At 39.6% G+C, this 62,239-nt stretch overlaps 2 protein-coding genes across 2 annotated transcripts in view; both read left to right on the forward strand.

Annotated features, from left to right (window-relative positions):
• The window catches only part of LOC149314431 (proteasome subunit alpha type-1), a 12,901-nt gene extending 10,619 nt beyond the window's left edge, over window positions 1-2,282 (forward strand). The window contains exons 10-11 of the mRNA XM_089523102.1: window positions 590-694; window positions 1,940-2,282. Of these exons, the coding sequence (XP_089379228.1) occupies window positions 590-694; window positions 1,940-1,996 (162 nt within the window). The 3' untranslated portion in view covers window positions 1,997-2,282. The remainder of the gene's footprint in view (window positions 1-589; window positions 695-1,939) is intronic.
• Window positions 2,283-9,899: 7,617 nt separating this feature from the next.
• Window positions 9,900-45,522, forward strand: LOC149314432 (coatomer subunit beta). Its single transcript, XM_089521106.1, has 22 exons — window positions 9,900-10,078; window positions 13,014-13,165; window positions 19,484-19,713; window positions 22,302-22,471; window positions 24,432-24,546; window positions 25,669-25,761; window positions 26,559-26,696; window positions 28,470-28,589; window positions 29,198-29,305; window positions 29,587-29,733; window positions 31,187-31,332; window positions 32,945-33,041; window positions 33,371-33,531; window positions 35,652-35,772; window positions 36,486-36,713; window positions 36,868-37,047; window positions 39,608-39,752; window positions 40,332-40,451; window positions 40,660-40,805; window positions 42,642-42,731; window positions 43,521-43,676; window positions 45,193-45,522. The coding sequence occupies exons 2-22, from the start codon at window positions 13,075-13,077 to the stop codon at window positions 45,250-45,252; spliced, it is 2,862 nt and encodes a 953-aa protein (XP_089377232.1). The 5' UTR covers window positions 9,900-10,078; window positions 13,014-13,074; the 3' UTR covers window positions 45,253-45,522.
• Window positions 45,523-62,239: the final 16,717 nt, after the last annotated feature.

The following is a 62,239-nucleotide window of genomic DNA, read 5'->3' on the forward strand; positions in this document are numbered from 1 at the left end:
GACCTTTTTAGAAAAAAACTCAAGACTTTTCTTTTTCAACAAGCTTTCCCCCATGTATCCTGATATTGTTTTCCCTCGATATGCACAGTTTTATCCAGCTAGTTTGTGTTGGGTTTTAATAGTTGTATGGTTTTAATAGTTTTTAATTGTAATTTTAGTAGTTTTATCATTTGATTATGATTGTAATGTTATGTTTTATTTTGAATGATTTGTTTTGTTCTGTTGTACACCACTTTGATTTATTTTGGAAAAGCGGTCTATAAATAAACTGTATTATTATTATATTATTATTAAAAACATGGCTAGATGAGAAGGTGTATCCTGCTACCCAGTAGAGTTGTTCACTTTTATCTGTTTGTAAATATACCTGGTTCCCCCCCCCCCCCCCAGTTTTAAACATGAGTTTTAAGATTTCTCCTGTTTTTGCTGTCACAGAGAAATAATGTAGATGTGTTCACAAACTGTAGAACATGGAACATTTTATAGGACATATTGTACATATGTTATGGAAAAAGCTGATTTTTTTTTACATCTGCCATATTATCATGTAAACAAGACAGTCTTCATTCTTTCAATTTTCGTTTAACAGAATGTTTCTATTGGGATTGTTGGCAAAGATATGGAGTTCACTATTTATGATGATGATGATGTAGCACCATTCCTAGAAGGCCTTGAGGAAAGGCCACAGAGAAAGGTATGTACATTTAATGAACGCACAATTTGTAGAATACCTTACTTTACTGTTTCTCTGAACTTGGTTGCTCTTCTTCTTATTCCAAATGTCTTTTGACTGTTTTTTTAAAAACATGTGGACCTGCCTGCCATGCTGATATTTTCCCTTGAGGCCCTTTTCTAAGATCCCCAGTCTTCTGAGACCTTTCTATGTTGCAGCATCTTATGTGTCAAATGCTACATCCAGGGTGGTTCTCCTGATGTTTACTTTGCCCTTTTTGCACCCGACAATGGTGTTTTCATTTATTGAGGCTTAACTGCCCTTTCCATTTTTGAATCACAGCTGAAATTTGTATCCTGTACTGCTACAGTCCAATGCAAAGTTGCAGGCTTTTTCTTCCCTCTTTATCTTGTCTGATGTTTGGTAGCACACTTTGTGTGTTGGGTGCTGCAGGTAAAGAGGGGATGTGTTCCTCCAACTGTAGCCATTGCATTTCCCCCATTTTAATTGTAACTATTTTTAAGTTGTTAATTTCTTTATCGAATGCTATCTTTGGATTCGAGTCATTGAGGATATGGAAAAGAGATGAACATATTTCCACAGAATAATTTGTTAGTAACCATTTCACTTACTAAAGATTAACAAGTTATTCTGGACTGCCTTCATTGATTTTTTTTCTATCACAAAAGAATGTTCCTCAATGAACCTCTTCTAGATGGAGACAAGTGAGAATTTCAACTCCATATTTTTTTACCAGAAGATTAAATATTTATAGTTAATCCAGTATTGCATGACTCTCAGGCTTATGGATGAACTGAGAAATATATAAATGTTATCAAAGTGTTTCCTCATCCCCACCCCAAAATGAGAGTATATTTTGGTTTTGAATACATTGATTATTAATTCAGGAAACTGGGATTACATCCACACTACAAAAATATTCCAGTTTGACACAACTTTAACTGCCATTGCTCAATGCTGTGGAATTCTGGGATTTGTAATTTTGTGAGACATTTAGCCTTCTCTGTCAGAGAGCCCTGGTGCCACAACAAACTGCAGTTCTCAGAATTCCATAGCATTGAGCCATGGCAGTTAAAGTGGTGTCAAACTAGATTGTTTGCAACCTAGATCTTGTACTCCTGCAGCCTCTGTATTCAGTAGTCATAGATTTCAGCATTTCTTTGTGAAATTTTATTTTATAATTTTGTATCCGTGACACTTAATATTGTAATACTTGTCTACCTTTTTTTTTTTAATCTTTTCAAGACTGCTCAACCTGCTGAGGATACAGCAGAAAAGGCTGAGGAACCAATGGAGCACTAAATACTGCACATGAAGTATGGGCTACTCCAGTTGCAACAGTGCTGGAACATTCATTTGTATTCTGACAACTTAACTGCGACAAATGCATATTGTAGTGACATGTTCTAGTGAGTTGGTCTTCAAAATGTATTGCCAAAAACCGTACACTGGCAGTGGAGAAAAACTGACCGCTTCTCTTGAAAAGAAAAGACGTAATTTTCTTAAAAAGAATGGAATACTGTTTTATATGAACAAGGTGCTTTATACCATAAAGGCATCTTTGAATAAATCTGTTTCTTTCTTGAGATATATTGCTTTGATGTCTTTTTTATATGATAAGCTGGAAAAACATCAGGCAATCATTGGATGCTATTATCCCTAATGCCCATGATGTTCATTTCAATTTTTAAAATAATTTCATTGGTTTCATTACATCAGATTATTTGGACTATATCACACCGTATCCTATTAGCTATGAAATATGTTAGCTTTATCTTACAATCTTGCTTTTTTAGCATGCGGAATGTCGCAGAAGGAAAGTTTCCCATTCTTTCCTGCTGCCTGCAAAGCTGAGATTCAGGAGGCTTCTTAGCAGTGTGGGATTGGGAAGGTTGCTGGGTTGGGAGTTTCCATGTAATCTTGGACAATTTCCTCATCTTTCAGTTCTACACTGATCAGGAAGGTCCCTTCTGGGAATATAAATGACTGCAGGGAAAGGAGAGAATGGGAAAATATCATTCTCTGCAGTTCTTTAAAATTACTTTGCAATCAGTGCAAGCTATACTGTGCTGCTTTGAATTAATATCTCCCTTCCAAGCATATAACTGAGAAAAGAGATTGGGTGAGGTTCGACTAGTAAAGCAGTCTAAATAGGGCTGCCACATTGCTTCAAGATTTGTTGTAGGAGAAAATAAATAACATTAAGTCAAATTCCAGTTCTAAATAAGCTGCTTAATTTCACAAAGGTGTATCATAGTTCTCAAATGCCAGACATTTATATTGACCAATCACTTAAACACTATAGCATTTTTCCTGACTTGCATAAAACAAGAATTAACTACTTGTTTATTACTAAAGACCTAATAATTTCAATTATCAATGAATCTTAATAGCTATATTGTCTTTATTTTTCTTCTGTTTCTAATTCAGGCCTTTATTATGGTATAGTAATGCAATACTGGCCAAGCTAATGTCTTTAAATATTTTGATAGGTGTTAAAACCCACTGGGTGATCTCGGGCAAGTCTCATGCTCTGAGTTTCAGGGGAAGGCAACAGCAAACCTCCTCAAAACAAATCTTGCCAAGAAAACCCCATAACAGGTTAGCCTTAGGGTCACCAAGTCAGTAATGACTTGGAAGGAACACAACAACAGGTTGTGCAGAAAGGTGATTTTTCTTTTTAAAAAATCTCATTACACAGTAATTCTCAATATAATATAATAATAATAATAATTTATGTTTCCCGGTGGATTGAAGTGGGGTTACAGACTAAAAAAGCACAAAGTGTTTACATAAAAATTCAATTAAAAGCAGCTAAAAACAATAAAATATACAACATCATACAGTAACAATAGCATCAACAAACAAGGCAGGGATCATACACAGATAGGACAAGTCATTCATATCAGGGGGGTATTCATATCAGGTGGGGTATGCTCAGTTTTAATCGCTTTTCTAAATGTCTCTAGCGAGGTCGCCGAGCAGATCTCCTCAGGAAGACTGTTCCAGATTCTCGGAGCTGTTGTTGAAAATGCTCTTTGCGAAGTAGCAACATACTTAGAGGTTGCTATCTCCAATAGGTTCTTACCCGATGTTCTAAGAGTGCGGGGCGGATTATATAGGGAGATGTGGTCCCTTAAGTAACTCGGGCCCAAGCCATGTAGGGCTTTATAGGTAATAACCAACACCTTGTACTGTGCCCGGAAGCAAATAGGGAGCCAGTGAAGATCTTTTAAGAGAGGTGTAATATGGTCAAACCTTGATGAACCGGTTACCAATCTGGCTGCCATATTTTGCATTAACTGAAGCTTCCGAGCTTGGTACAAGGGTAGCCCCATGTAAAGCGCATTACAGAAATCTAGATGAGAGGTTACCAAAGCGTGTACCACCGTTTCAAGGTCCTTTCGGTCTAGGTAGGGTCGCAGTTTGCGTAATAACCGAAGTTGATAGCAAGCACTTCTGGCCGTCGCATCTACCTGAGATGTCAATTGCAAGGACAAGTCCAGAAGTACTCCTAAACTGTGAATTTCGTCCTTCAGGGGAAGTGTGACCCCGTCCAGGACAGGTTGGCAAATTTCCTTCCTTAGGCCCAAGGAACCTATCGCAAGTACTTCCGTTTTCTCTGGATTCAGTCTGAGTTTGTTTTCCCTCATCCAGCCCATTACCGACTCCAGGCAGGCATTCAGAGGAGAGATGCCATCCTTAGTCCCTGTATCAGTTGGAGACATAGAGAAACATTTGGGTGTCATCAGCGTACTGATAACACCGTGCCCCATGTCTCTGGATGAACTCTCCCAGCGGTTTCATGTAAATGTTGAACAAAGTGGGGGGGGGGGGGCAAAATGGCTCCCTGAGGGACACCAGATGTCAGCTCCCTCTTAGAGGAGCAAGTGTCCCCCAACTGCACCATCTGGAATCTGCCTGAGAGGTATATACAGTAATATACAGTAATTAGACAATTCTTAAGAGTTTGGCTGACTTCTGTGAGAAGCTTTTGCAGCAAATAGGAATGAATAAGGACTGATGGCTCACCCCAGCCAAGTTGCTCATACAGACACCAACTCTGCCTGCCACCCCACCCTTGCCCTAAAATCTTTAAACCATGCCTTGGTTTTATTATTTGGGTCCTAAGATGGCTACTGTATTGGGCTAGAAAATAGATCTGTGTTGGATTCAGGACTGTATGCATGACTGAATTTCCTATTAAACCCCAATGGAATAACAGGCAGAGATTATTATTCTTATTCTTTATTCAAATAGTGCTGTAGATTTACACAATATTGTAAACAATAACAATTGAATCACAGATAGATTCACATAGCAAGCATGTAACCTAGCTCACTACTTTTCATGTAGCAAATTGTTTCTACTTTAAACTTTTGCTGGACTGCCTTCTCCTCCTCAGCTGTCTCGTCTCACCTCTATTACCAGTCCCCAAGGGCAAATCAAGGTGCCTGGGGCCCTGGAACAGTTCCACATATAGGGTTCCCTTTCTGCCTTTGCATGACCTATTGTGAGAGGGGTGGCAAAGAAATTAATTTAGGAAATGAAATAAAGAGTGACCAGCACCAGAATCATTATGTGTGAACTCATTTTCAGTCTGGAGTTTCAGAAAGACTTGATGCCTTGAAGTTTTACTCAATTATTAAAATAGCAAATCAACTGTGGTATCAGAAACATTGCAAGATGCAGGAATTGACTGGGAAAGAAGAGGAAGCAAATAATGCCTTTCCCCTTGAGCACTGTGACCTCTAGTCTGTGAGTAGCCTGAAGCAATTGAACCATTTATGCCCATTTCAGTACATAATCTTTGCTCCCTTCCACATCTGACAAACAGCCAGTCTCTCATTTTGTATTTCTCCTCCTTCCACTTCATAGCATTCTGGGGGCTGTAACTGGTTGGCTTGACATACTGTAGTCAGCCTTGTGTCCTGCTTTTCTAATACAGTGCAGGAAATGAACATGGTTGAATTGCATCCAAATGGCTAACAATCCAGTGTTTCTCAGTGATGTCAATGGGATATATATATCATTACCAATATGTTCACAGGTTTAATCCAGGCAAATAGTACTATACATGTCTACTCAGATGTAAGTTGGCTGAAGCATACTTTCAGTTCAGTATATTAGTTCATTGACCTTTAAGCTTACTGAAATCAGTAAGGCTTCTCATTGAAGTGTGACTGGTACAGTCCTGGAATCATTACAATACCAGCTCAGTATGCTTGTTTTTTAGTTTGCGTTTGAGTTGATTGCATCTGATCTGAATGTTTACTGTGTATTTATTTACTGTTTATTATATTTACTGTGTTGTGATGTGTTTGGTTGTTATGATGCATTTTGCTTCTCTTTATCTTAGTACGCAATTCATACACCTATACACATGTATGGTCTTTAAAATATAAAATGGCCAAACATGTAAATGCCTCAACAAGAAATGCTGTTCTCTGAGTTGTAAGGGAAATATTTGACCTTCTTCCATTGCAACATCATTCCTGCTCATTGTAATACACAACTGGAGCAGCAGTTTACTTACTTTTAGCATACCTTTGACACTTCATCCCCATCCCTTATTAGTATGTGTATATTTAATGCAGTTATATGATGTGCAGATAGATCAAAATGGACAATCAGGTAAGCAGGCATTAAAATCAGACTGTTGATTTACCTTCTTTAAAAACAAAGGTTTGCTACCTATTTCTTTAAAAAAGAAGAAGAAGAAGAAGAAGAAGAAGAAGAAGAAGGGTGGTTTGTAATAGTTGGTATCATCTATAAACCTTTTATTGGCTATATAGCAGCAAACTATGAAAAACTGTGAATAGGGCATTATTGTTCAAAGCCATCCCACTGCTGGATGTGGCTTATTGCCCACCAAGAGTATTTAGGACTCCTGCAGACCAAGTTTATTAACTAGCTCTGTAATGGGCAGAGCATTTTATGCATGCCTGCTCTGAGGTAATCTTAGCCAATTCAAAATTATGTAGAGTTTATTCCTGACGTTTCATTGGCATCTGTGGCTGGTGTCTTCAGAGATGCATCTGAGGAAGTAGACTGAAGTCTACGAAGGCTTATGCTGCCAACTTCTTTCTTTCAGTTAGTCTCAAAGGTGCTGCAAGATCTCTCTGTGTCACACATAGGGATGTGATTGTTCAGTTCTCCAACTAAGAAATTCAGACAATTAAGAAGGTGGATAAGAAGAAAAATCAAGGCAAGGATGCCCTCTTTCCCCGGTTTTATTTGCAATAATTATTGAAATATTAGCAAATATTATTAGGGAGGATAAAAATCTGGAAGGAATTGGGATGAGAAAATTGAATAAGATAAGTTTATTTGCAGATTAGAGACCCCTTGGAAAAAATGAATAATGTGAAAAACAGGACTAAGAGTCAATTGGAATAAATCAGAGCTAATGTTGTTCAATTATCCAAAAACGGAAGAACAGGAATTTGTAAAGGATGGAAAGATAGATATAAAGGTAAAAGATACAATTAAATATCTAGGAATAAAAATTACAAAAAATCTACACAAATTAGAGGATCAGAACTATAAAAAATTAAGAATAGAAATTAAAAGGAAATTAGAAGAATATAAAAATATAAAATTATCATGGTTCGGTAGAATCGCATTAATAAAAATGAAAATTCTGCCTAAGATTAATTTTTTGTTTAGGATGTTGCCAATACAAATATCAGAGGTTGAAATTAAAAATTGGCAAGTATTAGTGAATAACTATTGTAATGGGAATAAAAAAGCAAGGATTAATAAAAGATATTGGTATAAACCCCAAAAAGAAGGAGGTTTGGGTCTCCCAAATTTAAAATTGTACTATAATGCAAACCAAATAAGATATATTATAGATGGAATCATAGAGAAAGGGGAATTAGATTGGTTAGAGATGGAAACAACAGGAATAGAGGAAAAATTGGAAAATATATTTTTTAAAGAACTTACTATGAAAGAAATGAAGGAAATAGAAAACCCCTTTTTAAAGAATATATTAGAAATTTGGAAAAAAAATAAAGAAAAACTAATGCCAGCTATTTCACCTTTAACACCAGTTATAATGCTAAAAAATTTTCCAGTAAATTTAAAGGAAGAAGTAGGGAAATTAGTAAAAGGTCAAGAAATATATAGGATAAGAGAATGGATGAAGACTATGAGGGAGAAAGGGAAAATAAAGGAGAAATTGCAAGGATCAAAATTAACTTGGTATAATTGTATTCAGTTGGAACAATGGACAAAGAAGTATGAGAAAAATATAGGAGAGATTAGAGAATACACAAAATTTGAACAGTTGATTAGGCAAAGAGAAAGTATAGAGGCGAATGAAACTTTGAAAGGGGTCACAAGTGAAATATATAAATTATTATTAAAATATAATGAGAAAGAAGATTATTTAAAGACAACATGGGAGGATGATTTAGTACAAAAAATAAATGACCACGAATGGGGGAAAATTTGGAATCAACGCCATTTAAAATTTTATTCTATACGAATAAAAGAGAACTATTACAAAATAATTTGGAAATGGTATTTAACGCCTGTAAGGTTAAGTCATATAAATAAGAATTATTCAAGGTTATGTTGGAGAGGGAGTCAAGAGATAGGCACTTATATGCATATGTGGTGGGGTTGCAGAACCGTAAGGAAATTTTGGGAAATGGTATTTGAGGAGATAAAAGAAATAACAAAAATTGATTTAGAATTTAGTCCAAAGATAGCGTTATTATCTTTATATGATAAAATTAACTGCACCCAAGTTATAAAGGATCTAATGACAAATTTATTAACAGCGGCGAGATTAATGATAGCAAAAAAGTGGAAAGACCAGGGAGATTTACAAATACAAGATTGGTATAGAGAGATTTGGCAAATAGCAATTAATGATAAGTTAACTAGTGAAATTAAGTTTAGAAGAGGAATAATCAAGAGAAATGATTTCGAAGCAATATGGGAAACATTTGTACAAAAAGTTTTAGGAAAAGAAGGAGGTGTTTTACCACCAGAGGAAGAGTTACAATTCTGGAGATAGAGTAATAAGAAGATATTAGGCTCAGGGGATGGGGAGCACTTGGGGGAAGGGGGGAATTATGAAAAATATATGATGAAAAGAAATAAGAATTAAAGTTAGATAAAGTAGTAAAGAATGGAATATAAAGGGATATGTTATATGTATGGGGAATATAATGTAAAAGTCTTTTTTATATATTATTGTAAGGTGAATTTAATCAATATTTTATCAATTTATTATAATAACATGTATTAATTTCATTCTACCAATAAAATAATTAAAAAAAAAGAAGAAAATCAACTCATTTGAGGAAATCAGAAGGCGGCTAGGAATGGGGATGGCAGCTATGAAAGAGCAAGAAAAGATCATAAAGTGTAAAGACATATAACTGAGCACAAAGTCAGAATCATACAAACTATTGTATTCCCCATTACAATGTATGGCTCTGAGAGCTGAAAAGAAATAAGATAGGCAGAAAACCGTCTCATTGGAGCTGTGGTGCTGGAGGAGAGTGCTGAGGACCCCAAGGACAGCCAAGAGCAGAGAGAGCCAGAAATCTCCCTGGAAGGAAGCCAAGAGGGGCACATCATGAGGAGGCATGAAAAGGCAATCATGCTGGGGAAGGTGGAGGGAAGTAAGAAGAGAGGAAGGCCACATGCCAGATGGATGGACCCTGGATATGAGTCTCCAGGGCCTAAGCTGAGCAGGGGAGGGCTTGGGCTCTGTGTGTGTCTTGGGTCCAAAACACACACTGCAGAAATAATCTCCTTTGAGGCCACTTTCAGTGCCCTGGCTCAATGCTAGGGAACTCTGGGAAGTGTAGTGTTTGTGAAACCTTTAGCCTCCCCTGTCAGAGACAGAGCTCTGGTGCCACAATAAACTACAATTCCCAGGATTCAAAGTGGAGTATTTCTGCAGTGTGTGATTTCGGCCTTGGAGACAGAGGCCCCTTGACGCCGTCGCCGGGAGTCTGGCAGCTAACAAGAAACACAGACACTGCTTCGGTCGGACTGAGGAGACTGGAGAGAGAACCAACAAGGAGCTTCTCAACTGAAGGCCGCGACGTCACAGGCTCCTCCCACAGCGAGAGGCCCCGCCCACCGCGCGTCCGAGTGAGGGAGCGCGCGCCCGCGTTTGCGGAAGAGGCCGAACTTTCTCCTTCCCCAGGAAGCTGGCCTTTCCGCGAACAGCGGAGGCGTGTCCTCTTCGGGCCGCCGTAGCTCCTATGTGGCCTATGAGCGCAGGGCTTCCACGTCAGCCGCAGGAGAAGGCAGCGGACTGAGAGGGAGGAAGAGGAGGGGAAGGCAAGGTGGCGGCGAGCGAGAGGGATTGCCCACTGCTAGCCGAGTCCGGAGAGAGGAGCCGTCGCTCAGGTGAGGGCCGCTGCTTGGACCCTCGGGGAAAGACGGAGAGGCCGCCAAGGAACACGGAGCGGAGGGGAGGCCGCTGGCCCCTCAGACTGGGCTGCGTCTACACTGCAGAAATAATCCACCTTGAGAATGCTGTAGCTGCCCAGGCTCAGTGCTAGGGATCCCTGGGGATTGTCGTTCATTGTGGCACCAGGGCTCTCTCTGGCAGAGAGTCACAGAGTTGGAAGAGAGCGCAAGGGCCCTGATCCAGCCCAACCCCATTCTGCCATGCAGGAACTCTCAGTCAAAGCACCCCATTGACAGACGGCCACCCAGCCTCTGCTTAAAGGCCTCCAAGGAGGGAGACTCCTCTACGCTCCGAGGAAGGAGTGTGTCCCACTGTCCTCCTAATGTTGAGGCAGAATCTCTCTCTCTTCCTGTAGAGAAAAGGCTAAATGCCTCACAGAACTACACTTCCCAGGATTCCCTGCCACTCAGCCAGGGCAGTTAAAGCGTCTCCAGCTGGTTTATTCCTGCCCTGAGGCTGCAGCTACAGTGTAGCATTAATCCAGTTTGACATCACTTTAGCTGCCATGGCTCAATGTCTGGCACCAGAGCTTCTGCGACAGAGAAGAGATAAATATCTCACAAAACTGCTTGTCAGTTCTGTCATCTATTTAGCCCTTCTCTGTCAGAAAAAAACTGCAACTCCCATGATTCCATAGCATGGAGCCATGGCAGTTAAAGCGGTGTCAAACTGCATTAATTCTGCAGTGCAGATGCAGCCTTAGGCGGTTCGATGCCACTTTCAACTGCCATGTCTCCGTCCTGAAGAATCCTGGGGTTTGTAGTTTTGTGGGGGGGGGGCACCAGCCCTCTTTGGCAGAGAAGGCGAAAGGCCCTGTAAAACTGCAGACCCCAGGATCTCATGGGATAGAGCTGCAACACTTAAAGTTGTGTCAAAGTGCGTTATTCCTGCAGTGTAGACCTCAATGTCTGAGGCTCTCAGTACATACCAGCAAGAGGGGATTTTCTTCTGAAATGGGTGAATACAGAGGACAAAAGTGCGCTTTTGGGGGACAAAGTTTCTCTTCTGTGCATTAAAGCATCTGTTTTGTAGCTGCTTTCCCAAAGTCCATGTCTTGGGAGGGGAGGACTGGTTAATTGCATTAAAAGAAACCAAGCTTGTCTAGTTTACTTATACATTGGTTCCTGTGTGCAGAGGCAAAGTGGGTAATTGAAACTAGGCTTAATTTTGCTTTAGCATAAAACTGATATTATCTCTATAATCCCACTAAGCAGACAATGAATACTGGTGCAGAAGTATAGATTTCAATATTAAATATGACCCCCCCCCCCCAAGAAAAAGAACAGCAACAACAGTAGCCAACTGGATGTCTATGGAATACCCACAGAGCAAGGCATTGGGTGCAGTAGCCTTTCACTGTGGTTGCAGTCTGGTAGCTAGTGGTCAGTGGCAGCCTGGCTAAGTAACACGGAGGCTTCATGGGAATTATGGACCATATTTGTTGGTAGGTCCATCTTTCATAAATTAGCCCAGTTCTTGTTAGCTATTCTAAACTGAAACTTTGGCAAGAGAGAGGCTGTATTATGGAGTTAAAAATGTTGGTGGTTAGAGGTGCCCTCCCAATGGATGAACTGTGGTTTTATGGGGTGAGGACATGGGTATTTGGCATAGACTGGGACCATAGGATGGCTGAATTCAGCCCAGGAACTGATATTTCCCACCTAGCTCTGGAAATACAGTGGGTCCTTGTTATCTACTGGGGTTTGGTTCCAAGACCCTCCGTGGATTACAAAATCCATGGATGCTCAGGTCCCATTAAATACAGTGGTATAGCAAAATGGTGTCCCTTATATAAAATGGAAAATCAGGGTTTTCTATTTGGAATTTATACTTTCTTTGCATATTTTCAAACCATGGATGCTTGAATCTGCGGATTAAAAAATCAGTGGCTAAGCAGGGTCAACTGTAGTCAACAGTAAGGAGCAACACTTTTGTGTTCCAAAAGCCCAAGATTCTTTTGCAACTTTGGGAACTTTGTGGTATTACCATTTTACATTTATTCATATTAAATTTCATTTGGCAAAGCAGTAGACCGTTTTAGAGAAATCCTTTTCTTTCCATTTTTCACCATAATGAATAATTTGGTGTCATCAGCAGACTTGGCCACTTTGATACAAACCTGGACCATTGCCAAAGAATTAAAATAGTACTTGTATAAATATTGCTCCTTAAAGATTGCATACTTATCATTCCATTGTGAGAAATTCTTGCGGAAACATTAGTTTTTTCAGAAGTTACCAGACCACAGGAAGATCATTCCTATTATGCTAGCTGTATCTAGAATGTGTTCTAAATTCCTAAATGTGTTGAATGTTCTCCCAGCTTTCCCAGGTAGCACATCTGTCAATTTTTCAAAAACTGTTTCACATTGGTCTCATGCTGAGCGAAGCTTATTGCTGGACATTTTGACCAAACAATTACAGTACCGGTAATTTCTCAGTGAATTATGTCCCTGGGGACCTAAATCTATTAGATACTAATGTATTTGATTCTAAAGTTAAAACTGGTGGGCCATATGGTGCTTTCTTTTGGTTCTGTCCATTCATTTTAATGAGATGTGCAGTCAGTTATGTTTCTGTAAGAGCTTCCTCACTTTGTGTGCTCCTAAAGAGAAAATGCTTTGTATTCTTTCTTTTCATGTAGTTAAGCCCCCTTTGCAATAATAGAAAGCTGGTTATTTTGTCATGTATGGCACAGGAATTTGACTATATACATTAATGTAATAGTTGCAGCCTTTTCAATACAGTACAGTACATTGTATTATAAACTTCAGTACATTTTATGAAATGCAAGTTTTAGGGGTTTATTTTTGAAGTATTTGCCATTATTGGACAGTCACAAATTAGCTTCATTAATGGATATGTTTTCTAGGATTTGTGAAGCATCTTTTAAACAATTATTGCATCAAGAGAGCCTTTGATAAAGAGACAAAATGACGGCTGCAGAGAATGTATGTTATACATTAATTATAGTTCCAATGGACTCTGAACCACCATCTGAAATAAGCTTAAAGAATGATTTGGGTAAGTAATAGTTCTGGATGTCTTTTTTTAAAATAATGGTATTGATTTATTACATTTATATCCTGTCTTTCCTGCAGTTAAATCAAGGCCACAAAATGGTTCTTTTCCTCCCCACTTTATCCTCGCAATAATCACCCTGAGAGGTAGGTTAGACAGAGAGAGAATAACTGGATCAAGGTTGCCCAGTGAGTTTTAGAGCTGGGTGAGGACTTGAACCCTGATTGTCACAGTCCAGAATCACATATTTTAATTATTGTAGTTGTATATGTGGAGGTGTAACATTTATAGAAATTGTATTTATTTATTTAAATATTTATATCCTGCTTTTTATTTGAAGATGTCAGGGTGGCTTACAATAAAATCAACTTAAAACAATAAATGATTACAAAAGTTTAAAAAATTAAAATATGTACTAAATACTTTCCAATTTAAAACCACTTTAAAACCAATTAAAATATATTGAATAATATAACACTAAAGCATGTGCAGCCTAGATAATATCAGTTTGGCCCAAAGGCTTTAATAAAAAGCCAGGTTTTAACTTGGTCTCTAAATTTTTGTAATGTCAGTGCCAATCAGGCCTCCAGAGAGAGGGAATTCCACAGCAGGGGTGCCACCACAGAAAAGGTTGTTCCCCATGTTTTCCCACAATGTGTTTCCGCTACTGATGGAACATAGAGAAGGGTTGCTCCAATTCTGTATGCGTGGGCATAGCAAGGGTAGTGGTGGTGCTCCCTCAGCTATTGAGGTACCAAGCTATTTAGGGTCTTAAAAATATTGCCAGCAGTTTGAGTTCAGAACAAAAATATATTGATAATCAATACAATTCCTTCAGAAGAGGTGCTACATTATATATCAATGGAAACAACCTAGCTGCTGCATTTTGCACTAGTTGCGGTTTCTGAGTTGTCTTCAAGAGCAGGCCTATGTAGAGTGCCTTGCAGTAACTACTGTGACTAAGTTATCAGTTTTAAAGCCATAGGGAGACATGTTTTTTCCATCCCCCTGCCCCTAAAAATATGGTGAAGAAGTGAAATATGTGCAATATTTACTGTCATATCAGGCATAAATATATGTTAGTCCTTTAGCAACATAAAACACATTAGTTTGGCATTTGCAATTGAACTGTTTGGCTTATTTATGTGATTTTTAAAAAAATATAAAATCTTTTGGCTGGAATTATCTTGGAGCATGATGCCAAATGCAACTCCCATCTGTGGTAGTGGTTGTACTTTCTCTGCACATAAAAATATCCTCTACTGTTGTGCACAAAGGTTGTGCAGTTTCCTGGCTTCTGGCCTTGCTGCATCCCTTGGTATTTATGCTAGTGGAGGGTTCCACTCTGCTGTTGCTTGATAGATTCCTGCAGTAGGTGTGTAGAGAATTGTGAATATACTCTTTAAAAAAAAGGGACCATAGACTGCTGCACTTTATGCTACTTGAGCACATATGCTTTAGTTTTAGCCATCTTAGAAGCAGAAAAAATGAAAATGGAAACCACCAGGTTTGTAATAAACATAGAAACTCTGTCATACACTTACAGTTTTAAGGAGTAGGTTCCCAGCATATTTTGATATAATGCTTAACTCAGCATAATAACATGAATAAAGTGAGCCTGCCATATCAGCAGGTTAGCCATCCACAGATTGGTAGTCCTACAAATTAGCCAGTGGCAGTACATCAGCAGCACGCTGATGCCCATTGACTGAATATGGACACAAGCTTCTGTGTTTTTCCCCATATGCAGGATGTAGTGGTGAAACCAAACCTCCGCAGATGGAGGGGCCCACTGCATACTGAATTCTTGAATAGCATATTGTTATAATACTATAATACAGTCCACTCTCCCTATATGCGGAGATCTGTTCCAGACTCTGCGTATGGGAAAAGAGTGTGTGCTCAAGCCCCATAGGAAATAATTAGGTGTGTGCACGTGGTGGTGCACAGAGCACACAGCGCGGGTATATGCCTCATTATTTCCAGTGGGGCTTGCCTTCTGCACAATCTCACAGCCGCGGAAGGCAGGTTGAGTCTCCCTTGTCCGGAATTTTGAAAACCGAAATATTCCAATATCCAAAACTTTTTTCTTGAGTGGCTGAGATAGTGACACCTTTGCTTACTGATGGTTCAGTGTACACAAACTTTGCTTCATGCAAAAAATTATTAAAATATTATGTATAAAACTACTTTCAAACTATAGACAAAACATAAATGAATTTCATGTTTATACCCATTTCCAAGATTATCATAGAATCATAGAGTTGGAAGAGACCACAAGGGCCATCAAGTCCAACTCCCTGCCATGCAGGAAATCATAATCAAACCATCCTCATCAGATGACCATCCAATCTCTGTTTAAAAACCTCCAAGGAAGGAGATTCCACCATGTATATCCAAATATTCAAAAATCTGAAAAAAATCACAAACACTTCTGGTCTCAAGCATTTTGGATAAGGAAGACTCAACATGCATGACATATTAATAGTGGATTACATTAGTTGTTCTTAGACGATAAGCATATCCTTGAGAATACTGACATCACAAACCTTAATTATACTCAATTTCTCAAAGGTTGTCTTCTAAATTTGACCCTTAATTTTTATGTTTATGGACTTCACAGTATTGAAGTTTACACGAAACTGCAACACTTGGTAGGAGTTGATGTACATCCAGGATCTGGATGTTACATAGATCTATAGTATGCACAGCAGTGATTGTTCTCTAATCTTATAGGCCAAAGTGGTGAGAATCATGGGTTTTCAGATGCAGTAGGATTACTACCTGAAGCCCTATGTGCCATAGTCACTGGTGAGGAATGGTGGCAGTTGAAGTAGTGAATCTTACAAGCTTCATGCTACATAGGTTCTGGCATTCTGAGCTTGTAAAATCTTGTCTTAAAAACATTTTACTCATTTGCAAAGAGCAGACACTTAGTTGGATTTTTCTTCCAATGTTTCCCAAAGTTTCTAGTTTTTCACTGGGAAGAGGGAAAATGTATCTTTGGAAGGAAATGTGAAAGTGGATGGTCCCCCTACTTTTCTTGCCCCCCCTCCCCCCCCCCCCCCCGGCCTTCATATTTATACAGTACATATGGTACTGTAGAAGCACCAAAATTGATAGAAGGAAAATAAAATAAAACCACCATAAAACAAGTCCCAAAATAAAATATAAATATGGAACACTGTAAAGCTGTAAAGCAGTTTTTTTCCACTGACGTTTTCTCAGCATGTTCTCCAGACTTATCTGGACTAAAGAGAACAGTGTCAAAACAATCATTTTAACAAAGCAAATGCTGATGAATGAAAGATTAAGCCCCAACTTGTTCTGCATTTTCTTGCAGCACTATTGGAAAAAAAAAAGAGATGCATAAAAAGTGCAAGCATTTCTGGGTAGCATGTAAGAACTTTACATACTGTACTGCTCTTGTGCATTGCAGTCAGTGCACAAAGGGGCTGACATGTTATCATTCAATCTCTCTCTCTCTACAGCAGGGGTAGGCAACCTTTTTGAGCTGGGGGCCGGGTTGCTGTCCCTCAGACAACTGGGGGGGGGGGGGGGGCAAAAAAATAAATAATTAAATAATTTTAAAAAACTTTAAATAAATAAATAAACCGGGACAAATGTAGGACAACATTTTCAAATGGTGGATACTTTTTTTAAAAAAGTGGAGGACACGCAAAAAAATTTGCTGATTTTTTAAAAAAATGTTAATATAAATGCATGTTTCTGAGGTGTCTATAGACAATTGCCCCCCTTGCCCCTGTGCGCGAGAGGCCAAAGGCCCCGGCGGCAATCGGCAGCAGGACCGGGCTGGGGCCGGTCCCAAGGCCTCACCGGGCTGCAGGTTGCCTACCCCTGCTCTACAGGCTCCTTCCCGTCGGACTTCAAACATGCTCTCATTTTCCCAATTCTGAAAAAACCTTCTCTTGACCCCTCCTCTTTGTCTAGCTATTGTCCGATTTCTCTTCTTCCCTTTCTTTCTAAAGTTTTGGAATGGGTTGTTTATTCTCGCTGTCTTGAGTTTCTTGAAGCCAACTCCATTCTTGATCCCTTTCAGTCTGGTTTCCGCCCAAGGCATTCCACAGAGACAGCTCTCACTAAGACAGGGGTAGGCAACCCTTTTGAGCCAGGGGCCGGGTTGCTGTCCCTCAGACAACTGGGGGCCGAAGCAAAAAAATAAATAATTAAATAATTTTAAACAAAATAAATAAATAAATAAGCCAGGACAAATGTAGCACAAAATTTTCAAATGGAGGGCACTTTTTAAATAAAAAATGGAGGACATGCGGAAAAATTTGCTGATTTTTAAAAAAATGTTAAGATAAATCCATGTTTCTGAGGCTTCTATAGACAGTTGCCCCACCATGGCCCTTGCGTGAGATGCCAAAGGCCCCGGCGGCAGTCGGCGGCAGGACCGGGCTGGGGCCGGTCTCAAGGCCTCGCCAGGCCGCATCCGGCCCGCGGGCCGCAGGTTGCCTACCCCTGCACTAAGATCTCCAATGACCTTTTACAGGCCAAGGCTAATGGCCTTTACTCTGTTCTCATCCTTCTTGATCTGTCTGCAGCCTTTGACACTGTTGATCACTGTCTCCTAGTTGACATACTTTCTGACCTTGGGTTCTCAGACTCTGTTCTTGACCGGTTTAGATCTTATTTGTCTGGCAGATCTTTTGCAGTGGTCACAGGTGGTCAGACTTCATCTCCTGTTCCCTTATCTGTTGGAGTTCCCCAGGGCTCTGTTCTGGGTCCCCTTCTGTTTTCTCTCTACACACTGTCCTTAGGTAAACTCATTAGCTCTTTTGGTTTTTCCTACCATCTGTATGCCGATGACACCCAGTTGTATCTTTCCACCCCTGATCTTTCTCCAAGGCTTGAACAGCAAGTTTCGTCTTGTCTCACAGCTGTCTCACAGTGGATGCGCCATCGGCGTTTGAAGCTCAACATGTCCAAGACGGAGCTTCTTGTCTTTCCTCCTAAGCCCACCCTTCAACACTCCTTTTCTGTCTTTGTGGACAACATTTCTATTCAACCAGTCCAGCAAGCCCGCAGTCTTGGTTTTATCTTTGATTCCTCTCTGTCATGTATCCCTCAGATCCAGACCACAGCCAAGGCTTGTAGATTCTTTTTGTACAACATTGCCAAAATCCAACCATATCTCTTCACCTCTACTGCCACAATCCTGGTCCATGCCCTAGTGGTCTCACGACTTGATTACTGTAACATCCTCCTGGCTGGGCTTCCTCTTCCTCACCTCTGTCCTCTAATTTCTATCCAGCATTCAGCTGCACGCATTATCACATCCACCCACCGCTCTGACCATATCTCTCCTGTGTTGGCATCCTTTCACTGGCCCCCCCTTCCTTTCCGCATTCAGTATAAGCTCCTGCTGTCAACGTTTAAAGCCCTCCATGGGCTGGCCCCTCCTTACTTATCAGACCTTATTTCTCCTCACCTTCCCACTAGGGCCCTCCGCTCTGGTAGTCAAGGTCTGCTGTCCCAGCCCAGGATTTCCTCTGCCCCATCTAGGATTCGCCCCCTTCTCACTCGCTGCCCCTCACTCCTCAACCTTCTTCCCCTGTGAGTAAGAGCCATCACTTCTTTAACCAGCTTCAAAAAGGAGTTGAAGACCATCCTGTTCAGAGAAGTGTTCCCAGGCATTGCATAACTGTCACTTGCTATTTGATGTCTTTGTTGTCTGTTTTATTGAATCATTTCCTGTATTGCTATGTATTTTATATGTATTATCCTACTAGAAAGGCCCCTTCCCCTCCACCACTCCCTTCTCCTTTTGTGTCGTGTCTTTTTAGATTGTAAGCCTGAGGGCAGGGAACCATCCAATTAAAAAGATTGTATGTACAGCGCTGTGTAAATTTACAGCGCTTTATAAATAAAGGTTAATAATAATAATAATAATAATAATAATATTCCAGATAACCTCTAGTGGTGACTGTGTGGATAAACGTTCTCTGAACAGAATTGTCTTCCCTATCAAGGATCTCAATGACAGGAGGCATATGCAAAGCTAACAGTGACTGCCCAGCCCACTTCCCCTTTTCTTCCATCTGTATGTGTGTTCTTTTGGTTAAAATTTATAGCACAGCTGTCTCAGAGAGCAGAGGTTCTTCAGGCAGCCTTGGCCAGTGAAACTAGTGGGTTTCTGGGAATCGATCCCTGGTCTCCAGAATCATAGTCCAGCACTTAAACCTCTAGGCCATGGGAGTGGGTAAAGAACACACAAGTTAGAACAAACTTTAAGAATTGCTGTGCTGGTACATGTTGTGCTTCATCTTAATAGAAACAACTTATTTTATCTAACAGAAAAAGGAGATGTGAAATCCAAAACAGAGGCCTTGAAGAAAGTAATCATAATGATCTTAAATGGGGAAAAGCTGCCAGGACTTCTGATGACTATTATTCGATTTGTACTGCCACTTCAAGACCACACCATCAAAAAACTGCTCTTAGTATTTTGGGAGATTGTTCCCAAAACCACTCCAGATGGGAGGCTCTTGCAAGAAATGATCCTTGTTTGTGATGCCTACAGAAAGGTTAGTCTTCTGTTTATTGCATGTATGCCACATAATCATACTATGTGATCAACCATAATATCACTAGAATATCACTAGTGCATTGCAAACCAGTATGATTTATAGAATGTTTTAGATTTATAGAATTTATAGAATGTTTTAGATCCCCAGTGTATATAATCCAACTCAGTTTGGATGTATTTAGTCTGGTTTATTTAATCTTCAGCAGTGCATAAACCCTGTTTTCTTGTATCTGTACACATGCTGCTCCATCACTCCACCTCTCTTAGTGAGTTGCAACTAAAGATTTCCTAAGTTTACTAACCATAATTCTCTGCTAATATTCAGATTAGGAAATTGTGGTTATCTGGTTTGCAACAAACAGATAAACCATGACTTGAAGGTGTTGTTTTTTTTAAAATCCTGGTTTGATTTGATTCCAGGTGATGTAGTTATTCATTAGACATTAACAGAAAACTATGTAGTTAACAACACATGTTTGATTAAACCTAGGAAATACTCAGGTGTAGTGTGCCAAAGGATGAGTGAAGGAATTTGTTCATAGCTCAGTTCTGTAAATTTAAGACTTCATCTTAAGAGAACTGCATCCAAATTAAGGAAGTGTAAAAGTGCTAAAGTTAGGCCCCATACAGACAGGCCAAAATAAGGCTGCTTTGGGTCACTTTGAAAGTATGCTGTTTAAATGATGCATGCGTACTAAGAGTCCGGAAGCCGCGCCAAAGCCATGCCCAGTCAACTGGAGTGCAGCTTTGGCGCAGCTTCTGGACTCTTAGGATGCATGCATCATATAAACAGCATACCTCCAAAGTGACCCAAATCAGCTTTATTTTGGTCGGTCTGTATGGGGTCTAAGTCCATATTTACACACAGTTTAGGAAAAAGGAGCTTGACAAGAGAAGCCAGAAATAAGTTGCTGTTGTTGTTGTTGTTGTTGTTATTATTAAGCTTTATTTATAAAGCGTTGTAAATTTACGCAGCACTGTACATACAATAAATTAAATAGATAAAATAAACCTGCTTATGGCGTAAATTCTACAAAAATAATTAAACATAATATATATTAATACATCTTAGCATTCAAACAATAAAATATAGCAGACAGCAAATTAAAATAATTCTTCCTACTTGGAACTGCTTAGATCTGTGCAAAGATGTGCCTGCTTACAGTTCAAAAATGTGGTGAATGGCTGTGAATTATATGTGATACAAAGTGTGCCGTTGGATGCCTGTGGTTTTTATTGTTTGACACAATCCTAAAGCCAATTTCTAATCCAACTGGAATGGATCTGTTGAGTAAATGAGATTTACATAACTCTGATTTACCTGTGACTCTTATCTGGGACTTGATAAAAATACTAAATTTATTTTTAATTAATCTGTGGCCTATATCAGATTGTTAGTCCTAACTAAAGTAGACCCATTGAATTAATGGTATTTATACAAATGTTGATTTACTGGGTCTACAGTAGTTGGGTTTAACAGTTGAATTTTGGACAGGGTTTTCCCTTATTTATTGTTTCCTCCTCTTCAGATACTTGGCAGATTATGACATTTTAGAAAATGTATGAGTTTACATTCCCTATGGCTAAGTAATATGCAAAATAGTGCTTGCTTTATAGCAAATATTAGCTGTATATTTGTGCAGAGTTGCATGTGGTTTTTGGAGGAATTACTTGGATAATGCAATTCTCAAGGTTTTTTTTTTAATGATTAGACTTATTTTTCTTTGAAGCTCAGTAAATGTATGTCTGACCTTTTGAGCAGCATCAGACGAGTATTATACTTTGAGAACTAGATTAAATTTATGGTGTAAATATTACCAGACCAATCCTAAAATTTTACTGGAGAATGTACTTAGGATTTCAGCCTCAAATTCTTGTAGAGCATGATTCAAGTCCATACATGGCTGTATGATGTGTGGGGCAAATCCCTTTTCCAGGCATAAATCAGTTTCCTCAATTGGCTTTATTTTTATAGACAGCCAAAGGGTTAATTTCATCCCTATGTGGCTGCCAAGACAAACAGTAGTGCCATTGGTGGGAAAATAGCTCTTTGCCATTTGAAGGATTTGACTTTTCCAGTTTTTATCCTATGAACAATCTTTCTCCTCACCCCAGTTGCAGCCCTTTGTGCTACATTGCATAAAAGTTAAGGGATTTTTTGAATGGTTTTTCACAAGGAATTACACATGAAAGTGTGGCTAAGTACAAGCCCATCTACAAGCAGTGATGACCATTCAGGGAGATGCTTAGAGCCAAGCCTAAACATTCATACAAATACTGTTGGGGTTTTTTCTATGCCTAATGGCATAGAAAGTGCCAGAAGACACTTATGCTTTCATCAATGGAACTGTAAACAAAGAAATATTTTGATTTTGTTGTTCTTGTTGTTGTTGTGTTTATTATTTCCGTTTGTCTCTTGAAATCTACTCTTTGGTCAAAACAGTGGGTTTATTGTAAAAATGAGTGGCAGTTTTGGATTTCTTATATCTCTTGTTCAAGTTAGGATGGCTTTGTGTTTGTAAGAGGAGAGTGCTGTGATATCATTTGGTTTCCAAAATCACTAACATCTTGATTCTCTGATCTTAGGATCTTCAACATCCAAATGAATTCATCAGAGGCTCCACTCTTCGTTTTCTTTGCAAACTTAAGGAAGCAGAACTTCTGGAACCACTGATGCCAGCTATTCGTGCATGTCTGGAACATCGTCATAGCTATGTGCGCAGAAATGCAGTCCTTGCAATCTATACCATTTACAGGTAAATTGTGTAAAGTTACTAAAGATGCAGGTTAAAATTACATCTGCATTACTTCAAGATAATTCTGGCTTGTTGAGGATGCAAGAAGTATCCTGGTCAGTAGTGGTACTCATTCTCACTTGCAACAGGAGAAGCTAAACAAACTGCAGACTGGTTTCTTTGTTGGAAGAAGCTAGTTCTGTGACTTGGCTCTCCCTTGTTATGACAGAGAAATAACCCAGGAGTGATTTTAGTATATATCCTCTGGCTTGTCTGCGGGCTATGGAGTTGAGACTGCCATGGTTGCCCTAGTCGATGATCTCTGTCTGGGCATGGACAGGGGAAGCATGTCCCTGTTGGTGCTTTTGGACATCTCAGCGGCGTTCGATACCATTGACCATGGTATCCTTCTGGAACGCCTGAGGGAGTTAGGTATCGGGGACACTGCGCTCCAGTGGTTCCGTTCCTACCTCTCGGGTAGATTCCAGCTGGGGGACTGTCGTTCCGATGCAGCTGGGGGACTGTCATTCCGATAAGAGGGCCCTTACTTCTGGTGTCCCTCAAGGAGTGATTTTGTCCCCCATGCTATTTAACATTTACATGAAACCACTGTGAGAGATCATCCGGAGACACGGGGTGCGGTGTTATCAGTACGCTGATGACACCCAAATATGTTTCTCTGTGTCTCTGACTGATTCAGTGACTAGGGATGGCATCTCTCCTCTAAATGCCTGTTTGGAGTCGGTAATGCGCTGGATGAAGGAAAACAAACTCAGTGTGAATCCAGGGAAAACGGAAGTACTGGTGATAGGTTCCCCGGATCTGGGTGGTGAGATTTGCCATCCTGTCCTGAACGGGATCACTCTCCCCTTGAAGGAGTCGGTCCGCAGCTTGGGAGTGCTCTTGGACTCTTCACTCCAGTTGTCATCTCAGGTGGATGCGGTCGTCAGGAGTGCTTGTTATCAACTTCGGCTGATACGCCAGCTGCGTCCCTACCTGGACCGGGGGGACCTTGAAACTGTAGTACATACTCTGGTAACCTCTCGATTGGATTTCTGTAATGCACTCTACATGGGGCAACCCTTGTACCAAACCCGGAAGCTACAGTTGGTGCAGAATATGGCAGTGAGATTGGTTGCTGGTTGTTCCAGGTCTGACCGTATAACTCCCATCTTGAAAGATCTTCATTGGCTGCCTATTCGCTTCCGAGCTCAATACAAGGTGTTGGTAATGACCTATAAAGCCCTAAATGGCTTGGGCCCAGGGTACTTGGAGGACCGCCTCTCCCCATATAATCCGCCCCGCACACTCCGGTCAACAGGGATGAAATTGTTGGAGGTCCCAGCGACACGCTATGTGAGGACCTCACAGAGGGCATTTTCTGTCATGGCCCAAAATTCTGGAATAGTCTCCCAAACGAGCTACGCTCCACCACATCTTTAGGTCTTTTTAAAAAGAACTTGAAGACATATTTCTTTTCCCAAGCCTTTCCACCATGAAAAATAATTCTTTCCCTTACCCCTTTTCATTGACGACCCTGGATTGTATATATTGACTTCCCCCTTTTCTCTGGCCCTTTGCTGTTAGTGTTGTTGTATTGTTTTTAATACTGTTTTTTAACTGATTTTATTGAAATGTTTTTATATGCTGTTGTTTGCCGCTTTGATCAGGTTTTGGAAAAGCGGGATACAAATAAACTATATTATTATTTTTATTATTAAACAGTGTCAGACAGAGGAATGGAAATAAGTTTACCTGTTGTGGGAGGTCTTGTTGATATTTGAATATATTTGAACAAATGCAGGAAATAATTGCCCCTCCACCCTGAGACTGCAGCATCTATAATATAATATAATATAATAATAATATTTATTTATATTCTGCTTTTTCGCAGAGGAATCAAAGGACTACAACAGTATAGTTTGTATAATTACATTTGTATTACACTGAGCTTTACGTTTTCTCTCTGTTGTTTCCAAAGAAACTTTGAGCATCTCATACCTGATGCCCCTGAACTGATCCATGATTTCCTGGTGAATGAGAAGGATGCAAGTTGCAAAAGAAATGCATTCATGATGCTTATTCATGCTGATCAGGTAAAAATACTGGCCTCCAGTGCTGACTTTGCATTATGCTTTAACATTTGTTTGGTGTGATCTTGACACTGACATTTCCCCCTTCTCTGCCTACTCTTACATCCCAGCACATTCCTATGTGACCTTCACTGATCCAGTTCCCTCAAAACTACTACTCTTTTTCTTCTAACATCCCCTTATATATGGAATTGCTGCCCAGAACATTACCACAACCCCACCAGTTTTGTCTGAATTACTGAACATGTAGTTCTGTCTGAACTACAAAATCCTAAGTATGTGTAACTACAACAATTGCATATTCTTCCTTCATTTTCTCTTGCCTACCTTTCCCAATTCTTCTTCTTCTTCCCTTTGTCTGTTCTTCTGCTATCTCCCTGTGTTCATAATATAAGTCCTTTGGAGCCATTTCACATTCGTGAATGGTACAGTATAAATCAGGGGTAGGAAAAAAAATGTGGCCTATGGGCCTTATGTGGCTCAGGCACATAACATTTTCACTTGAAATCCAGCCAAAAGCAGGCCAAAATGCAGTTATTTATTTCTCTCCTGCCCACAGAGATCCCCAACCCTCTCAGACAAACAAAACAAAACAAAACAAAACAAAAACATCAAATGCCTGAAAATAATACAAAATGACATCCAGAATAACATTACATCAATTTCATTGTGCCGAAATGGGCAAATGCCTTCTGCCCCATCTGCATTTCCCACCACTGGTATAAATGAAAAGTGAGGAACAATTTTCATCCTGAAGGCTCAATTTAGTTTCAGAGATTTTCTTGGGGGGCTGCATTCCAGTGGTGAGTGGGACTAAGAGCAAAACAGTAGGACAAGAAATTCCAGCCCATGTTAGCTCAAAGCCAGTAACTAATCTTTGGAAGAGGCATTTCACCTTTTAAGCATGGAGGCAGCAAGAAGACATACAAAAATTGGAAACTTTCCAGTGTCATCCAGCAGATTTGGTCCCAAGGTTTGAGGTTCATGTGAATAATCATAATCCTGATTTGTCAGTTGTGACTGTGAGGGCTGGAAAGTAGGATGCAAATGTAAAAATGCAGAAGTCTTACTGTGGGTGTTTAAAATAAGACATGGTAAAACTCATACTTGTGTTTCACTGTGAAGGATCGAGCTTTGGATTACTTGAGTACCTGCATCGATCAAGTCCAGACATTCGGTGATATTCTCCAACTGGTTATTGTGGAACTAATTTACAAGGTAAATAAAACTGAAATGAATCTTTCATTGTGAAAGAAGTGGACTCTACACAAGAAATGTTAAATGGCTTTCAGCACTACAGTTCTGCTAAAACTCTGTGAGGATGGAGAAAGGGGGTGGCACCATGGGACATGAAGGATTGCATATGTTGTGTCAGAACATTTTGTGGGCCACTGTCTGCTTCATGAAATGGAACAAGAAAGTGGCTTGGTTTCAAGGGATCCATTTGTACATTGGGGTGGGGTGGAATCTGTGGTGTCAGATAGCTGTCACATTTTTAAAATCTGCATTGAGCCTGAGGGCTTCTAAACTCTTAGGATTGCCTTTTGGGGACAGGAAACAAATCCAGGAAAACCATGCTCAACCAGTTGAATTTTGCTGGCAGTTTATTGGAGTTTTTTTGTTGGAGATAGTCTTCATTTATTGTGATGTGATTTCAAGTGGATTTCGATTTATGGCACCCTCTCATAGAGCTTTCTAGGCAATACTTACTCAGAGGAAGTTTGCCATTGTCTTCCTCTAAGTGTATGAGAGAATGTTATTTTCCCAAGGTAAAACTTGGGTTTCCATGGCTGAGTGGGTATTTCAACTCTGATTTCCCAGAGTCTTAATCCAACATTCTTACCACTACACCATGCTGTGTTCGTGTGTGTCTATGTTTCACCGCTCACTGCCATAATAAGGGAACTAAGCAGTTGAAGATTTTTCACACAAAAAACCCGAAACTTAAGTCAAGAACCAAAAACCCTTATTCAACAGATGAACATTACTTCTGTATCTTTTGTTTCCAAATCTAGGTTTGCCATGCTAATCCATCAGAAAGAGCTCGGTTTATTCGTTGCATCTACAATTTACTGCAGTCATCAAGCCCTGCAGTAAAATATGAAGCAGCAGGAACATTAGTTACACTTTCCAGTGCTCCGACTGCAATCAAGGTACAGTGGTACTGTGACATTTTAAAGTACTTTTTTATTGTGCAGCTCATTTAATTTAATTAAATGCTGAGGATTTAAGATTTGTGAATTGGGATAGTATAGAAGGGTTACAGAAGTACTTTTGTATCTCTTGATTATTGCCAGATGGGTAAGAACATTGCATGAATCACTGATCCAGTTGTTTATCATGCACACAATTTTGAAAGTGTTGTGTGATCAGAGATGGGGTGATTTTTATGTAGCTTGTTGACCTTCCAAGTTAGGACTTAACTGCATAATGCGCCACATTAAAAAGAAACCAGCTTGAATAGGACTGTTTGGTTTGTGTGTTAAATGGAAGAAAACGTGTATGGATAACCATTGCCCTCAAGTTGCATAATTTAGCACAGCTACTTTTTAATTTTTTAAAGAAAATGTTAAAAGATTTGGAAAAAAAATTGAAGCAGTAGTTGGTGACCTGAAAGCTGTGTCATGTATTGACTTCATTCTCCATTGTGTTTGTTGTGGTAAATGCTGAATACAGATGTCTTGTTGAGAAAAGTTCCTGTGTGAAGTCCAGAAACCATACTAACAAAACACTTCAGCATCTCAGTCTTCAAGTGAAAAGCAGTATAGCAACATATTTTGAATTTTACCTACCCAAAATATGGGTTGAACGACAGAACTGATTTTTATACTTCAGAAATAGATTTCTGTTCTGAATGTGAATACCAATCAATCAGTCACTTTATTTATATCTCACCTTTTCACCAAGAATGGGATTTAAGGTAGTTTACAGATTAAATAAAAGACAAATAAAAACAAAATACAAGTAGCTAATATGTACAAAAATGAAGATTCAAATAATATTAAAAGATCAATAAAATTATAAACATTTGAAATATTAAAAGCACAGAGTAAAAATAATACAGAACACTAAAACAGAAAGCTCTGCTGGAACAGAAAGGTCTTCACTTGCTAATGAAAACATAGTAAGGAGGGAAGCAATTTAGCATCTGAGCCTAGGAAAGGAGCTCCAGAGTCTGAAAGCAGCCAAAGAGAAGGCTCTCTCCTGTATACTCACCAAACATGCCTGGGAAAGTGTTGGGACTGAGAGAAGCACTTTCTCCAAAGCATGGGCAGACTGATATGGAAAGATACATTCCTTTAGGTAGCTTTCTAGGGAAACATTGGGCTGAAGCACAGAACTTGGGAAGGAGAGACCAGTCGCCACTCCAGCCTCAATTGGGTGGGGGCCACAACAACCACACACTCTGCTCCTGAAGTGGGGCACTGCCGCATTCCTGAATAGGCTGCCGGCAGGAGTGAATTAAATCTGCTACTGAAAAGTCTGGCTCCTGTCGCCTAAGTGCGGCTTCAGAACAGTTTCTTGACACTTTGGGGGCATGTGTCAACTGAACACCACACCCCCGAAACAGCTGGAAGCGGCTCCTTTTGACCTGTCTGTTTCGGGCCATTGTATTACATACAGACTGCTAGAAAATGCCAAATAGATGCCTCTTTTTCAATGAGTCAACTAAGTCCTGTTGGAGGTGAAGAGAGAGGTTAGAAAACACACATTACAAAAACTAGCATCCTACTAAAGGCTGTTCTGGTGTCTGCTCTTTGTGTGTTAATGGACTGGAATGTTCACAACATGGCAGATCTTGGGCTGTGAAATTTGGCATTATTTTAAAACATGTTGCTTCCTCACCCAATTTCTAATTCATTTTTCCAAATTACAAATGGAAACATTTTAAACATTTGAATCTCTCTCTCTTTTTTAAATTTAAGGCAGCAGCTCAGTGCTATATAGACCTGATTATTAAAGAAAGTGACAACAACGTGAAGCTCATTGTCTTGGATCGCTTGATTGAACTCAAGGATCACCCTGCCCATGAAAGAGTTCTGCAAGTATGTATTATTTTAACATATTTAAAGCATTGAAGCCAAACTTTTAAAGTGCATTGTGATTAAATGAAATAGTCTTTTGGGATATAAGGGATAGATTTTTGTTTACAGAGTTGTATCCACAGTTATAAAAATGAAGAAACTTTCTTCAAACAACAATGGATGACCTTAATGTATTTTTATCTGTTACTTGGAGTAAAAGTTGCCTTGTGGAGTGGAGAAAGGAGCTATTTAATCCTTTTACCAGTGGTTGTTTTCTGTTCAGAGTCTCCACCCTCTTTCCCCCTTTGTTTGTCTGCTTTAGTAAATGTGGAAGGGGGAAATGGCTGAATTAGGGAATTGGATTACAAAACAGGCCAACAACAGGAAATGATCCAGGCACTCTTTCTACAATTCCCTGGCTCCAAATTGCACTTTTCCAAGGCTGCTTTTCTATTTTTAAAATTTGTTAGTTGATTGTATTGTGTGTATCATTTAGTATACATTCCATCCGTAGAGAATACTGTTTTTGATTCTGTTTGAAAATTCATGATTTAATCATACACAAAAAATAGCTGTATTTTTAAAAACTAATAATTGAATCCCTATAAATAAGGTGCATTTTATTTCAGGATCTGGTAATGGACATACTAAGAGTTTTGAGTACTCCAGATTTGGAAGTACGCAAAAAGACCTTACAGTTGGCTCTCGATCTTGTGTCTTCTAGAAATGTAGAAGAGGTAAGATACAGATTACTCTGTCTCTTTTTCTTTCTTTTTTAGAAACAGCAGTGCATATTTTATTGAAAGTATGTAAAAGGGATTTTATAGCACCTTTGAGAATAACTGAAAGAAAGAGGTTGGCAGCATGAGCTTTATTTTCTTTGTATTTTCTTGAAAGTCATTCTCCTTGGGGTGGGCTCACTCCCACTCACATGTACATAGGATTTCAACCTTAATCTTCTTCATATTTTCTTTCTTTTCTTTTTTTAAATGCAATTTTTGTGTTTGTTTCTGTTCAGCTGGTGATTGTTTTGAAAAAAGAAGTAATTAAAACAAATAATGTGACAGAACATGAAGACACCGATAAATACAGACAGTTGCTTGTTCGAACATTACATTCTTGTAGCGTTCGGTTCCCTGATATGGCTGCAAATGTCATTCCTGTGGTATGTAACTCAAATTGTTTCTCACTTTCCCACTGTTACTCTTGCAACTAACTTGCAATCACTATCAACCTACTAGATGTACAGATCATTCAGTACTAAGTCATAATAAGCTTCTTGTAGGTTACTGCCTATCAGAAGCAGTAATGGAACCAGGAAAAAAAAGAGTTGAAGGCAGGAAGAGGTATAGCAGAGATCATCTGCCACTTCCCAAATCTAATCTTTTTTGATCTAATTTGATCTAATTTGATCTAATTTGATCTAATTTGGAAAAGCGGTATATAAATAAACATTATTATTATTATTATTATTATTATTATTATTATTATTAATCAATTCACAGCATTAGGGGCAGCAAAGAAGTTTTAGGTTGTTGTTTAACTTCTGTCTTCTTTTTGCCTTCCACTGAGACAAGTGGAGGACAGTTAACTATGCCATCATCAGGCAAATGTAAGGACACGCCTGATCCATGGGCATGTCAGAACACAAGGGGATTGTGGATCTAAAACTGCCCATGTATGCTCTGAACTGATTACTTCCACTAGCAATGTGACATGAGGCCGAGACAGACTGCCCAAAAATGGCAGTCTGCAGGTGCCCATTTTAACTCTGGAGGGACGCCGCAGCCGCCAAACCGTGCAATGTCCTTCTGGAGTAAAAAGAACCCCGGTTCTTCTGGGGGTTTTTTGCGGCACTTGGATTACATCGCGAGTGCGCCATTGATCACTCATGATGTAAGCAACATGCAGGCGTTGTGCGTCCCTTACATCAAGATGGCATCGCACGTGTGGACGGGACACCGCCATTACACACTAGGGTTCTGGACCGTGCGGTTGCTGTGGGGTCTGGAACCCTAGTATTGCCACTGCCATGCCGCTTTTGGCCCATCTGTCTCAGGCCATGCTGTTGATATCCACTCCTAGCACCTTCCCCAGTGCCAGGGAGGCCTTTGGGGCAGACATGCTGCCCCTTCAATACAGCACTACTTGTACCCTTCCTAACGCCTTTTCTCTGGATTTCAGCTGGAGTTCAGATTACTCTCTAAGTTAGTGTATTATTCCAGAAAGCATCTAGCTAAGTTGTGAAACAAAGATTTGGCCTTTCACTGTCTTCTGAGGCTTTTGTTATTTGGCACAATCCACTGGGAATTTCTTTTCTTAATGTTATATTGAAATTAATGAGAACAGTGCCAGAGTTATAACCATCTGCATGTCTGAATAAGTTTTATTTTACTGGCACCATTGAGAGTGCTGGTGATTCTGCCTAAATGCCCCTTGTAGGATGTACTGTTTTTCACAATGAGAAATAGTGGTCTATGTATGTCAGAAAAAAGTTGAGTCTAAAGCAGAATGGTACAATCAAGCCAGTTGCTGCCTTATTAGTTGTTGGGTGGGGCAGGAGTATCTCTTCCAAATTATGTTATTATGCTGTTAGTTCATGTGCATTCTTATTCTAGTTGATGGAGTTCCTTAGTGATTACAATGAAGCTGCTGCTGCTGATGTGCTGGAGTTTGTTCGTGAAGCCATCCAACGTTTCGAAAATCTCAGGCTACTTATTGTTGAGAAGATGTTGGAAGTGTTCCATGCTATTAAATCTGTCAAGTAAGCTTAACAAATTCAAGCGAACGTACAGCTCACTACTTTAAATTAATGGCCATCTAAAATGACATTGTAGAAATTTCTTCTCTCCCCCACGCCTTGTAGCAGCACTCAAAAACCAGTTCTGTAGTTTTTCCCAGTTTGGGGGGTTCATGGGGAGGCTACAGTGGAGAAAGAAGATTGCACCCCTCCTGATTCTGTTCCATCTGTGGATCTCCCTGTTAAATTTTTGCCAAAGGTTTTGTATTCTTTATACAGTTGGCCCTTGTTATCCACGGATGATCTGTTCCAGACCCTCTCTGTGAATACCAAAATCTGTGGATGCTCAAGCTCTGTTCTCCCCAGTGGTGTCACTGTCACTTGGAACAACAGAACTTTGAGAACTTGCCTACCACAGCAAGCTAGCACTGGAGTGGAGAAAGGTGCTGCCATTGTCGTTGTCCCTTTCAGCAGCTATTTTGGTGGTTGTGGTGGATTGTCTCCCTTCAGCATCCTCCCACTTGGTTTGTGACTGAAAGAGGGAATAGGAGCAGAAACTTCCATTGTCCCTGGGGCTGTCCCTGATGGCAGCATGGCCATGTGCATGCACCACCATTGGGGGCAGTGTGGGGTTGCCATACATGGATGCTTGAATCCACAGATGTCAAGTCCATGGATACCAAGGGCCGACTGTACCACTAGAACTATTGTTATGGGACGCCGGATGGTTAAATCATTTAAATATGAATGAGTTGCATGGAGGGAGGGAGGGCGGAATCTAACAAATTCATTTTATTGCATGAGATTATTATAATTTCCTGCCTCTTAGCATATCTGAAAATGTCATTTCTGATCTGCTAGGTAAAGTCAGGCAAATCTAAATCCTTTGAAGAGATTTAGATGTGTTGATTGCATTTATCATTGACTAGCATTCATAGTAAAGTCTGAATATGAAAAAGAAGTGATTGGGCAATTAAATTAATTTGTTCTGTTAAAGATAATGAAGCAGCAAGTGATTATGAAAATATTGCTGTTATCCCCAATACTTCTGCTTCTTTTGGAGTCCTTCTTAAAATGGTTACTGGAAGTGAGCTTGCCTCAGTTCCTGTCACATTTTGAGCAATGATTCGGGGGAAGGGGGGGAGTCTGTGTAGAACTTGGTATGTTTGGCATGATTTATGGGCATTTTGCATCATTTGTCATGCCATTCATCAAAATATGGCAAAATTAGATTAATATATATGTGTATATATTTAAATTGGAAATGGCACTGTTGGCAGGCTTCAGGGGCTACAAGAGTGGGGTCCACAGGCTGCACGTGGTGTAAAGATTCAGGGGCATATATGTGCCATTTCTCCAGTGCTTTTTCTATGGAGGAAATAATTCTGTAGTGGTGCCTGAGACACGGAAGGAGGCTGGGGTTTTGCCATTCATTAGCATGTCTCTGAGACATCCCTACTCCTTTCTGATATGCAGTTGAGTAGAAAATGGTGGCAGTGCTATGAAAATATATTTCTTGTAGGCTTTGAATTGTTTTGAGGTGGAATGACTTATGTATCTATGTAATGCATGAAACCACAGTGTACATTCATTATCCATATAAATAACAAGGCTTACTTTGTACTTCACTTTGTAGAATTTATCGTGGAGCACTTTGGATCCTTGGAGAATACTGCAGCACAAAGGAAGATATACAGAGTGTAATGACAGAAGTCCGTAGATCACTGGGAGAGGTATTTATCTGTAGTGTTAATCAGAGACATTTTTTCTGTCTTCCTACATTTCAGGGGAATAAAAATCCTGAAAGATGTAATGTACTATTGAAACTCCTGAATCAAAGCTTTGTCAATTCAGTCTAACAACTAATTGTCTCATTAATAATAATAGACAATGGGACAAAGGATACTTTTATTTCAAGAAAGAAACAGTTTACAAAAATGGGACTGGATAACTTGTATATTTTTAATACATTAAACAATGTATCAAAAATTGAGAGTTATTTCTAGGCTAAATTATATGCTTTAGTATTTTTTTAAAAATTACATTTCTGTTACACTTTCAGATCCCAATAGTAGAATCTGAAATTAAGAAAGAAGCTGGTGAGCTGAAGGCTGAGGAGGAAATTACAGTGGGTCCTGCCCAAAAGCTGGTTACAGAGATGGGAACATATGCTACCCAGAGTGCTCTTAGTAGTTCAAGACCTGCCAAAAAGGAAGAAGACAGGTGATTAATTTTGTTGCCTTTTTCAAAACTGTGTTTATATGTGCATTACCTTCACAGAGTTTGCTTGTGTGGTTTTATTTATTTTATATCTGTGCTTTCATATCTGCTCTCTTAGTAAGAATGTAACACCTAAGGGCTTTTATTTGTACAGACTGCAGCAGTTAACTAACAGTGAATCTGAGTTATCTGTCCTTACTGGTATTTGCTCAGAATTGAACATAGTCTACCCTGTTTAAAACCTAACATCCAGAAGGAGTCCACCCTCCATCTTGTGCTAATCATCTTGTAGCACAATTCTGGGGTTTATCTCTTAGCAAGCAGTCAAAAGTGCATCATTGGCTGCAGACATACTGAGTTCACACAGGATATCTAGAATTTGGCCAAGAATCCTGCTGAGTCACCAGAGAACTTTGTTTGCAGAGGCATTGGGACACACACCCTGTGCTTCTACAAAGCAACAGTGATTGCTTTTTATAAGAAGCTTTTACCCATGGTGCAGACATACTAATGATTCCAACCAACAATATGGGATGGGCTCACCTACTGCCTCCACTGACATGGCTGCTCTTCTTAGGTTTATTTTGTTTCTTAAAATTAGTAATTTAATGAATGTGTACTATACCAGAATCAGTTGTGGTAAAATATGGTGAGGCAGTTTGCCCAAGGAAAACTCCAGCAGCACAGGCTGTCTCTGCCTGACTTCGTCAAATGTTATTTACTGTTTCAGTCTCTTCCCACACATCCCAGGCCTTTTCTGCAGGTCCCTCACCATCGGAAGAGGTTTGTGGGGGGAGGGGGCTTACAGTGGAGACAGAGCAAGGGATTCTCTTCTCATGAGCATCACTGTGTTACACTAAATTCAACCCAATGCAAGAGAATTGTGGGCTTTTAGTCATCATGCCTGAGTATCTTAATTAAAATAGCATCCAAGCAATGCTTTGGATTAATTTCAATACAATATTTAAACCTTACTAAAGCAATGGTTCTCTAACCCAGAAATAAACCCTTCTGAAGATCATGAGGCTTAGATATGTGAAGATAAAAACAGGGCTATACTCTAAACATGCTTTATTGGGTTTGTTTCTTGTAACCATATGTATTTCAATCCAAACTACTTTGGGCTGCTGGAAAAGGTCTTGATACATTAATATGTAACAATAAAATCAGTAAGGCATACAGTGTGCCCACATCATATGTGAGTGCACCATATGCAGTTTTCAGCATACACTGAAAGCTGCGCCCCGGAAAAGGCAATGGTGCGTGTGCTGCACCTCAGGTACGAGCCCCATTGTATTCAATGGGGCTCCAGCATATGCTGTATTTCCCTTATGCGGGGTGGATGGGTGGGGTTCCAGAATGGATCCCCCACATAAGGGAAGGGTGCACTGTATTTTCAACTTTTGTTTACTAAAAGATGATTTAGGATAGGGAAATTTTACTTCTGCTGCTTCTGTAAAGCAAACAGTAATATTCAGCTTAAAGTAAAGCAATTTTGTTCGCCAGAATGGCAACAGAGTGTCTGTATTATTTGAATCATACAGACAGGATTTAGTTATCAGCATCTTGATTCTGGGGAAAAGTTTGCCCCTTGTAAGCAGTCCTATGTGTACTTGGTTTTTTTAAAATTAATTTTTAAAAATCAATTTCATTTTTTATTCATAGTTTTATTCCTAGATTTTTAGAGCCTAATTATAAACACCCAATAATCCCAGAGTTCCATCTTAGACAACATGATAAAGGTGCAGAAATATTCTAGCCCAATTTACATGTACAACTAAATTTTAGTCACTAAGAGCAGACAGTATGGTTGTGTGTTCTCCTCTTTTATATACATAGTCCATCCCCCACTCCCCATAGTGTTTAAAAGTGACTGTTTTTATTGTGATTGTCTGCAAGTTTGGTATGCGTTGCGCAAAGGTTTTGAAGCCACACAGTATAATATAGTATAGCATAGTCTTTCAGAAATTGATTTAAATGTAGAAGCTGTCTTTTCTGTTTTCCTCACATAGTCTGCTAGCTTTAGATGTTTATGTGGAGGAAAATGTATTGTACAGACAAACAGAAAATGTATAAACTGCCAGATATTATTTTCCTGAATTCAAAATTGCCTTTCTTTGTAGACCTCCGCTGAGAGGGTTCTTGTTGGATGGAGATTTCTTTGTTGCTGCTTCTCTTGCCACAACTCTGACCAAGATTGCTTTACGTTACATAACTCTGGTTCCAGAAAAGAAGAAACAAAATGTAAGTTATTTCTGTTGGAAATATTGATAGGTGATTTTTGCTGTGTTATAGGTTGTGAGAGAAAGTATAACTCATCAGTTACTTGACAATTATGGCGTTTGTACAGTTATTGCTCACGGAAGTTGGTTTCAGCATCTTAGAGCTTTGTTCTGTGTTTAAGTTATATTGTTTGGCTTCAAGGCAACTGTTGCTGTTTTCCATCATCTTCCTTGCTCTAGACATAATAGACAAACCAGGATGTTACGGTGAACCATAGTTTACCATGAACCATAATTTAACATGATGACTACAAGCCACACTGAGCCTTACATCTTTCCCTTTTAATCTACCGCAGCCAAGATGAATGTGTTTGGAAGCTTTAACTTCTAGTATCAGTTAACTTCAACCTGTGTTTTTAATACCTATCAAACTGCCGTTAATGTTAAGTGTGGTTTGCTTGAAACAGGCCAACTTCAAACAATGGGTTATGAAATTGTGTTTTGCAAAAATCATGCCAACATGTGGCTAATAGCATCATATCTGTGGCATAGGAGGAGAGGGGAAGGAGAGAGTAAAAGGCTTTTTGTAGCTTAGCATAAGGTCTAAATGCAGCCAATATATGTACCAGATTTTAATCAGAACTTACATGATGTCTTTAAGAAGGAAAGCTGTATGGAATTAAAAAACAACAAGTGTTACTGTTTTCCTCTTTTTTCTCATCTCTCCTAATTTAGTCTTTTGTAGCTGAGGCAATGTTACTCATGGCCACAATTCTCCACTTGGGCAAGTCATCTCTTCCCAAAAAGCCAATTACAGATGATGATGTTGATCGGATTTCTCTGTGCCTCAAGGTGCTCTCAGAATGTTCACCTCTAATGAATGACATTTTCAACAAGGAATGTCGTCAGTCCCTTTCTCACATGTTATCTGCCAAACTGGAAGAAGAGAAGCTCTCTCAGAAGGTGAGACCACATATGCACCTGTGTATTTGTGATCTTTCTAGGGTTTCAACTCTTGTCAGAGCCAAATTCAGTTCTTGAGAAAGGAATAAAGGATTCGCTTTGTTATGTGTATGTTAAGCGTATCTTAACAAATCCCTCTTTTTCCTTACCACAGAAAGAGTCTGAGAAGAGGAATGTGACAGTTCAGCCAGATGACCCCATTTGTTTTATGCAACTCACTGCTAAAAATGAAATGAGCTCAAAGGAAGATCAATTCCAGCTCAGTCTGTTAGCCGCTATGGGGAACACACAAAGAAAAGAAGCTGCTGATCCACTGGCATCTAAGCTCAACAAGGTAGTGCAGTGTTTAACTCTTCCCAGGCAATCTTTAGATTGGAACTCAAAGTAGTTTCCAATAGTTTGTACTTTCCATTAATTTATTTTGTATAAAATTATTCTTAAAACTTGCATAATACTGCCATATAGTCTAAGCTAATGCTGCCATATAATCTAAGATACTTTCTTTGCAAACCAGGAAATCAGTTAGGCAGTTAGCATTTCACAGTTATCTTTGCTTTGTGCTATAACATTAGAAAGCATATGAAGCCTACTACGGGTCACATTCTTAAAGCCAAAGAGATTCCTGTAGGAATTCTTGTTATGTTTTCCAATCAGTAATGAAGGCCTGGGGGGAAGTCTGCAAATAGGGAAGCTTGCCATGAATGAAGATAAACTGACATGATCATTGAATAGAAATAGTTTTACTGAGAAAAAGAAAAGGAAGTTTCTCTGAATATTTGCCTACAAAAAGAGATGGATACTGCAAAAAATAATGGTATTTTGGGATTTATACTTTTAATTGGTTTGGGATGTGGAAGAACTTAAATCTGGCTTGTTTACCTAAATGGAAGAAAGCATTGCAAAGAATAAAACAATGTTCAACATGGTTCTAGAATAAAATTAGCTTTTTGATAATGGGTTAAAACAATCACAACCTGGTGAGCACATGTTAACAATCTACACTTAAAGAGAAGCCACATCTGAAGAAGCTAAAAAAGAATATTTGTTTTATTCAAAGATAAAGCCAAGATGGGTTTTCATAGTTTTGGTTTAGGGCCTCCTCAGGGGTTTTATTAAAATAACAGGGCAGCTTCTGAACACATTGAGCAGTCGCTAAAATAAGTATGAGTGTATGTATGGCCCCCAAATCGGATGTTCATTTATGGTGACCTCGTGAATTTCATAGCATTTTATTAGTATCAAAGTCATCATTGTGTTGAGGAGGTAAATTTTTCAACAACTTGCCTTAATATGATTTCTGAAGGAAGCTGCAAACTAAGACTGGCCATAACACACTAACCTTTATTTTAAATGAAACAAATGTGTGTGTTTTTTAGCATCTTGAGATGCCTTCTGTCTTTACTGCAGTTTTTTGATAAAACATTAATAGCACAATTAACTTAACAAGGCCTCTGATAAAGATGATTTTTACAAAGTCTTTTAAAGCCTTCCTAGGCCCTCTTTTCCTTCTTGTCCTCTATCTAGCTAGAGTTATTTTTAAGGAACATCAGGAGGTTGTAGAAGTAGGTCTGAAGAAACAAAGACTTCTGGTGTTAGGTTGCAGCAATGTTCCTCAAGTAAACAATGCAGTATAACTTGAGCTGAGAAAGAATGGGATTCTATTCCGGCCGATCCTGCTATAGCAGTGTGTGCCTGCCTACAACAGACAAAGTAAATAGCATCCGTTACCAAGTGTGCATGAATAGGAAAGTCGGTAGAAGAGTAGAAAGCAGGTAAGCCTTGCCTATTCACTTACTCCCTGCATACAGTGGTACCCCGGGATACGAATTGATCGCGTTACGAAATTTCCGGGGTACGAAAAAGTTAGATTGGAAAAAACTGTTCCGGGTAACGAAAGATTTTTCGGGTTACGAAATTCATTTCGGCGCGTTTCGGCGCGAAATTCAAATGCGAAGCGCGGCTAGCGGCTTTCCAGTGCTAACAGAAAGCCTTTTCGGGTTGCGAAATGTATCGGGTTACGAACGGTGCCGCGGAACGAATTAATTTCGTAACCCGAGGTAGCACTGTATTAAAGAAATATAGATCTGTAAGTTTGGTCACCAAAGTGAAAATCATAAGAAAAGTGGAGGCTGGTGAAAGAAAAAAAAATCCATGGATGCATTTTGGAAGAAGCCTTCAAGAGGTTTCTAGAAATCATAAAATGCTTTTGTTTACTTCTGCAAGGGCTACTTGATCTGATTGTTTCGTTTCACATGTGCATATTGTTTGCTTTAGATAAAAGGTTTCTTTCAGTTTGAACACATAGCCATTGTAGTCTGGACAAGCATGCAAAGAGACCTTGCAGCACCTTTTAGAATAACAGGGAGAAAGAAATAAGTTACACCAATATAGCATGTTCATTTCTATACAGCTTATTAGTGAACTCAGCACTCTCTAAGCGATTTACAATCTATAAACTGATTGCAATCATTTTACCAAACTACAAAAGAATGGAAGGCTGAATCAGCCTTGGAGCCTGGGATTAAACTCAAAATGTTGTGGCTGCATTACTAGCGTTTAACCGCTCTGCCACCTGGGCTCCCTAGAAGTTGGTAATATAAGCTTGTGTATACTGAAGGCTACTTCCTCAATTATATCTGAGGAAGTAGACTTAAGTCTATGAAAGCTTATGCTACCAACTTCTTTCTTTCAAAGGTGCTACAAGTTCCATTTGCGTGCTATTCTTTCTGTAATATTTCTTGTACCAAATTTTCTGTTAAAGAAGTAATGCCTAGGAACATTTCTACTTGGTTACCTATATCCCCATTCAAAAGTAAGCCCCATTAAAGTCAATGGGGTTACTCTTGCAACACAAGTACATGATTACAGGCAAAATCTCTTTTCCTGTTTCACAGGTGACTCAGTTGACAGGCTTTTCCGATCCAGTTTATGCCGAAGCTTATGTTCACGTCAACCAATATGATATAGTATTGGATGTGCTTGTGGTAAATCAGACCAGTGATACTTTGCAAAATTGCACACTTGAATTAGCTACATTAGGTAAATAACAATGCTGTTGTTGTTGTTGTTGTTGCTGCTGCTGCTGCTGCTGCTGTTGTGGGCCTTCAAGTCAACTCTTACTATTAATGAACTTATAATAGGGTTTCCTTGTCAGGATTTATTTAAAAGATTTATTTAAAAGAGATTTTGCCATTGGCTTCCTCCAAGGCTGAGAGAGTGTAACTTGCCAAAGGTTACCAAGTGGGTTTCCATGGCCAAACATGAATGTGAACCCCTGGCTCCCAGAATTCTAACCAGTACTCAAACTACATCCCACTGGTTCTGTATGTCTTCAAGTTGACACCAGTGTATGAAAATAATGTACTAGGGTTTCTTGGGCAAGATTTCTTCAGAGGTTTGCCATCACCTTCCTCTGAGAAGGCGAGTGTGTGATTTGCCTAAGGTCACCTAGTGGGTTTCCATGGCTAAGTGGGAATTCAAGCCCTGATCAATTTGGAAACCTAGTTTCCTCAGGTTTCCAGCACTCAGATTACTACACCATACTGGCTCTCGTTTGTACAATTAGTTGTATTTGCCCTCAGTGGTTTCCTTGGCTAACTGTTAAACCATTTTAAATAGGTGATTTGAAGCTTGTTGAAAAACCATCTCCTCTGACACTTGCTCCCCATGATTTTGCCAATATTAAGGCCAATGTGAAAGTCGCTTCTACAGAAAATGGAATCATTTTTGGAAATATTGGTAAGCATCTTCTGTATTCTGCATGAATCCAAGTGTATTAAACATAATCTAAGAATTCAAGATGCAGAGTTTAAAACATATGGAAAGGCTGTTTTTGAAGCGAGATCTTTGCTTTGAATTGGAAGATGTGTAAGTTTGATTCAACTTAAAACTTTAAAAGTGATGATGTAGAGTTGTTCAATTTCTGTTGATCTGTTTGATTTTTTAGTGTATGATGTTTCTGGAGCAGCCAGTGACAGAAACTGTGTGGTTCTCAGTGACATACACATTGATATAATGGACTACATCCAGCCTGCTACATGTACTGATGCAGAATTCCGTCAGATGTGGGCAGAATTTGAATGGGAAAACAAAGTGAGTTGTCTTTGGTTTTGATTATTCACATTTTAAAATATAATATTGTAAAAAAAAAACCTTTACTGAGTTGTGTGAGGGTGGCACCTCTGAAGCTGCCTTTACCCTCCATGGCAGATTTCTAGGGAACAGCTGCAACTGGAAGAAGAGATGGAAGTACTCCATACACTTTGCATGTGTCCTTCTGAACAAACCAGTCACCATAGCCCTTTGGATTTGAGCCAATGAACTGCTTTCACTCTGACTTTTTAGGCAATTCCTCTGTAGAAATATACTTTGAAGATTACTCCTGACATGCCCAACTATCATTTAAAACCATATGTAGAATTTTGGGTTATGTAGAACTATTAGCTGATCAGGGTCTTTTGTAATACTGAGTATAATGAAATATATGATTTTATACTACACGTGCTGCTGAAGATAGTATGACCCTCTTTCTCAGATTATTATCCCATGTAAAAGCAGTATTCAAAAAATGTGTGTATGCCAGTTTTGCCATATTTTGGTCAGTCCTCCACTGTTTTAGGTCCTAGGAGAGGCTTTTACTTCACATGGAAGCAAACTGATAATTAAATTCTGGTTTATTTCCTTGTCACATAAACCCTTTCCTAGAACTAAAATGGCAAGAACTGTAGCAAAATTGTCTCCCCTGTACAGTCACCCTCCTTATCCATGGATTTTTTACCCATGGATTCAAGCATCCACGGGTAGAAAATATTCAAAAAAAAGTATAATTCCAACTAGCAAACTTTGATTTTCTATTTTATGTAAGGGACACAATTTTGCCATACCATTGTATTTAATGAGACTTGAGTGTCCATGGCTTTTGGTATCCATGGGGGATCCTGGAAGAAAACCCCAGTGGATAACAAGGACCCACTGTATTTTGATTTCAATTTTACTGGGGGGGAAATGCTATCAATGGGGGCTGCCATGAAAGGAGTATCTTTCCAAGCATCTGCAAGGTGCCAGTTCTCTAGCCCTTTCTTTTACTTTTAGGTTTCCAAGAGTAATCTCCATTACTTTTTATGTGACATAAAGGTGACTTCATATAACTAACTTGTAACATTTCAGATGGATACACACAGTATGTGTGTGAAAGAAAGAGAGAAATTTGCTTCCCATTACCCCCTTCTACCTATATATTGGTGGCTTGGGTTGGAATCAGAAAAATATATTTTGTGCAGCATTTTCATGCATGCAGTAACATGCTTTAAAACTTAGGGAATGTACTGCAATTAAAAGATATTTATATACATTTTAGTATGAATAAATTTATTACTGCACACATGAAGTATCAACATAATGTATCAGGTATCCAGGATCTGTATCCAGAATCAAAAGTGTTCTTGTTGTGTGCCTTCAAGTCATTTCCAACCAATGGCAACCCTAAGGTAAACCTATCCTGGGGCTTTGGCAAGATTTGTTCTGAGAGGGTTTGCCTTAGCCTCTGAGGCTTAGAGAATATGACTTGCCCAAGAACACCCCATGGGTTTCCATGGCAGAGTGGGGATTCAAGACCTGTTCTCCAGAGTTGTAGTCCAAGGGTCAAACCACTACACCACTCTGTTCTTCTATGGATCAAAATACTAGTATAAAAATACCGGAAGACAAATTCGTGATATAGGCTATCTGAAAGGAAATGAGAACTATAGTTATGGTAGGCAATAGTATTTAATTATTGAATTATAGTTAGTACAACTTGAATACTAGCTGAGATTTACGATTTAATTTCACAGACAAATCTCTGTGCATTATATATTGTAACATTTAATTTTATGAAAGAAAAGAGAGATTGGGAAAGTCATTGTCCTTGTATTTCTATATTTTTTTAAGGTTACGGTTAATACAAATATAGTGGATCTGAATGAATATTTACAACACATATTGAAGTCAACTAATATGAAATGCCTTACCCCAGAAAAGGTAAGCATGAATGACCATCCAACCTCTGTTTCAAGACCTCCAAGGAAGTAGATTCCACCACTCTCTGGGGCAGTCCATTCTACTTTTGAATAGCTCTTACTGTCAAGAAGTTATTTCTGATGTTTACCTGGAAACTCTTTTCTTGTATTTTTAATCCACTCTGTTCTATTCTCTACAACAGCAGAAAATAAACCTGTTCCATGTTAACATCCCTTCATATATTTATGGTTATAATTTTGGGGTTTTTGCTCCATGCTCAGTACTTATACTGTTTTGAGGACACAACTTTGAGTCCTGTCTATGTCTGTGTGTTAAAATTTGTAGAGAGAGAAAGAGAGAGAGAGAGAGAGAATTTAAAATACTGTATAATGAGAAGATCAAACTTTAACCCAGGAATGAGCAACTACAACACATTCAGGGACCAGTTTTCTATTCCAGGAATATGTCATTGCCTGGACAGACTGCTAAAATGCCAAACAAACAACCTAATTCAGATATAGCCAGAAATTTACTTCTGGTTTTGTACAATGAATATGTCTTTAAATGCTAAAGAGTGCAGGGGGACCTACAACATATGCAAAAACCTCTGCAGGTTTCTAGTAAAGACAATTCACCACCTTTCCTATGTCAGAAAATGGGCAATATTGAGAGTCAGGAAGGCTTGAGTGTTACAAAAATAGGATTGATTGCCATGTAGCCCAAGGGCTATACTTCTTCAAAAGTTTGGCTGAATTGTTCCTGTTGGAGTAAAACACATTTCCAAAAGGTTATAAATTCTTGTCTTTCTAGGCTCTTTCTGGATATTGTGGCTTCATGGCTGCCAATCTATATGCACGATCCATATTTGGAGAAGATGCCCTTGCAAACGTCAGCATTGAAAAGCCAATTCATCTTGGACCTGATGCACCAGTTACAGGACACATAAGAATTCGTGCAAAAAGTCAGGTAACAGTATTTTCTGTTAAACTCTTCTTTTTAAATTATGAACGTCCCACCCCAGTCTACAGTCTTTGTTTGAAGTTCACCATTTAACATTAGCTATAACAAGTGCTCTGGTTGCTGTTTTTCTGGATAAATTTCAAAGGGTAGAGTGGTGCTATGATCTCAGTCCATCATCCTGGATGGCAGTTCCAGACCAATTTCCAAATAAATATTTTATGGGATGTAGAAAGGCACATCTGTCATTAGCAGATAGTTGTGTGAAATAGAGGATTTTTTAAAAACATACAAAAAGGTATCCAAAGAGCTTTTGGAAGCTTAGAAGGGTTTCTTATATCCTTATATATGCCCCCTGAAAAGCTGCTCCCAAAAGATTCAGGATTGTCAGGAATAATGTCTGGTATGGTGATGGAGATGTACTTAGAATGCATTTATAATTTATATAATATACTTTCTTTATTGTTGATATTTATAGGATGCTATAAGAATTTTTAAAAAAATCTGTAGCAACATATAATTAAAATAAATAAATAATGTGATTATCTAAAAACAACAATAAACCAATCTAATTTTTAAAAAAGAATGTGATACAAGACAAAATCAACCCAATAAAATACAAGGGAAAAACTGACGAACCAAAGCCAACAAAAAACAAAAACAAAGCATGAATTAAAACTACTAATATGTGAGGGGGATTAAAAGGCCTGGGAAAACACAGAAGTTCTAGCCTGTGGGTGGCAGAAAAATATGCGTGTCAGGCCAATTTCCTGGGTGAGGGGATCCAGAACTGCAGGACCACCCCTGAAAAGATCTCATCTCAAGTAAGCCACTTTGTGGGCTTCAAAATGAGGGACCATTGGAGAAAGTCTCTTCTAAATGGGCACCCCTGGGAGGGGATATTCCATCAGATGCTAAGGTTCCAGGCCACATAGCACTTTATAGGTCAGAACCCTCACTTAGGAATATAAGCTAGACTGTGATGGAAAACTGCTCTTCAGGATAAAATGCCATCTTTCTTTACTACTTCACATCCATAATATAATTTTATATTTCTGTTCCACAATTGTATATCCTACTCCTTATGATGTTATGAAAATTGATCCTGCGGAATATTATATGACTTGCTGAGGTGAAAATGTATTTTCTTTTTGTTGAAAAATGGGGATCAAATTATTACTATATTCTAGAAAAAGCATATTTCCCCTTAAGTTTAGATGTATCTCCCTCTTCTTCCCCAGTAGTGCTTCTTGATGCAATACAAACTTCCTTTCATTTTGTTTTGAACCTCATTGCTGTTATTGTGGCAGCATTTACATTGACAAGGCAAAATAACAATCTATCTACAGTTTAATTCTTTCCCCATCATGTTACACAATACACTAATCTTAAATGTCCTGCTTGGAGCCATGAATAACAGATGTTTCAGGATAGATGTATAAATGAAGATACAATTCTGTTGAATATTACCTGTTGCAAAACTACATGAACTATTACCAGCTATTGTTTTTCCTCTCTTTTGCAGGGAATGGCACTAAGTCTTGGTGATAAAATTAATCTCTCTCAGAAGAAAACTAATTTATAAATACAAGATTCTTCTGATCAATTATAGTTAAGAGCTTGGAATTTTGCTTGTTGGAGTCAGGACATCTTGTATTCTTCTCTTTCCTTTGGTTGTAGAAGCTGATCTTCTTGTGCTGATTGCATTCCAGCAAATAATTTGTAGTTTTTACTTATCACTCCAAGATCATTGTTGATAAAATATTAAATCTGCATTTTTTTCTTAATGTCCTTAGAAGTTACGTTGTCTAGTCTCCTATATGTACTATTTCAATAAAATGACATAGACAAGTTCTGACTGACTTTTTAATCACATGCTACTTTGGGACTTCTTAGATTTTGGAAAAGATTTCATTTTACTGTTGAGAGAGGATGAAACTCCTGGGACTGCTGAGCACAGTACTTCTTTTCTGTTTGAATAAAGCTGCATCTACACTCCAGAAATAATGCAGTTTGATGCCACTTTAACTGCCATGGCTCAGTTCTATGGAATTCCGGGGTTTTCTCTGACAGAAGGCTAAATATCTCACAGAACTACAAAACATTTCACAAAACTACAAGTCCCAAAATTCCATAGCATTGAGGCATGGCAGTTAAAGTGATATCAGACTTCATTTTGTTCAATAGAGGGACAGCCTGCACATAGAGGGACATACTTGATGTGCATGGGGTTTATCTTTATTGAAATGAATGGGTATCCCTGTAGATCAGGAGGCACATTCTTTCCATCATTTGGAAAGCAGAGTAAGAAGTTCTAGCTGAGCTGCTTCATTTTGGACTTCTCCCTTATGAGATCGGGAAACAAAATGATAGCACTCAATGCACTGTCAAACTTAAGATGTTTCATATACAGTAGTAATATTCTTTCTTAATCAATTGATAATAAGAATTAGGATTCTACATTCACAGATCTTTTTAAAAAAACAAACATACATGTGCAGCCCAAACCTGAGCCATTTAATTTCTGTATATATCACTATACCATCAGTCTTACAACTGAATTCATATATTGAAGGGTATTTTATGAGGCTATAGAAATATGCTACTTGTGAATAAATGATGACACTATTATGTTATCATTTAGATACTTAAATTGTAAATGTGGTAAACTTGCTTAGACAATGATCTGGTTTATCAGAAAGATGGAGGGGGAAAACACTGATAACAGGTTTCTGCCACATTGGAAAGTAATCTTTCTTCCCGGACATGTTGATTACTGGGGTGATGCCAAGACTTTATCTGTGTGATTATCTGGTGCTGATACTGAACCTAGTGATTAGTACAGAATATTGTAGAAACATGTCTCATATTTTACATTGTCTTGAATGCACTGCTTGTACTTAAAAAATACCATGTATCTCAGATTCTTTCACACTGAAAGCAAAAACAAAGTGATAAATAATCTTAGAGGATAACTCTGATGACATGTCATCCCAGCATGATTAACTGGAATTGTGGTAGAGACTTAGGAACAGTTTAAGGATTTTTTAAAATTTTCTCACTTACGTGTGAACACTTTGAGTGCCAAGAAGCGAGACATGTTTACACTGGTCCTTCATACAGTACTTAAAGAACATGTGGAATTAACTGCTATTGGTATGATAAAAAGTTTGGAAAATGAGTAGGCATGTTTATAGACAAAAGATCCTATGAAGAGCTTTCAGCTATGATAGCAATGTTAAATGGGAGCATAGCTCTTACCAAATGATGGAAAGTTCTTACCATGGTGCTATGATTGTGGCTACTACTAGAAGCAATGTTGGACTAATTGGGCTTTAGTTTTATGGTTGGTGCCATCTCGGCACTTAAATCAACAGTTAAGCAAATTCTATTAATTCCATCAGACTAAGAATTGGATTTAGGCTATAATGCTTGGACATATGAGCTCAGGGAGACATTCAGATCATGAAATAGTTTGAAGCCATTTCATGATCTGAACACACATTATGGTCTAAATCCAATTGTTAGTCCAATGGAATTAATAGAATTTACCTAAGAATTGACATCAAATCCAGTTGATCCAGTGGACCTATTCAAACAATTCAAATCATAGTAAGTTTGTTATAGGGATTGATATTAATACAAAATGTGAGCCAGTGTGGTGTAATGGTTTGAGTGTTGGACTTAGGACTCCAAGAGAGTAGGGTTACAGTCTCTCAGCTTCAGAGAAAGGCCATGGCAATCCCCTCTGAACAAATCTAGCCAAGAAAATTCCTTGATAGGTTCATTTTAGGATCTTCATAAATCAGATACGTCTTAAAGGCATAATAATTACTCTACTAAATAAAAATTAGGTCTCTGTAATTTAGGTTATGCTGGCCCCCATATATAGATGCTTAATGTTGCCAATCAGTTTGAAAAATAATGTCAGCATAATACAATGTAGCATGTGGTATCTGCTCTCACTCTCTAAGTAATCTCTGCACTTCTGGTTTGAGCTATAGCTCTGCTCCAGGTACACTAAAATTCCCATGAAGGCCCATGATGATTCAGAATATCTGCAGAGTAAGGCAAATCAGTTTCATGTGGTTTAGAAGCTGAAACAGTAAGAAACTTTGGATCCGTTTTTGGACTACATTTCCACATTTTTTTCCCATTATTCAGGCTTGGTGGGGCTGACAGGAGTTGCAAGCAGAAACATCTGGAGAGGTAGCAATGCACCATGGGATAAGACACTGAGGTTTCAATTTTATTCTCTTATCTAGGAATTTTCTCATTAAACTCAATAGGGCCTGTTTCTGTTTTTTAATATTGTAAACTGAGTCCCAGTCTTGAGAGAAGGATGGGATGATGATGATGATGATGATGATATTGAATAATAATAATAGTAATAATAATGCTTCTGAGTAATAATAATAATAATAAAATTTTATTTCTATCCCACCTGTCCCATAGGATTCCCCATAGTAGCCATCAGTTTGCACTATGTGCCATGAATCCCTTAGACTACACTTCAAACTATTCCTCTCTCGCCACCTTGGATCTTATACAAGAAGAATGGCAGAATATAAATAAAATAAAATCACTAATTGGTATTGGGCAAGACACATTCCCTGCAATAGGCACCCCATACAGTTCCCCTGCATAGCCCAACTCATCAGCAGGGCTTAAGGAAAGTCTTCCTCTTGGCAGGTACAGCTATCCAGGAGGGGTCACTGCGGTCGCATCTACACTGCGGAATTAATGCAGTGGCTTAGTGCTATGGAATTCTGAGATTTGTAGTTTTGTACACCATTTACCCTTCCCAGTCAGTGCTAGTATCACAACAAACTACAAAGCCCATGATTCCATAGGATGGAACCATGACAGTTAAAGTGATGTCAAACTGCATTAATCCTGCAGTGTGGCAGCACCCTGAGAGAGTCTAGGTGGTTCTCTTTAGTGGTAAGAAGGGAAAAGTCATTCTTAGATTGTTGATAAATGATTTAAAGGTACTTAAACCTCAACTATCCATTGTCTTATAGTGGTTTGAGCTCTGGATTATGATTCTAGAGAACAGGGTTCAAATCCCCACTCAGCCATGGAAACCCACTGGGTGACTCTGGGCAAGTCGCACTCTCTCAGCCTTAGAAAATGGCAATGGCAAACACCCTCTGAAGAAACTGGCCAAGAAAAGCCCATGATAGGTTTGCCTTAGGGTTGCCATAAGTTGGAAATTACTTGAAGACACACAACAACATCAATCTTGCTGTTCAAATGCCCCTCAGTGTTAAAGACATGCAAGAGCAAAGTATTTAAACCAAACACACAGGGAGAAAGTGCAGCTTGTGTTTTAAAGCTCTGCTTTGCCTGCTTGAAATCTGTTTTATAGGATTTACTGTTTGGCAGGGAGTAGCAGAACTGAACTTTGCTTTTCATGCCTGAAAATCGTTTATTGCTTTAATGCTACAGTACGTTGTTTGAAGAACTTTGTGTGAAGCCTTATGTGCTTCCCATTTGAATCTATGGAAATTATGTCAGTGACCAGTGGCCTTTATCTGAGTTTATTAGTTCATTTCAGTACAGTGAAAATAAACTGACTGCAACTGATATAGATACAAAAAATCATGAGTGGTGTTTTCCAAGATCTGCTGGTACGTCTCTATTTTTGGATAGCTGCACCTGGCATTTTATGCCTCATCTCCTATAAGTGGCAAATTTAAATTTTCTTTTTACCCATACTGCACACATTCTCACTTAAGAATGTTTATGAGTTCTTAAATAATAAAATGCAAATGTTGTCATGGGAACACTGCCATTTTTGGAGAGGATAATTATGATGTGATGGAGTACTAATGAAATCTGTTCTATCAGCAGGTTGCCATGAGGAGCAGATGAAGACATTAATCTGTGTCATTTAGGGTTATTTATTTATGGAAAAGAATACATCCACAGTACAAGACTTATTTTTTAGCACCTGAGCTGACAAATTCAAGTGCAGAATTCTCTCTGAGAAAAAGCATGGCCAATGTGTTTCTGTTATAAAAGTTTTCTCTCTGTTATCAGCCAAAATAAGCCATTTTGTGCAATATGGTAAGTGGCAGTTTAATTTCTTTCTGCAGCTTCTAGGATGCAATGTCATGCATGTTCATTAAATGGACACTAGCTTCCTTATTTGCTAATGCTTTCATTCATTAATGAATACTGTGGTTCCTATAATTGTATTTGTACTGTCCCGGATCATAATAGGGTCACTATATTGAATTCTCCCCCCTGGGTATACACTAGCTGCTCTAGCTCATTTCACAACATGACAATTATTGGAAGAAACAGAAGCTGCAATTTCTTGGAACAATGTAATTTAATTTAGATTAATGTGCAGCTATCTAGGGGAAGATCCTAGATATGTTAGTCAACTATGTTATTGCGCTGATTTTTGTCCATTATTCTAAAAAGAAAATGTGAATTACTTCTGCATTCACCCTTACCCTGAGATCGTCTTCATCAAAAGGCTCTGCCTTTTGAAAAGAGATGTGAGGCAGACTGTAAAGGAGAAGTGAAACAACTTTGCACATTAGATGTGTGCTTGTGCTGTGTGATGCCATGTGCAGCTTGTTCCACCTTCCACTAGAAATAGCCTGCCATTTCTTCTGGCAGAAATATCCTCCAGAAGTTTCCAGTCTGTGTTGCCCCTCCCATCAGCTTCTCCCATTACAACTGCTAATGTAGTCTGTGCTCATCAGCTCGGTGTGAGGGGTCATTCAGACGTTGTTTTTTTGGGTGGAACAATATGAATAATCTCATTTATTATTCACACTATGGACAACATCTCTCTGCAAACCACATCTCTCCACATCTCTGTGAGTTAGGTTGCTCACACATGTAGACATCCTTCCCTTGTCCCCCCACCCACTGGCACCCTTCAGCCAGACAAGGGATTTGGCATCTCTTTTTCTCTCCTCCCTTTTCCTCTCTCTTTCCTTCTTTTCTTTCCTCCTGGTTTCAATGGCAGCTGTTCCATGGGGGAAGGGGCCATGCTTTCTCGACTGCCTCCACACAAGGCCTAGGATAGCGTCCCGTGTCAGGATGTTGGGTTACAAATGTGGTGCTCCAGCTCCCCTTCAGGAAGGAAGTCCTTGGCGCATAATGTTGGTGCCAATTTTTCTCTCAAAGCACCTCTGTCCTGGTTCACCTCAGTCAATGGTGAGGTGAGAGAGAGCGTCCAAGGTGGTCATGAGGACGATGGTGATCAGGATTTATTTTTCAGAGGTGATGGGGGGACATAAGTGATGGGGAACACAAGGGCATCCCAGGGAGGCTGATGGGACTGTCGATGCAAATGTATTTGAAATGCATTCAAGGCATGCAAAGTTTCATCCCGAATTATCCCGGGTCTATTCGGATCGGTTATTCACACTGCTGATGATGGAAACCTTTTTTTAAAAAATCAGAAGATACCCTGATATCAATTATCGCAGGGTAAATGGGGGTTTTGGCGCCCCCCCCCCCCCAGCTTAATTGGGTGCATTGAGGATGCATGTGAACAAGAGAGATTCAACCTGGATTTGTCCTGGGTTATTTTCATTGTTTGAATAGAGCCTGAGTGAGACAGTCTCACACAAACAGCTAATAAGACTATTTCATGACGGTTCTTACAGGTGAGACAGATTACATGTTACAAAGACATATTACAAAGGCTCCTTGATCAAGACCACCCTTTACTTCAAAGGATGGAGAAATCATTTGATACAGTCATGTTTTTGTGACCAAGTATACCACAGACTATTAGCACTGTTTGTCTTTTTTTTTAAAGGCCAAAAAAATGCTTAACAATCACTCAAAATAGCCAGATCAGATCATACATAACCAGATCATGGTTATGTAGTTTTCCCCAACCCACAAAACATTTTATTGCTCTCCTCTGTAAAGTGGACCTAAGCAAAACCAGAAGTGATGTAACATCACTTTCAAATTGTCAAAAATGCAGATGTGCAGCTGGTTGAGAGGGCAGAGAGAATAAAATCACAGACTATGGAAATACCATGTTAGATGTGATGTATTACTTTGGAGTCTGGAGACCAGAGTTTGATTCTACACTCAGCCATGAAACCCACTGGATGACCTTGGGCAAGTCACATGTTCTCAGCCTCAGTGGAAGGCAATGGTAAACCTCTGAACAAATCTTGTTATGATAGGTTCACCTTAGAGTCACCATAAGTTGGAAACGACATGAAGGAAATTACAAGGCACATAGCAACAACCATTTCTATCCCCCTTTTCTGACCAAATGAAAGAGACCGCTGTTTCTGCCAGAATGAAAAAGAAGAAGTCAGTGTGAGTGCATGGCAGTGGGTGAAGAGGAGAGTCTGTCTTCTCTGGCTGGCTGCTCCAAACAGCAGCACAGGGTGCACAGTGGAGCTGGCTTGGCTGGTGTTTCTTACATATATAATGGAGATTTAGAACAATTGTTTGGATAAGCAGGAGATGCAGAAGGAAGAGGGATTGAGTGAATGACTGTTTCTGCATGCTTAGCCAAAGCATCTGCCTACAGTGCATCTAGCAGCCATGTGATCCTCTTACTCTTTACATGGACAAGTAAGTTCAGGCTGGGTTGGCGGGGGAATCAAAGCAGGATTTGTTATTGTTGTGTGTCTTCAAGTCATTTCCGAATTCAAGTGATCCTAAGGCCACTGTGTCATGGGGTTTTCTTGGCAAGATTTGATCAGAGAGGGTTTGCCGTTGCCTTCCTCTGAGGCTGAGAGTGTGACTTCCCCAAGGTCACCCAGTGGATTTCCATGACTGAGCAGGGATTCAAACCCTGGCCTTCAGAGTTGTAGACCAATCTTCAAAGCACTACAGTATTCTAGCTCTCCAAGGCAGGGTAGTCCACTCAGAAGTATGATCAGTAGTGGGCGGTACCAAAGTGCTTTTTCTGTATTTTCCAATAGTAACAGCAATATGTTAGTAATGAGTTACTCATGTAGTTACTTCATGAAGTGCAGTAACACGGTTGGCCGAGTCATAAAGGAACCTAACAAGTTCTAGAAAATTAGCTCCTGCTTCAAGTACAGTTTTCTACCCCTGCTTTTTTATTGATTCATTTCTGTTTCATTGTTGGTGGGGTAGCATCTATGGTACTGCACAAAGAGGAAGACAAATGGTTTCAAGTGGTTTAAAATTCCCATGGTTGAACTATCTTATGTCCATCTGGTATTTTCATATCCCCCCTCCCCAAATTCAAGAATTCAGTGAAGCCAGAATTTAGGATTGATTACTACCCTGCAAGTAATGTCCCATTCCTTATAGAATTGCACAGTGCCAATGAGTCCAAGCCAAAATAGTGAGAGATTATGAGGGCTGTAGTCTCAATACCTTTGGTGAACCCACCCTTGACTTACTCTGTGATTTTGAGGAAGCCAAGCAAGTAGTGGGTGAGTTGGTGGAAGGGGATATGTCCTGGGCATAGATGCAGCTGGGCATGAATGCTTAGTCTTTTCACACTGTGCTGTAAAGGCAGGTACCTCTTGTGGTGCAACACAGGAAAAACAGAGACCACCTGCTTGTTTCTTATATGGCATGGGTGCAGAGGGCATGGCCTCCAAATGTGTTCAACTGCAACTCCCATCAGCCTTCACCATCACAGCTGAAGGTAATGGATGATGGCAGCTGCCATTCAGCAATACTGAGGGTCATGTATTCCCCATCACTGCTTGTAATGCTATGCTGACCTGTGAGAGGCAATGAAACTGTTCTCACAGCACAATACAGCACTGCAAGTCAGGAAACATGCCTCTACATTGAGTAGGGAAACTTCTATTCCCAGACAGTTCAGGAGCTGCCTTCTTTCTCCTTCTGCTACTTCTTTTTAACAGTCTGCTTCAAAATTCAGCATAGCCCTTGTTTTGTCCTTTTAAAAAGGTTTTTAAGTGACGCACAAATGGAGACTATCCAGTGTTTCTAATAATGAGACAAATGTGCAATATCTGATGAAACTGTTTATAATGAATCAGAGCACAGTCCCAGGCAGATGGTTCCATGCTTATGATGGTGATGTTCACAATGATGATTTTTTTTGTCTTTATTTATACTCTGCCTTTCTCCCAAAACCAAGACTCAAGAAAGCTAATGTTCTCCCTGTTATCAGGGACGTTGTCGGGGGGGGGGTGGGTTCTTGGGGTCCAGACCCCCCCTTCCATTAGAAAAATGAATGGTGTGTGCTGCTGCGCTGCCACACTCAAGCCCCATTATAATGGTGGCACTTAGTCTGGACCCCCCCCCCCCCTTCTCAAAATCCTAGCTATGTCCCTGCTGTTATATTATTACCTGTCAAGCAGTTTCCAAAAGTTTCCAACTGGCCACTGACAGTTCTGTGGATTTTGCTTGTGGTTTACATAGCACTGGGTAAAAATCAAAATCACAAAACACATGTTCATTTTTGCAACCTGCATTTATTGACCATTCTTCCTGTTCCCACTGATTTCATTTGGGCTTTCCATAGGAGAATGGAACACATCTTAAAAGCAATTGAAGATTTCTGAATTTGCTAAAAATTAAAACCACGTATCTGGCTGTTTAGTTTTCTCAGATATCACTTGATCATGACTCAGAAATCCAGATCCTAAAAAGGATGGATTTGATTAGATTAAGGTCTCAGTATAAACTTACATTTATAGGGACATTTATAAACCTTGACGTTTATAGGTTTACTGGCTCATGGAATAGTTAACTTTTTTTAAGTACATGTAACCAAGGGATGTGCGTTCACGTGTGTGATACCCTTGGCTAAGAAGAATCAAGGGAAAATAATGATGATGATGATGATGATAATAAATAATAATAATAATAATAATAACAACAACAACAACTCTACAGGTTTTCTTTAATAAGCAAGGTACTGGGGGATAAATAGAAGCACATGTGGGGATTACAGCCCTTCAAGAAAAACACCAGGGGAGGAGTGGATGGAGATTATACCCATGCACATCCAATATCACACAACTCATTTCACAAGCAAGATGACCACAGATGAAGTGAAACGTGCTGCTTTCTGCTGATTTGTTTTTAAAAGTCAGGAATGTGTTTGGATGGAGAAGTCTCAAGAAACATAAAGAAGTGTTCATAAGCAATAATAAATGGTACAATATAAATCAGTACAGATTACCATTCTGAATAAATCTGTAGATTCTGTGGTGTGATCTAGGTGGAAGCATGCTAAATAAAGTCTTTTTTAAAAAAGGTGCTTCTTATATTTCCATTTTGTGGCTGTACAGTATTATTGAGAAAGTGAAACCATTGGCTTTAAGATGTGGTTATTAGTTTTAAGATCCTTGTAAACTGTCTTATGTATTTCTTTTCTAAATGAAAGGGTGAATGAAAAATGAGGGCACCAGACTCTCACAACATTCTTGCTGCCTAAGATCAATATTTTAATGGCTTGGGATCGAGGGTGGTTATTTTTGCTCATGAAACTGTTTAGTGTGCCTGAGGTTTTTTGTTTTGTTCTATTACTGATTATGAATGATCTCCGTTTCATGATGAGATCAGTTTTCAGCGTTGCCACTAACCACCACATCGCCACACATCTATCAGCAATTCATTGGATCCATCATTAATTGATACTTTTACACTGAGGCAAGATGCCAAATAACCTTAAGTTTTTCTTAGAAGCCTGACTCCTGGACTGCAGGGGCAAGCTGGAGGACAATGAATAAGCAGTTTTAATTGACTGTTTTGGATACCAGTAACAATGCTGGCAGAAACAGAAATTACACATTCTGGAACCAAATGTATTGTGATGGCTTCAGTGCTGCTTGTTCTTATTACTGAATCCCTAACATTCCTACACAGTATCTAGATGCAAATATCAATACACCATAGATTTCAATGTTCTCTCCTTCCAGGGAAACTGATTTTTCTGGTGTCCTCCAGACGTTTTGGACTACAGCTCCTATTAGTCCCACCCAGTAAAGCTAATGGTTAAGGCTGAGGAAAACTGTAGTCCAATACATTTAGAGGGCACAAGAGGTGCATCTATACTGTAGAAATAATGCAGTTTGACACCTCTTTAACTGCTGTAGCTCCACCTTAAGAGATCCTGGGATTTGTAGTTTTACAAAGTATTTCGCCTTCTTCGCCAAAGGGTGCTGGTGCCTCAGAAAGTACAAATCCCAGGATCCTGTAAGACAGAGACATGACAATTACAGTAGTTTCAAACTGCACCATTTCAACAGTATAGTTGCACATTAGATTGTGCTTTCAGAGGATATATTCAAGTGTCCAGTGCTTCAAAGCAGGAAAGTTAAATCCTGTACACAAGACTAATGGTAGTTTTCCAAATGACCAGATAAAATTCAGTTGGAAAGAGAAAAATTGGGGGAAAGAAGTAAGCTAAGAAAATAGATCCACAATCTGATGCTTGTGTGGTTTTTTTACTGTTACATCGAAATTGCCCAAGAATTGTTTAAATAAGAATCTTCCTTGGAGTGCTGTAAATACACAGTAGCGGCATGAATACAAGTGGACAACGTTTAAACAGAAGAGCAACATATGTAAAGTCGAAGGCTTTCCTGGCCGGCATCCATAGTTTTTTGGGGTTTTTTTCGGGCTATGTGGCCATGTTCTAGCAGAGTTTCTTTCTGACGTTTCGCCAGCATCTGTGGCTGGCATCTTCAGAGAAGAGTAACAATCTACACTGAAACAGAAAACAGAGTGAACATGGTATCCCTTGAACATAACATCCAACCACTCTCTTCTTGGGCATGTATACAGACTTGTTAATTGGTGCAGAGAGGCTGTCTTGAAAGCTGCTTGGTGTGAGGCATCCAGGATGTTGCAGTACAACCCCTTTGACTTCCCTGGAATGTATGTATTTGCTGCACATTTGTTGCTTTCTAGTCATTAGGAAAAGAATAAAAAAATAAACCCATCACTATAATGATTTCTGTAATGCAACCATAGTTGAAATGCTATTTTATTTTCTTATATCACTGCCTTGAGTTCCTATATTGGGATAAGGGGGGGGGGGGGGTATAAGAAAACAACAACAACAACAACATTATGTGCAGTTTTTGCTGCTGAGACTTAGAAAAAAAATATTGCAGATCTGGAAAAGGTTCTGTGAAAGGGCAAGTGAAAATTACAATTTCTTCCCATTTAAGATTGCAACCAGATTTAGATTCCTCAGCTTAAAATTCAGTCATATTTTTCCTTTTCTTCTTTTTCTCCTAGCTTGATTTTGTTTACCACTTTGCCAGATGAAGAGTTCTAGGCAATCAGAAAGCTTGCACAGTATTTTGTAAACTTTGAGTTGGGCTAATAACCCACTGGGTGACCTTGGGCACGTCACATGCCCTCAGCCTCTAAGGAAGGCAATGGTGAACCTCCTCTGAACAAATCCTGCCAAGAAAACCCATGATAGGGTTGCCTGAGGGTTGGCTTAATCAGGAATGATTTCAAGGCATACAACTCTCTCTGTTTTTATCCCAATATGTATTTCAAAATGATCAACAGTTTCAAGCAACTCTCTTGTGAAGGAAGGGTACAATGTTTGCTGCTTTTGATCTTAGAATAAAAAGAAGGACCCAGTAAAGATGTATAAAACTATGCATAGTGTGGAGCAAGTGAAAGAGAAAATCTTGACTCTTTCTCTTAGGATTCAAGTGGTTGTCATCATCATCATCATCATCATCATCATCATCATCATCATCATCATCATCCATCCTGCTTTCTCCCAATATAGGGACTCAGTGAAGCTGGATGGTTGGCAGCATAGTTATGGAATTAGGTAGCAAAAAGTGAAGTGATGACTGTCAATTTGGATGCCTTTAAAAAGGGAATAAGACTGATTAATGGAGGATAAGGCACCCAGTGACAAGATACCTATCAAGATCGGTTGAACTGTGATTGTGCGAATATTCTCATGTCCTGAACACAGAGTCCGATAGGCATTTGTATAGTGTATATTGTTTTAGATTTGTATAGTGTATATTGTGTTACTGGTTTTTATCTATTTTTATGATGTGTTTGTAACTGGTTTTAATTCTGTGTAAACTGCTTTGATCTTTTGGAAAAGCGGTATATAAATAATAATAATAATAATAATTATTATTATTATTATTATCTGATAAGGAAATAGAATATTGGGCTAGAAAGGTTCTCGGTCACATTTTGTTAACTTGGAATAGGCGGAAACCTAAAGGGGATGCTTTGTTCCAAGAGATGTCAAAAAATGTGCCACTCTTTAACAGAACTTGGAAGGAGCTATTTACAAATATCAAGTTACTTGTAATTAATTCCTTTCCCCTCAATATAGAAGCTAAAACTCATTATATTACAGCTGCAACTGAAGAAGGGATAGCATCACTCTTTTGGCAGGTTAGTTGTAATTTTTAAAGTTACTCTTAGGAGATTATTGCACCACCACCGGTGCCCGATTTACCTCTTCCGAATTTGGCTCAAATTTGAAAGTTAGGTTTATTTTATCGCATGGAATTTTCTCTCATAATGGCTTCCTGTTGCCTCCCGTGGCCTCACAAGTCACTTCAGCGGCCATTTTTTCCAAATTCTGATTGGCAAAAAATGGCTACCAAAGTGACTTACAGGTAGGGTTGCCATAATTGAGGACCTCCAAACCGGGACCAATGTAGGACAAGGTTTGAAAATGTAGGACTTTTTTTTTTAATTTCCTGGCTAGGAAATTAAAAAAAAAGGTCCTACATTTTTAAACCTTGTCCTCCTCCTTCTCCTCCCGGTCTGGGAGGAAGCCTCGGCCTGCTCCCATGCCGGGAAGAAGGCGGAGGCTGCTCCTCATCGCGGCGATCGCCACGGTGGGAAGAGTCCTCCTCCTCCTCCTGGTCTGGGAGGAAGCCTAGGCCTGCTCCCAGGCCGGGAAGGAGGCGGAGGCTGCTCCTCATCGCGGCGATTGCCGCGGTGGGAAGCGTCCTCCTCCTCCTCCCAGTCTGGGAGGAAGCCTCGGCCGGCTCCCAGGCCGGGAAGGGGCGTGGGGCCGCTTGGCATCGCGGCGATCGCCACGGTGGGAAGCATCCTCCTCCTCCTCCCGGTCTGGGAGGAAGCCTAGGCCTGCTCCCAGGCCGGGAAGGAGGCGGAGGCTGCTCCTCATCGCGGCGATCGCCGCGGTGGGAAGCGTCCTCCTCCTCCCGGTCTGGGAGGAAGCCTAGGCCTGCTCCCAGGCCGGGAAGGAGGCGGAGGCTGCTCCTCATCGCGGCGATCGCCGCGGTGGGAAGCGTCCTCCTCCTCCCGGTCTGGGAGGAAGCCTCGGCCGGCTCCCAGGCTGGGAAAGAGGTGGGGGCCGCTCCTCATTGCGGCGATCGCCGTGGTGGGAAGCGGCCTCCTCCTCTTTCCTGGCCTCGCGGAGGCCTTGGAGGACCCCGCGGCCGGAGCTCCGACCGTGGAGCCGCTTCCAAGGCTTCGCTGGGGCCCGGGAGGGAGCATCTCCGCGGCTGGAGCTCCAACTGCAGAGAGCCCTCCCAGGCCTCAGCAAGGCCTTGGAGCCGCCACGGGGGCTGAGGTGGCCGCGGTGGGTGTTGCCGTCCCGGTTTGGGCGCCAAACCGGACCGGGACCGGGACGGCACTGCCCAAACCGGGATTGTCCCGCACCCCGGTGGGATATGGCAACCCTACTTACAGGGCCCGAATTCAGCATTGGAAGCAATGGGAAGGTGTTTTGAGAGAAAAGTCTATGCGATAAAATCAGCCTAACTTCTGAATTTGAGCCAATTTTGGAAAAGGTAAGTTGGGCACCGGAGGCAATACAATAATCTCCTTATTTTTATGGGAGGTCACCTCACTATATGGTGGCATTCAAGTTCTGTCTCATGTTGGGTCTTGCACTGCCATATTCAGTGGTTTTTATAAGTAACTCATAGTATCTGTTTAACTTACTTGTGAGAAATGGAAGAATTACTTTTTAAAGCATTGCAACTGTAATGGCAATTAACTAATTGTCGAGCCTTGAAAAATAATGGTAACTAATTATTTTTTAAAAGTAACATTCTAAGATCTGCATCTTACAACTTCCCCCAAAATTTCAGTTAAAAATAGAAGCTTCAACCTCATTCTTTGTGTTTCTCTGAACTCATATTAGCCATCTGAAGATGAACTCCATTACATTCTAATTTTGCAGGGATGAGATTTCAACTACACTCTTTAAAAGAAGAGAAATGATCAATTAAATTAATTACACAAACAGATGCCATCTAGTGCTATTTCTGTAATGGCACGAATCAGAAGATATTCTGCCAGTTGAGTGGGAGCAATTTAGAAATGGAAGTATTAATCATACCGAAAATATTTTTTCTGACTAGCAAACCATGTCCGTACTGAAATGCCCTGCAGGAACTAGAAGGCTACCTGGGCTAAGAAACATTATGGACATGATGGGCAGTTGAGAGGGCTAAATTAGGTGGCACTGAAGCAGTACCTACTTTTCAGATCCATGACACTCCTTGAGTTGTTGATGCTCTCAACCTCCTTTGTCCCAGAAGTGTGGGGAAATGAGGATCATTTCTGTCATCTGCATCCACCTGTTTTCCTTTCTCCCTCCCTCCCTCCCTCTTCTCCGAATGATGGGATATCCAAGAGAATTTTAGTACTTTAAATGGTATTAATTTCTTTTAGATGACATAGTCCTGAAATCTATGTGTTATCAGGGTACACATATTTTGTTATTATTTCAGGATACACATATTTTGTTATATTTTGTTCTAGGCGTGAACCTGGAAAGGTCAGATGACCTTTAAGTGAACTGGTCACATAGATCTGAGGGCATGTGGAAAGCACCTCTGTAATGTGAAGTCAAAGGCTTTCATGACCGGCATCCATTTTTTTTGTGGGTTTTTCAGGCTGTGTGGCCATGTTCTAGAAGATGTTATTCCTGACATTCTGCTGGCATCTGTGGCTGGCATCTTCAGAGAATGCTGGCATGGAAGTGAGTGGGATGGACACACACACACACACACACACAAACACACACACTCACTGTGTGACCCTAGATTGGGAGGAATGATTTATATATTAATCTGTATTGTTCTGTTGTTTAATGGCAAGGCCTTAGGGTGGGAGGATATGCATCCTTGTAACTTTATGGCTGTGAATACTGCTGCTTCCCCACCCCCTGATGTGTGCATTTCCTCTTGAAGGTCACAGACAAAGGTTTATCAGCCTAAAGCATTAAGGCAATATTTCTGCTAGCCTCCATGATATTTTCCCACATCCCATCTTATCCCAAACACCCTGGGGTTGTCCTGAACTTATTACTGCTTGATTAAATCAATGCCATTACCATCAAGCAAAAAGTATTTCTTTTGTAACTTTGAAGTTCAAACCACCAACCAGGTGGGAATACCATTGTTTCTGGGATTCCTGGAAAATCAATTCAAACTGCCTCAAGTCAAGTGTGGTCCATAAATACTTTTGCAATTTTCAAATGTAAGCAGTTCATAAATATTCATAATGAACTAACATACTGCCCCTCAGACCATGGCATGGAATCAAGGAGTCTCTTGCAGACAGTTCACTCTACACAGTGACTGCTTAATAGTACAGTTGTTGTTATGTGTCTTCACATTATTTCTGGGAATCGAACCCTGGTCTCCAGAGTTGTAGTCCAACATTCAAACCACTGCACCATACCGTATGTTCGTGTTAATCATACAACTCAAGAACTGTGGCATCATTGGAGTGTAATGGACTTCAATGATTGGACATATAACAGCTCCTGCTCCCAGGCAATTGTAGCAGGTGGCTCTCATGCCAACAGGCCAGTGAATTCATTCTGAACTTTAGTCTGAAGTTGAAAGTTTAAAACTATCCAAGGTGTTGAATTTTATCTCCAAATTAGATTCAGCACTTTGATTATCTCCATTAAACTTTACACGGCAATGGACCCAACACCTTACTGACATGGAGGACCTCTAGTTAGAATACTGATGATGATTCTTTCTTGACATTTTATGCTGGATGTTAAGTTTGAAACATATGATCACCTTTCATGGGACAACAGATTCCTCATATTTGCTCAGGGAAGAAGAGGAATAAATAACAACTATCTGTAAAATGAGCTAGTGAATATAATTTGGCCATTTGAAATTGTTCACATGATTCCTCTGTTTCATATAACTCCTCTGTTTCATATTGTGCACAATTTTTGGCATAGTAGCATGCAGAGCAGTAATGGAAAATCTCTCCCCTTGCAGTGATATTTGGTAAATATTGATGCCAAGAAGAAGAATCACAGGAACAGTTGCAAGTAAAAGAAGCAGCAAATTCCTTACCAAGATCCATCAATGGTCTTCTGTGGAGCTCAACTTTATCTTCATATTTTTGAGTTCACTGAATCACTTGACTTGTACATATTTATCTGTAAAATGTCTAATTTTAGAATGAATGCAGAAATAAATTGACAGCACCATTTTTCATTTCTGTTTCAAAAATGCCTCTGAGTGAGGACATGATTTTGTTAATCATGAATCCTTGGATATTGAAAAATCCCTAAGCTACTTAGAGGTACATTGGATACTTAGAGTGACTTAGTTTGCTTCATCTAGGAGGCCACAGTAAAGTCACAGATAAGGACA

This window comes from Sceloporus occidentalis, unplaced genomic scaffold (genome assembly GCF_023333645.1).
Source record: "Sceloporus occidentalis isolate IW3139 unplaced genomic scaffold, rSceOcc1.0.p SCAF_4, whole genome shotgun sequence".
Taxonomy (NCBI): Eukaryota; Metazoa; Chordata; class Lepidosauria; order Squamata; family Phrynosomatidae; genus Sceloporus; species Sceloporus occidentalis.

Bases quoted from the DNA above. Each gene is read 5' to 3' on its own strand.
- LOC149314432 (XM_089521106.1), top strand. From the start codon at position 13,075: ATGACGGCTGCAGAGAATGTATGTTATACATTAATTATAGTTCCAATG. The intron at 31,333-32,944 runs GTAAGCTTAACA...TTCACTTTGTAG, and splicing joins CATGCTATTAAATCTGTCAA to AATTTATCGTGGAGCACTTT. The intron at 37,048-39,607 runs GTAGTGCAGTGT...CCTGTTTCACAG, and splicing joins TGGCATCTAAGCTCAACAAG to GTGACTCAGTTGACAGGCTT.